Below are 61682 nucleotides of genomic sequence, written 5' to 3'. Positions count from 1 at the left end.
GACGTTCTGAGTAAGCCACTAGCCGGTTTTGCTTTCCTAAGTCTCTTTGTATGAACTCTGTCTATCCCACCCTTAGGACCGTGTTACCTACTTTTGGAGTCTTAATGTTATTTCAATTCTTGTAATTCATTATAGAAGCTCTTGTACCGTGTAAGACCAGATTTTGACAAATTTGTTTATAAAGTCTGTTCCATCATTCGTTAATGTCTTTATGATTCTAGTGTGCTTTACATACTTAAATTCCGCACTTGTCTTCTAAAAAGAGGTTAATGATTTGGGAATGGTATGTCTACCAGGGAGATAGTGTAGGTGCCATCATGACCGTGAATTGGGTCGTGACAGGTAAAAGTAACCAAGCTTAGCGCAAGCATTTTCATTATCGTCCCGCCGTACCGTTAGCTCTAATAGCTATTGTTAGGCTAAATTGGTCCAAAGTTTTATATTTATCATGGTGTGCGGATATTGTTTGTATTGGACTGAACTCGCACGATTTTTTTTCAAAAAATTTCATACCATTAAGATATATTCTGTATTTTCTATATATATACACACACAACAGTTTAACCAGCTAAAACAAAAAGATTAAAAAAATATTTTCTTCTATGCACAACACACTCATAATGGATTAAAATGGGCCAACTGTACTCTAGTGTCCTCCTGTGGAAGTAAAAAGGATGATACTTCCTGCCTTTCCTTTTTTCTCTTCCAAAATTTTGTCAGTGAAATTAGCATCCAAAGCTTTGACTACCCGGTTCTTTAGAATTCACAACTTTCCACTTAAACTACCTTGGGCGGAGTTAGTATCCCACTTACAAGTTTAGTAGAACTAGTAAAGTTCACTTAATACGTATGAATAATTTATTAAGAGCTCAATATCTTTCTTTTTCTAAAATTTGTAAATCTAAAATTCTAATTTCGCCTATGAAACTATATATAATTGAATTTAAAATGTAAAATATATGTTTATACTACTAGCTTTCACTACTCTGAAAGATTAAATATCACTCCACAATCATTGACTTAAAAGTTTAAAACTGCCTCTAATTTTCTCCTAGATAAGAGTGTTTTCCAATTATCTCTCGCATAACTTTGAACCTACTTTGGAGGGGTTTTACCAATTTAAACCAACCCTCTTTTATAAAGGGCAAAAATCATAAATAGACACTTTTTAATTTTGTAAGTGAAAAAAAGCAAATGTTCTAAAGTTTCACTGTGAATTTTGAAACTTCAGGATAATACTATCTATTTTTCAAGGACAGCGTTGCAAAATAGTACTCCCTCCGTCCCATAATAAGCGTCACTTTAATAAAAAAAAATTATCTCATAATAAGTGTCACCTTAGAAAACCAAGACATAAATCGACTAATTTTTTTCAAGTCTACCCTTAGACAAAAATCACAAGTTAAAGTAACATCTAAATGATGATCGAAAAAAGTTACATAGTAACTTGATATTGTTGGATTCCCTATGTCAAAAGGATTACTACTTGTGCATGCTCTAATCAAGAGGAAAAAGTAATTTATTTTTATTATATAGGAGTAATTTAGTAAACTTCACATTGCATTATTAATTTTCTAATATGCATATTTTTGACTAAAATAATATTTATTATGGGACGGATGGAGTACTAGTTAGCTTTATTTTTACCGTATAGACCGTATTAGTGGCGGACCAGCGGTGTGGGGCCCTAATTAAAGCTTTAGTAGCTTTGTTTTATAAACTTATTTCTTTTCGTGGGACGATTGCACTTTAGCTTTTATGCAGCAGTGTGCCTGGGATCACCCAAATATTTGGTGCAATTATCTTTCAAAAGAAAAGAAATCACGTTGCAGACTCCTGACAATAAGTCAAAGAGACCTCCTTGACTACGGCCCAGTTGCCTTCATTTTCAACAATTCCACCTTTCAGGAAAACACTTATTAACGTTCGCACTGTTAATGTAATTTAACATATTGAGAAAAATCAATTGAATTTACTTCATTTGAGAACCATTTTTTTTTTTTTGTATTTACATAAATTGTTGAATCCATTTAACTTTTAGATATAACATTTTTGCACTTTTTTGAATCCTCTTATTAGAATTCTTAGCTCCACCATTGTCCATCATATGTTCTAGATCACTAATTCCACTTATTACATATATAGCATATTTGGTCAAACTTATGAGAAGCTAAAAATGCTTATTTTATGCTTGATCAAGTTTTTAGCAAAAAAAATGTTTTTGAATAGTAGCTGGAAAAATATTTTTCCCTAGAAAGACTTTTAGTGAAACACATATTAATACTCTAATACTGACATAAGTATTTTTCAAATTATTAGTCAAATATAAACTGATACTTTCTAACAATATTTTTAAAGAAGTATTTGTACTTAAAAATAAGTAGATTTTAAAAGTTCAGCTAGTCAGGCTAGTTGTTACCTATATTTATCTTTTGAACATCGTGACAATGTAACATTACATCGGTGGATAGAAGCTAAAATTATTAAAAAAATAACAGGACCTAACGATCAATGTATTTTAACACGATATTATTAAGATAATTTTATTATAGACATTTCTCAATCAGATGTGTACAAATCAGGACAATATCGACAAGTCAATTTCCTAGTATAAAAAGACGTCCAAAGCTAAAATCAACAAGACCCCAGCAGTCTTCTTCAAAAGCAATTCACACACTCACACTAGAACACTATACTACTACTACTACACAAACTTGCCCAAGTTAGCAAAAATTGTGAGTTTTTTGCACATCATGGATCATAAATGGTCAGAAAAAAACATGGTGAATGGAGTAAATCTACCAGAAAGTCCAAAAGCACCAATGGAATTCTTGTCAAGATCATGGAGTGCCTCTGCTTTGCAAGTATGCAAAACCTTAACTAATTCTTCTTCATCTCCATCTCTTCTACCTAAGGCTACCATTGCAAATGATTCCTCTGCTAGTAATAACAATACAAATAGTAGTACTAGCAGTACTGTTGTTGTTACTATACCTGAGAATATCTCTGCTGAGGAAGAAGATTTAGCTAATAAGCTTGCTGGAAATACATTCTCTTTTGCTTCCTCTGCTACTTCTCAACTTGTCCTTGAACGCATTATGTCTCAATCTGTAAGTGCATACTCTTAACACATTTTGTATGGTCCTTACTTTTTTAGTCATGTCAGTGATTTATACACTAGTTGAAAACATTAAAACGTCAAATTTTCTTGTTTATACGGTCAAACCCCTCTATATAGCAGCATCGTGTGTCTGAATATTTTTAATGAAAGATTGTTATAGAAAACTTAGTAATATAACATGAAAAATTAGTTCCAAGAAAAACTTTGATGTTATAATGAAAGTATTGTTAAAAAAATGACTGTTATAGAAAGGTTTGTTTGTATAATCTTTGTTGAGATAAGTTTGAAGTGGAGCGACTTGAACAGTAGAGATTCGTGTAATAAGTCCAATTTACTTGAAATTGAAACGTGTTACAAAAAAAAAAAAAAAAAAGAGGGATGGTTTCTTTTTGTTTGTTTACATTACAGGGGAATTTCATGGAACAGTAGAGTACTAACATTTTTAACATATTTTTTGGGAAATTGTTAGATGCACAATGGGCAAGAAATATCACCATTGACTTCAGGAAGATTATCTCATAGTAGCGGACCTCTCAATGGTTCTCTGACTGAAGAAACTGATAGCCCTCCAGTCTCTCCTTCTGAAGAGTTCGAAGATGTTGTTAAGGTAATTAATTTCTCTCATTATTAACTTAAGGTTAATTTCTTTAGTATCTTGATCACTTTATTTTGTCAATTAAAGCAATCCCAAGTGCATATCTTTTCCGTTTTAAATGTTTATAATTATGATAAATGTGGACTGTGGTTATTAGTTAATAGTGATGATGGTTGCTGATTGAGTATTTGATTGTGAGCTTATAGAAATAATGGGATTCTATTGGACCCACTTCTAAAGGGAAAGCTTTTTCTAGTGTTCTTCACAAGAAAAGTTAAAAACATAATGCACTTTTGTTAATTTCGATATTCAACTTTTTCTTGCTTTACAAATTACAAGGATGCTTTAGCCGTCTAATCAGAGCAACCTTTTGACTTCGTTTACGGAATAACTCTACCCCAAAGGGCCAAAAATAGAAAAAAGAAAAAGATAAAGAAGTTAACTTTGGTTTTCTACGAGATTAAGAAAGTTAAAACAAAAATGAAAAAGTAAAATCAAACTTTTATAGAGAAAGACAAGGGACTTAATGGCGCTCAACCCATGTCCAAGGAACTTATTTCCGTATGACTTGTGAAGCTAGCTAGAATTTTAAAAATGAATTTAACTTATATACTTAGTGATGTAAAGGACTTTACACAATCAGTGTAAATTATTTTTTACCAAATTGTCCATTTTATGTTTTTGTATTACTTACTATCTTTGTTTCATTTTATATGGAAATGTTTACTTACTATCTTTGTTTCATTTTATATGGAAATGTCAAATAATTTTTATTTTTTGACTGAATATTTCAAGCTTTTTGAAAGCACCGTAAATCATTAGATATGTTAACTTGTATTACTACTTTTTGTGTAGCTTTAAAATTCGTAAATTTTATTTTAATTTTTCGGAGAATCTCTATCTGAATTCATTGTCAAATTTTAAGTATTTTGATCCTCTTATTCCGATTCCCTTCACATTAATTGTGACAGAAACAATACTATACTTATCATGACCAATACCTATAATTTCATCTTTTAAATAACTATGTTAGTATGTTATAAACTCCGTAGGATTTACGTAATTACGTCTCCCACTTGAAATTCAAGGGAAATGAGTAGTCATATAAGATACTCGTGTTAAAACAAGCCATGACTTGGTAAAAGCCTTTTGATTTTAGACTGGCACACACTGGTGTAATTAATAACAGAACCTGATCCATAAAACCTATCATATGGAGTACCTTGTAGTTATGTAGCATGTGAAGATGTCATGTCTAAACGAGGCAAATTGAATTTGTTTGTATTAATTAGCTTTCACAAGAATATACTACGAGTAAGATTCAAGATGACTGAAATTTGTCCTACTATTTTAGTTACCCATCACCAGGACAGCAACTTTCTGAAAAACTAGTGGAGTGTGTAAGTGCAAAAAATTGATGCTCACTGTCAATCTTTATCAATTTGTCATTGCTTCCCTGTTCAGAATTTTGGCAAATTACTGGCATTCTCTGGCAAATTATTGGCATTTACCAATTTCAGAATTCTGGCAAATTACTGGCATTCACCAATTTCAGAATTCTGGCTTGCTTGTTTTAGTTTCCCATCAACTTGTTTCCTCTCTTATGTAACGTTAAATTTTACCTATCTGCATCAAGTTGTACCTTTTGATGTTATTTACATGCCATTGTCACCTTCATCACAGCCATATTCAAGATTTAGATTTTAGAGAGTTTGCACCAAACTAACTCAATTTATTATGATTAAGTAAACATATGCATTAGTTAAGCATAGTTAACTGATAAAATTGTACGCATAAAACACATGTCATTCATCTATTCGTCTAGTGTAAACATTCAGTACAAATACTCCCTCCTTCCATTTTAATTATCGTTTTGGCTCTTTTCACGTCAATTAAGAAAATAATAAATACAAGTTATAGTTTTCTAAGTTATCTCTATTTAATAAAAGTAGATTGATTTGTTTCATCTTAAACACTGTGCGCTCATTAGCCTTGAATTATTAAAGTGACAATTATTTTGGTCACCTTTTTTTGAGCTAAAGTGACTGTTAATTTGGGATAGAGAGGTGTACCTAGCTTCTTACATATGGACCAATACACATTTGAATTTATGTAATCAAATTTTAATAGTATCTTTTGAGATTTCATTAATTTTCACAAATTTATACTTGGTATTGAAAATATTGCTTTCAATTAATTTAATGTTACATCTGCCACTAATCTTCATTTTCTCACCATATATATGGGATGTGCATGCAGTACTTGAAAGCAAACAGCACACTGCAACCATTATTCACAAACGTAAGAAACGGATACAGCGGATCAGCTGTTGCTTTAGCACCCAACACCCCTGGTGGTAAGACAGTAGGTAGGTGGTTAAAAGAAAGGAGAGAGAAAAAGAAAGAAGAAAGCCGGGCCCAAAACGCGCAACTCCACGCTATTGTTTCAGTAGCTGGAGTTGCTGCATCGGTGGCCGCAATTGCTGCGGCCACCGCATCTGCATCGTCTATGGGGAAAGACGAGCAAATGGCGAAGACTGATGCGGCTGTTGCATCGGCAGCAATGCTGGTGGCAGCACAGTGTGTGGAGGCTGCTGAAGCTATGGGTGCTGATAGGGATCATCTTATATCTGCGATTAGTTCTGCTGTTAATGTGCGTTCCCATGGGGATATATCAACTCTTACTGCTGCTGCCGCCACAGGTGACTAAATCATTTGGTTAATTTACAGTTTTAGACACTTCAACTCGACACAATTGCAGAGTTAATTTGACTACTAACAACATTTAAAAAATGGATTTTAATGATGTAACATATGGTCAGTTAATATCATAATGGTAGTGTTTCATGTACTTCCTCTGGTCCATTGTCTCACTTGATCAATATCCCACCAATTAATTGAAACACTAAAGATGGGAGAAAGGTCAAATACATTTGATAACACTCAACTTGTTCGGTACTTCCATGTAAATTAGGATTAGTATCTATTGAACAAATACTCCCTTCGTTCCAAATTAGTTATCATGTTTTAATTCTTCAGAGTCAATTTGACTAAATTTTTAAACTATATTTGATTAGGTTCGCTCAATATTTTACAATTACAATTTAAATATTAAAAAAATATATGAAAAGTACTACAAGTTCAACTTTTCTCATGTCAATTTGATATATATTTTTTTTTTAAATGTTGGTAAAAGTTTATATAGTTTGATTCTAAAAAAAAAAAAAACATGACAACTAGTAATATGAAACGGAGTGAGTACATCACTCAAAGATATGTACCTATTAGACATGACCAGTGTGTGTTCTACACTAATATCGATCGCGGGAGAATCTTTTTAAATTTAAAAGAAAAATCCTTCTTCGATTGGTACTAGTCCTTGTAAATGACTTGTTTTCTTAAATTTCAAACATTTTGAAACAAATTCAATTCGATAGACAATTAATATTAGGGAGTTGAGGTAGTAATATGCTTCTTTTTTTTTTCCAGCTTTGCGAGGAGCTGCAACATTAAAGGCAAGAGCACTGAAGGAAGTATGGAACATAGCAGCGGTAATTCCAATAGACAAGGGAATTGGGGCAGGCACAGGTCGAAACAGTGACCAATCTCACAGTAATAGTAGTAGCAGTAATTACTGTGAGGGACTTGACATTGAAGAGAACTTTTTGGGTGTTTGTAATCAAGAATTGCTGGCTCGGGGTCGTGAGCTACTTAAGAGAACGCGTAATGGTAATTTCTACAAGTCCCCATGGTTACAAATTGAATGCACAAAATTCTGTCCAATTTTACTTAAGCAGTCTATTTGTTGGTTTCAGGTGATCTTCATTGGAAAATTGTCTCTGTTTATATTCATCGAAGCGGAGAGGTAATCACCTTAGTTATATACACTTATATAGTATCATGATTTTTGTACACCATTTGTTGTAGTTTAATTTGTAATAGCATGCTAGTAGCAATTCATTTTTACCAGGTTATTAATTACTAATGTTTATTATAGAAATTGACTGACCTGTAATAAACTTAATTTATAAGTGCTTTGATCGTACAAATATTGTAACTCGTCAATACATAGAATTTGATCGTATAAATAGTCTTTGAGTTGATTGAGTCCTTACCATCAATCTAATTTTTGATGTATCCCAATTTCACAGGTGATGTTGAAGATGAAAAGCAAACATGTGGGAAAAACTATCACCAAGAAAAAGAAAAGTACGTCCTACTAATTTGATATGTTATAGCAAAACGCCTATGAATGAAAAAACTTGACAAAATGTTGTGTCTTGCAGATGTAGTACTAGAAGTTTACAAGGATGTACCAGCATGGCCAGGAAGGCATTTATTTGAGGATGGAGAAAAACGTCGATATTTTGGACTAAAGACAGAAGTACGTGGTGTGGTTGAGTTCGAATGCAAGAACCAAAGAGAATATGAGATGTGGACTCAAGGTGTTTCAAGACTTCTCTCTATGGTGGCTGAGAGGAAGAAGAGATTTCAAACCTAATTAAATGCCAAAGATATTACACTAATATGTTACTAATTAGTAGGTACCACTAGTCTTTGAGAACCAGTACTAGATTAATTCTATGAAGGTAGAATATATTGTATAAAAGTTTTGATGGGCTTGTGAAAAACAATCTAAAACTTATGCATGTATTATATTCTGTATGTTTAGACCTCGAAGAAATTAAGGTGTGATCTCCTAACTCAACATTTTTTATTAAGATGTGGGGCACTAGCATAACATGTCATATTTCAACTATCTTATGAGTTATGACAGTACTGGAATAAGAAGCACAAATTAAAATGTAAGACAACAGCATAAAGCTTATGCAAAAACATAGACCTATCTTCCGAACAAATACTACTACTATTATTATGTATTAGTCTGTTTAACAGTTATGTTAAATGTGTCAAATTAAGGAAACCTTACACGCTAGTTGGAATATCTAGAGATTTTCACTCCACAACTAATGTTTTTTTCTTCTCATGAACCCCAAAACTCTAATCTTGTCACGATCCAACCCCGTGGGCTGCGACTGGTACCCTACTTGGGCACCCAAACAGACTTACATTTTCAATCGTCAAACTATAACTTAGTTCACATTTCAAATTCATCGTTATTAAACAATTCTGAAGATAATTATTTTCTTAAGCGGTCACGCGTATCAAAAGCATCATATCGGAACAAAAGGGGCGGCGGAATACACATCGCCGATCATATGTACATATGCGAACACATGGGCCATTTTGGCCACCATAACAAACAAGACCGCATTAAGACACAAATCGGAAACAAAACGAACACACATAGGACCCACGACCCACATATATGACTACAGGCCTCTACACACCAAAACGGAAACATATGGCGGGACAGGGCCCCGCCGTACCCCAAATAGCCAAATATACATAAATATATACATAACAGAAATATGTACCAAAATATGGGCTCCGAATCAAAAGGGAGCACTCTGTAGTAGCAGAAAGTGTGGCCTACAGTGGTGGATCACCAACGTCTGTACCTGCGGGCATGAAACGCAGCCCCCGAGGAAAGGGGGTCAGTACGAAAGATGTACTGAGTATGTAAAGCACGGAGTACAGAAATTCAAACCATAACCATAGTAAGGTATAGAAAGGGAATACCGAATCAGTATATCAAAACCAGTACGGAAATCATATGTACATAATGCAAGTAAAAGAAATCATGCATAAGGCTCAGGAACGTGGTCCCCACTCCGACACTGGCGCCACAACACAGCATACTCCGGAAAGTTTCAAATCTCCGTACAACCCCGAACATAACACATCATCACACACATCATATCATAAGCCATATCACAACATAACTCCATAACGGAACCCGGCCCTATGGCGAGGTCTCGGGAACCGTAACACAGCATACTGCCGAATATCATAGTGCGCACGATCACAAAACCGGCCCGGGAACCGGCGAACGATATCATAATAGTGGGCACGAGCAGAGTAGTGCGGAAACCAATGCAAATTACATATCAAAACATTTATGAAACTTGATATAATTATATGACAACCCGTTGGGTAAACTAGTCCGAATAACTGATCAATACGGGATTTATTTTACAAAATATTTCTGGAATCGTATTTATAGTTCAAAGTGTAAATCAGAATATTATGGATTAATCAAAACATTATTCTTTAATATCAAAACATTATTCTTTAATAGCTAAAGTCATAAGCAAAAGTCTCTTTCCGATATCGTACAAAGTTAAGTCAGTTAGGGCGAACGAAGGAGACTCGGGACTAGTGGGCCCACCTCGGTTCAAATTGAGGCGGCGTACGAATTTTCCAGACATTTGACCCTATGGAATCATCCATGAGAGTTTAGGGGTAATTCAATCATATTTACGAAAGTTTGAACATTTCTATTCAACAAAGCATAAGTTTCTAATTCAATTTCACTGAATGGAATAGTACTAAAAGTAAACGCGAATTTCTATGAATAGAGTAATCCCCGAGACTCAACTCAAACCTAGAACATCTAGGACATGCCAATAGAAGAAGAGGGATAGCTTTACATACCTTTTCCGCCTCCTAAACGTCTCCAAAATCAAGCCTCAAATTCGCCAAAATCTGCAATTTGGTCACATTTACCAATTGCGAGTTATAGCTTCTAAGAGTTCAACTTAATTTATATTTGTCTACCGAAATTTCGGCAGCATTTCCCCTATACATATAGCATCCCCGAGACTTAGCTCGGCCCAATATATCAACAACCACAACCCAACAATGCCAACAACATCAAAATCATCACAAAACGCACTATAACATAAATAGTCCTCTTTTCTACATAAGGCGACAATTTCCATCCCAACTTCACAATATCAAACTAATATCAACATTCCCATATTCATTTACCAATTCAAGATCATTTAAACATATTTCAATAACATTCCAATCAATACCCAAGGATATAAACAATTCCGCCAATTCCATATTCTATCCGAAACTTCAACGAATGCAACAACACTACCAACTCGCATTGTTTTCTTCCGAATTCATTAACAACAACCATAATTCACATCTAGAATCTTACTTCCACAATTACATAAAAATCATATAAAAATCACATAATTTCCCATAATAACATACAATCATTTTCAATACCAACTTAGCTCGTTAAACCTTTATTTACGTCATAAATGCCATGACGACACAATTAACAAACTAAGCGGAATTTAATTTATCTTTCCTTTGACCACACAATGGCTCACGGCCATGCTTCATCACACACACACACGGCTTCACACACACACACATCACAACTCCATAATTCTCTTCTAATTCCAATCCTCACAACATATATACTTAGTCCCTAACATAAAAGAATAGATTTCTTACCTTTTCTTCAAACTTCAATCTTGCCGCAAACGTTGCTCTCTCGCTAAACCAATTATATCACGTCGGAGAGCGTCCTGAGCTTAACAAGAATTCAAGAGGAACAAGATTTTAGGATCAAGCAAAAGGGACTAGATTTTTTTTTTTTTTTTTGAAAGGGTTCGGCCGAGAGCCTCTTAGAGGGGGCTTTCCAATTTTTTTTTGTTTTCTTTCTTGAACCTTCTAATGGATGAGCACATCTATATTTAGTCACATGGATATATTAAATTATGGGCTTGGGCTTAAGGCACATGGACCATGGCCGGCCATCACTAGGCTTGGGCCTTATTTTCTCTTGTTTTATTTTTTAAGCCCAATTCATTAGAAATCTCGTTTTGTAATTCCCGAAACTAATTTCCGAAATTTCAATTTTACCCTTGGCCTTATTCCGCACTTTCGCTTCGATAATTCCCATGAGTATCACACATGTGTTAAATAAAATAAAAACATGGTCTTATTTCCTACAAGACAAGATTATTCCAAATTTTTCAAGTGCGCAAAAACACGGGATATAACAAATCTAACCATCATGGTGGAGACCGGAGAGAGAAATGAAGGGGAAATGCAAAAATCAGGAAGGGAACGTGCGTTTGGACGTGCAGTAGTGTAATTTTAAAAGGAGTAGCGGGGTAAAAAATGGGTGATCTAATTAAGCCATGTGTTGGACACACGGCAAATTGTAGGGCAAATCAGTGTAATTAGTTTCTAATCGTTAACTGCTAAGTCAATAAAGGTAATACTAGTCAGTTTTGTAACTGCAAGAATATTTCTAAACTAACTACTCCTGTATTAAGGGCGGGCACGAGTGAGCCATTTCGATCGTTCAAGGTATATTTGGACCATTTTTCTTCAGTAAATGTTCGCTATTCTATTATATTTGGACGCTCGTTTCTATTGACGATTCACACAAAGATCGAGTACAAATTATATTCATTGATGGTGTAAAAAGATTACGTCATTAGATCATTATTATAAAGACCACTGCAAGTAATTCTCCCTACTAATTAATTTATGTGGCATCTTTGGTATTTTGAGATTCAAACAAATTTTTCTTTGACCACAATTTTTAATAGATCTTTTAAATATTTTGAATGCCAATTATTGTGACCTATAGTCTCCTTTTTTCAAATATGTAAATTTTAAGAAAAAACTTAATTTATTTTATCCAAATACACAATCAAAATTAATAGTTTGATTCTGAAGTGCTACATAAATTGAGACAGGGAGTAATTGATAGTAAATTTTACATATATAGAAAGTAATCTTCTATTAAATGTCCAAATACACTAAAAAAATGTAAGAAAATATTTACAAAATCTTTTCATTTAACTTAAATCTTCACAATTAAGAAGTACTCCCTCCGGTTCAAAATGAGCATTCACTTAACCTTATCTTTTCGTTTTAAAAAGTGTCAACTTACCGAATCAAGAAAAAATTAACCTTATAAGTGTTAAGTGACTAAATCCTATATCTATTTAATTACGAATAGTTTAATCAAATTATCTATTATTGCCGGAGCTAGTAATTTCCTAAAGGTATGCAAATGTCTAAGTGGTCCCTTTTTTGAATCGGAAGTAGTAATATCTTAAAGGTAATTTTACCTAAAAAAGAGCTCGCAGGAAAAAAGGAAACTAACCATTTATGTAATTATGTTGCTTTTACCAATTACAGCAGTAAAAAGTTGAGGAATCGTACCAGTGTAAAATTTCTCTGTATAAGAGAGCGTCGAAGAAGAATTGAAAATGGGTATGGAAGAAAACGATGAACACGATTCTAAAGAGAGTGTTTTACAGAGATATTTTCTACGTGAATGGAAGCTTGTCAAATCACTCCTTAACGATATTATTTCCAATGGCCCTGTCTCCAACATCTCTTCTGTCCATAAAACTCTCTCTCTCTCTAATGTATTATTATAAGTTCAATGCTATATTCTTAATTTAATTAATAGCAACGATAAAAAGTTTAATGCATGTTGTAGTATTAGTTCATTTCTATCTCCAACATCTTTTTTGCGCATGGTTGTTGTAAAAGAGCACAATCATGCATTAAATTTATTGAGTACGGACATACAGCAACGAACCCTGTGTGATGCCACAAGTAGGGTGTACGCACATATGGATACCGGATTTAAACTCTATGATTTCAACCTTTTAAGATTTTGCATTGAACCCATTATATTTTTAAAGTTATGGGTTCATATCTACTACTCTCTCTGTTTTAATTTACGTGAACCTATTTCCTTTTTAGTCAGTGCCAAAATGAATGACCTCGTTCCTAATTTGGAAAAATATTCACTTTATGAAATGGTTTACAGCCACACAAATATTCAAGACTTATTTTGAACCACAAGGTTCACATAAATTGAAACAGAGGGAGTACTTATTATAATTTTAATAATTTTTTATACATAACTTTGTGTTCCACGTTGAAAGTTAGGGTTGAACCTCTACCTAATATGTTGCATCCGTCTCTTGCTGAACGCATACTTTACCCTTACCTTTGTGTAGAGAATTGTTACAATCTACTATTGAAGTTTCCTGGACAGGGGATACGTAATTGGGATACCTTTGGGTGATGTACTATACAAAATAGCCAGCAAATGTATAGGTTTTATATATTTATAATTAAATACATGTACTATACAATAATATACATATACTATACGTATAATATACATATCAGTGTATAGGTTTTGTATATTTAGGCAACTGCTGGTAATTAAGTTTGACCGAAGGGACATGGAAGAATCTCATACGTAATTGGCCTTGGAATATTATCTGGGAAATGAAAGCTCCTGTTAAAGCAGCCTGTTTTGGCTGGATTGTCACCTGGGGGGCTTGTTTAACTCAGACTAACTTGCAGAAGAGGGGTCATGCTCTAAGCAGCCGATGCTATCTACGAAGAGTGCATTAATTCTTTGCCTGACTATTAAAAAATATTATTTTGCATATGGACAAATATCAGGAGCAAGGTCAATTACTGGAGCCTTACCTCGAGTGTATGGTTTCAGCCCTCATGTCCATTATCCGTTCAAAAGCTGTCGATCCAGGTTCTACCTCGGAAGAAATTCTTGAAGTAATCAAGCCTATATGTATCATAATCTATTCTCTGGTGACGGTCTCTGGCTACAAGGCTGTTGTCAAGTTCTTCCCACACCAAGTCTCTGACCTTGAGTTTGCAGTATCTCTCTTAGAGAAATGCCATAATGCACAAGCTGTAAGGTCATTATGACAAGAAAGTACTGGAGAGATGGAGGCAAAATGTGTGATACTATTGTGGCTTTGCGTTCTTTTATTAATACCATTTGATATATCTTCTGTCGATAGTAGTACTGCGGATAATAACTACATTGGAGGTGACGAGCCACCTCCCCTTGTATTAAGAATTCTAGAATTCTCTAAAGACTACCTTTCAAGTGCGGGTCCTATGCGAAGCATAGCTGGTTTGCTTCCCTCGAGGTTTCTAACACGCCCTGATATGACTAAGGCTTTTACCAGGTCTCCAACTGCCCAAAACCTTGCCATTAATAACGGTTTTTGATTCGAAATGCGCAGTCAAAAAAGAAAAAAAAAACGTAAAAGTAGATGGATTCTCTGGTCATTCTCATGTATGCACATTTATGTTTGTGAATGCAAATGACGATATGGGTGTTGGAGTAGCATTTACTGCATTTCGCTTTGCTTGTTATGGGATATGCAGTTCACTTTTATGCGTGATAGGCACAAAAAACGTGTCCTTTCTTGCAAATTGTCATAAATACCTGCTTAGTTTTCTCATTTCTTTAAGAATGAAATATGCTGAGGAAGTATGGATATGAATGTTTCATGCCTACTTAGGAATTATTTTAAGTTTTTCAAGTTCTTTTACACCATATGTTTGACATACATAATTGCTTTCCCATATATTTGTTTTCAGCTTCATGGACTGGACGCATTAAGTCATGTCCTGTCTTTCAAATAATATTGTCAATCACTTCCAGCTATTGGGTGCAGTTGAAGCACTAGCTGCTATTTTCAAGGTTCGCCTTTTGTTCTTTTTGCCCTATTTTGGAATATTTCCTAGCTTTCCTTTATGTATATTGTTAATCTGTAGAAACTATGATCCTACTTATGATCCTACTTTAGAACTTAGATATTCCTCTTTAACTCAAATTTGAATGAACTGAATTCATCTTCATGCCTTGCCCTTCAGACCATGAAGTACTTATAGTTATAGCTGCTCTTCCTGGAGCAATTTCTTCTGGTAATTATCTGAGACAGAGGTTGTGTTGATAGTCAATTCTGAAAGAAATGGACAAGGGTGGAAAATCAATTTGATTTTGTAAAGTAAATTCCAAGTTTAAGTTGTAGTGACCTTCAAAAAATCTCTGATGTTATAATATCAGAGTCCAGTCGATGAATGGAAGAGATGATCGATCATCAAACAAAGTCTAACATCTTTAATAACGTTGACAGTTCTTTTTGGTTGTACTCACTATGTAGTGGTACAATCGTGCAACATGTTATGTAACCCATTCGTTAGTTTATGTTCTTTTGGTCTTGTTTTAATATGTGTATTTCTAAGTATTTACCCCGAATTCGGATAATCAATTAAATTTGTGAATGGGTATAGGATATATGCTTTGTTCTTGATGTGTGTTAAGGGGGAAAAACAAGTATTTGGGAGCTCCTTAGTGAAACGGCTAGTGACGATAGTTTGCTAGTGATACGAGTGTTAGTGAACAAAGTATGATATTAGATGGATGGAATGCAATAATAATAATAACTGGTGGCCTTGGCCGAATCAAACAATGAGAGAGATTGTATATATGAATTTTTCTACTACAAGTGTTCTTGGAAAATAAAAGTTACCAACCCCTTTAAAGGAAGGGGACGTGCCCTATTTATAGTGGCACCCCCATGGTTCTCATACAATATGAGTTAATAAAATAATAATAAAAAGGACTGCTCTGCACGGATTTGGTGCGATTAGACTGACGGCGCCGTCTGACACACGCATGGTAGGTAGCTGACCATGACTGGACGTTACTGGCTCGTGACCCGTCTGCAACGGCCACACGGACAAACGGTCACTCGGGCTAACGGTCATGCGGACCAACGACCATGAAAGCCCGAGTCCTCGGGCTTGGCCGTTTCAACGATGCAGAGGGCAGATCAGTCGGTGCCCTTGCTCGGCTTCGGCCCGGGCACTGTTTCGGTCAAGGGCGAGTAGCCTCGGGCGCATCATTGTTCCTTCCTCCGGTTCCCGTTCCACCGGTTTGGCTCACATCCGGCTTTTACCGTATACAGATAGCCCCACACTTCCCGGATCTGCGATCTGTCGGAGAAACGGGAAGTGGATAATTCCCAAAAACCGGTGGTTCCGGCAGCTCGTCATTGTCTTCTTATTTTGGCGGGAACGATTGCGTAATGCGTCCCCTTTTATCGGCCACGTGTCCCGCTCCGGATGGCTCGTCTCTGTCAATCGCCTTTTTCACATCGTTTCAAGTCACTTCGAATTAATGACGGGACACGTGGCGCCCCTTGATTGGCCGTTCTCGGTAACCGCTCCTCTTCTTTGCCTATATAAGGCCCTTCACCTCCTTATTTTTCCATTTTCACGCATTTGATCTCCTTCAAATCCACTCCATTTTCTGCACCTTTTCATCTTCACCGCACACAATTAACTTCCCATTTGATCTGCTGCTGTTTCATTGATTCGCACAGCGTGCAAAAAGAACCAATTCTGCTCCCCTTGCTTTTAGTTATTACTAGTCTCTTCATCTTTCTTAAATCCCTCTCTTGGGTCTTCCTTCTTTCTCGTCATCACGATGTCTGAATCCACTTCTCATGATGCTCCACCGGTATCGTCCCCAGGGGCCGAGCCTGCGACCCCGGTTAAATTCGAGTCCACGGCCTCGGATATCATACCGGCTAAATTCAACTTTAATAAGGACCTTGAGGTCGAGAAGCCTTCCTTCGTTTCATACAGGGGATTTGACGTGAGGCGGTATCCCTCATCTATCACCGAGGAGAGGCTCGACATAGTCCGGGCCGATTGCGGGTGGGACACCCGTCCGGTTCGGGTTTTCGCCCCCGGGCCAGATGAATCCGTTACCGACCATCGTGAAGGGTTTTTGTATGTTTATACATACCCCTTCACTCTCAAACTCGACCCCCCGGTGGACCCGGTCATTCTCGACATGTGCCGGGTTTACGGCGTTACATTGGCTCAGATCGGCCCAAACGTTTGGAGGGTCGTAGCGTGCCTCTGGATGTTGGCCAACAACGCCGAGGAGGAGTTCACACTGGCCCATCTGATACGCCTTTACTCCCCGAGGCTGTTCCGGGGTGGTGTAATGAAACTGGCCAAGCGGAGCCGGAACCAATTCTTCTCGAAAATGGATGAAGATCGAGACCGGGGATGGTTGGAGCGATATGTCCGGGTGAAGACCGAGGACATAATTCCAGCCGAGCACATGCCCTTCCCGGAGAAGTGGAATAACAAGCGTAAGCTCGAAGTCTCGAACAATTGCGTTAGTATTGCTTCGTCAAATTTTGATTCTGCTTTCTCACCGTTTCTTTCTTACTTTTTCCAGCCAATGGGTACATTCCTCCGGCCATCCGGAATCTGAACGATTGGGTCACCGTGCTCCTCGCCCAGCATCCCTACGACGACCGGACATGGGCTCACCTGTCTCGTGGTCGATGGATTGCCCAAAATCACGGTAACCTTCTATTTTTATTTTGCTGCATTCCCCTTTATTCGTTTTGTCCCTTGACCTTTGCTAATATTTTGTCTTTTTAGGTTTGCCTAAGGGCTCGGTAGCAACTAGATCGGAGTCGGGGACCGCCCCTCCGGCACCGGCGCCCGAATTCGACACAGTGGGTTCTTCCCGTGTCCTCTCCGATGCTGCAAAAAGAAAGCGGCCTTCCGAAAAGGGGCAGACGTCGAAAAGGAAGAAGGCAAGGAGTGTTGCTCGTCCTTCGAGGGAAGAGACAGAGCCCGACATCATTGTTCGGAGAGTCGGCTCCGTTCCCACTGTGGCTTCAATACCGGAGGAGGCGGTCTCCGTTCCGCCCCTTCCTTCCGTCGGCGAAGGCCTCTTGGTTCCTGCTCCACATTCAGGTGCGGAAGATATACTTTCACCAGCTCCTCTTCGGTCGATTGACTTTGTCGACATTTCAGGTGAAACTTCTTCGAAAGATGCTCCCCTTCAAAGAAAAAGGTCCGGGGAAGCGGTTGCTGTTGAAGCCAATATAAGGACTGCCCCAGCGCCGGAGTGCGAAGCCCCCACAGGCGCTCGCCCGTCTCCCGAGCACGAGCCTGCTGCAACTGTGGAGCCCTCGGCCTTTGCCAAAATTATTGAGGCTGCTCCAAGTTCATTTACCCCGGCTAGGCGGGTGGATGATTTTGATGATATGTTCTCGAGCACCCCCCCCCCCCCCCCCCCCCGCCCCGCTACCGGAGAAGCAGCGGGCTTTGGTCATCTCCCTATTCCTCGGGCCACGAGGCCGGTCAACCGGATCTCCGAGTCAGTGGCCAGGGCCAGCTTGGTAAACATCTTCCCGGCCCCGAGCGTGGAGCCAAGAAGAACCAGATCGGCCGTAGTCACCGTACCCGAGGACTGCAGCTTTCTGTCGCGCCCGGTGGGCGTAGCGAGCTATTTGCGGCCCCTTATTTCTGACTCGGACAAGCGCAAAATGACCGAGCTCACTTGGCAGTGCCTCATTAACGAGGGTATGCATGCAAGCAACCGGGTAAGCTCTTCTGTCATCCTTGTACAGGTTATCAATGGATTTTATCCTCATTTTGCCTAAGTCTTCTGACTTGTTTTACCTGTAGAGTGTGGTGTTGGTTAATGAAGCTTTCATCCGTGCCCAACATGAGATAGATGATCTCCGAGGCCAACTGGATGCCCAAGGCCGAAAAACGGAGAAATATCGGCATCTCCTTCAGGAGAAGGAGGAAGAGTTGAATCGGGCGGCCGTGCTGGCCAACCTTCGTCCCGAGCTCGATGCGGCTAAGGACGAAAACCGTCGTTTGAAGGGTGAGCTGGTCGCTATGACCGACTATAACCGGAGCCTTGAGGCTGAAAAGATCGGCCTTAGCCGGGATAAAGCCCGGTTTTCTTCGAGGCTAGATGAGCGGTTTCCCGACTCCGGGGGGAGCTGGACTCGGTGAATGCTGATGCAACAACCCTGGCTGAGAGGAACCGGCGGCTCGAGTCCGAGGCTGCTTTGTCCGACGAGCGCAGGAGGGTGTTCGAAGAGAAAGCCGAGGAGCGATCTCGGATATGCCAAGGCCTAAGAATCGAGCTCGAGGAGGCGGCTATTGCCAACAATGCCCTTAAGGCCGAGCTGGATGCAGCTACTGGTAGGATAAGTGTCCTTGAGGGGGACCGGGCCGATTTGGAAGCAAAACTGGCCAAGGCTGAGGCCGACTTGGATGAAACATGGAGAAGTGTTGAGGCGGCCGAGGCTCATACTGCTATTGTTGCCGAGTATGAGAAGTGGAAGTCTCGGCGGATCACCCTCGAGCAAGCCGAGTACGGTCTCTCGGATCATCCGACCCTGATACTTGAGGCCAAGAGGATGGAGGAAGAAGCCAATCATGCCCTCGGGTCCGAGTCAGACGACTCCGAGCGAACTGTGTCCGAGCACTCATCCACCTCCAGTCATGCCGGATAATATGGGGCTTATGCCTTGCTTTTTGTTTTTGTTTTTTGCCTTTGTAGGACTTTGTTTTTCTTTTGGTGTAAGAGACATCCGTTGTATAAATGAAAAATGCATCTTTCTGCTTCTTCGTTTGAATGTTTGCTCGCTGCTTTTGCTATAGTTGTTGGTCTGTTCTAGGACCAGTTCTTACCCGCCGGTCTTATCCGATATTTTGGGGCCGGTGGATTATCGAATTTTGGCTTGGATCATAGTGATCTCGTTGCCCTTGCCGAATTCCGACCAAGGTACCCGGCGTAGGGTATGCGAACGAGGCAACGCCGATATACGACGGTTATCAACTGGGCAAAGTATATTTAATCATAAAGTTGTTATCCCAAGTTTTGATAACTTGTGTTTGCAAAAATGTTTGTACATATGAGAATTTTAACTCCTTCCTTAGCCGTAGCAAATGTAAAATGGGACACGATTCATTATGATCGTTTGGTCCTTACATCGGAGGCTATGGCCGGTGGCCGGGCCTTAGTTCTGCCGTAGCAAATGTAAAATGGGACACGATTCATTATGATCGTTTGGTCCTTACATCGGAGGCTATGGCCGGTGGCCGGGCCTTAGTTCTGCCGTAGCAAATGTTGAGCTTCTCCGTTTGTTTTAACCGGTGTCATCTTTGGTGTGGCATGGTACTCCCCTAGCACTTATCTGATCTCCAAGGTCGGGTGAGTGCTATTATGTCCTTATCGGAGGATGCGACACCAGGTGACCGGGTACTTGCCCTTCGTATTCGTCAAGTAACACGTTGTACTCGTTGCCTCATTAAAAACCTTGTCGGAAAACCCATTTTGGGACAAAACCGTACTAAGGAAAAGAGTGCAACACGTGTTTTCAGATCTGGGCTCTAATTTTGTCCCTCACTTGCCTTCCTGCAAAAGGAGAAAAGTTGATAAGAGAATACGGGGAGTCCATACCTTAGCAGTAGTATCTCTTTAGGTGGGCCACGTTCCAGTTATTACGCAGACGTTGCTTGTCCATGGACTCCAACTAATACTACCCTTTGCCCGTTATACCGGTTATCTTGTACGGGCCTTCCCAGTTCGGACCCAGCTTTCCCTCGTTGGGGTTCTTGGTGTGCAAGGTAACTTTTCGAAGTACTAAATCCCCAACTTGGAAGTGCCGGAAGTTGGCTCTTCGGTTGTAATATCTTTCCATCCTCTGTTTCTGGGCCGCTATGCGGACCACCGCTCTTTCGCGCAGTTCATCCGCGAGGTCGAGCTTCACGGCCGTGGCCTCCCCGTTTGACTCTTCGGTGGTATACCTGAAACGGAGGGTCGGTTTGCCAACTTCCACGAGGATGAGGGCTTCGGCTCCGTAAACCAACGAGAACGGGGTTTCCCCCGTGCTCGACTTGGATGTGGTTCTGTAAGCCCACAATACTTCCGGGAGTATCTCCCTCCAATGATGCTTCGATGCTTCAAGTCTATTCCTCAGATTTTGGATTATTGTTTTGTTAGTTGATTCTGCCTGTCCGTTCGCACACGGGTGATATGGGGTCGACACGATTTTCTTGATTTTCAACCCCTCGAGGAAACTGTTGACCTTTCCACCCACAAACTGGGGGCCATTATCACAGGTTATCTCGGAGGGGATGCCGAAACGGCAGATGATGTGATCCCATATGAAGTCGATGACTTCCTTCTCTCTTATCTTTTCGAAAGCCTGCGCTTCAACCCATTTAGAAAAATAGTCAGTCATAAACAAAATGAAACGGGTCTTACCTGGTGCTTGAGGCAACGGACCCACAATGTCCATTCCCCACTTCATGAAAGGCCAAGGTGAGGTCACCGAATGCAGTAACTCCCCGGGCTGGTGAATCATCGGTGCGTGCTTCTGACACCCGTCGCATCTTCGGACAAAAATTTTCGCGTCTTCATCCATCTGATTCCAGTAATAACCGGCCCTGATAATTTTTCGAACCAAAGCTTCCGCACCGGAGTGGTTGCCGCAGGTTCCCTCGTGTACCTCTCTTATCACGTATTCCGTTTCACCGGGGCCCAAACACTTAGCCAGAGGACCGAGGAAAGATCGTCGATACAGTTGACCGTCCACCAAGCAAAAGCGAGCAGCCTTGGTCCGTAATGATCGTGACTCCTTCGGGTCATTTGGGAGCTTACCATCACGCAAGTAGTCGATGTACTTGTTGCGCCAATCCCAGGTCAAGCCCATTGTGTATATTTCGACGTGCCCGGTTTCTATGGCCGTGTTTGATAAGTGCACCGTTGCCTTGAGGTTGATTTTCTCCCCCTCGACCGAGGATCCCAAGTTTGCTAATGCATCGGCTTCGCTGTTCTGTTCCCTCGGTATGTGCTGCATGGTCCATCCTTTAAATTGATGAAGTACCACTTGGGTTTTTTCGAGGTACCGCTGCATCCGTTCATCCTTTACCTCGAATATGCCGCTCACCTGGTTCACGACCAAAAGCGAGTCGCACTTTGCCTCGATCGTTTCGGCCCCCATGCTTCGAGCCAACTCCAAACTTGCAATCATAACCTCATAGTCGGCTTCATTGTTAGTCAATCTAGCAGTTCTAACGGACTGTCGGATGACATCCCCGGCCGGGGTCCTAAGGACGATCCCTAGTCCGGAACCTCTAAGATTCGAGGCCCCGTCCGTGTGTAAAGACCAAATGCCGGTGGTCTTTCCCGAGGTCAGCAAAAGTTCCTTCTCGACCTCGGGGACCATGGCCGGGGTAAAGTCTGCCACAAAATCGGCCAAGATTTGGGATTTGATGGCCGTCCGAGGCTTGTACTCGATGTCGTAACCGCTAATTTCTACAGCCCATTTTGTTAATCTACCGGTTAACTCTGGTTTATGCATGATGTTTTTTAAAGGGTAAGTGGTTACTACACATATGGGGTGGCATTGAAAATAGGGTTTGAGCTTTCTGGAAGCGCTTACCAGTGCTAATGCCAGCTTCTCCAAATGGGGATAACGGGTCTCCGCATCCCTCAAAGTTCTACTTACATAATAGATAGGGAATTGCGTACCTGATTCTTCTCGGACCAAAACTCCGCTTACCGCCATTTCGGAGACTGCTAGGTAGAGGAAAAGTGGCTCATCGGTCTTCGGTGTGTGCAACAACGGGGGGCTGGACAAATACTTCTTCAACTCCCTTAGGGCTTCTTGGCACTCTGGTGTCCAAACGAAGTCGTTCTTCTTTCTGAGCAAAGAGAAGAACCGGTGACTCTTGTCCGAGGATCTCGATATGAAACGGCTCAGCGCCGCTATCCTCCCGGTGAGCTTCTGTACCCCCTTTATGTTGTTCACGACCTCAATATCCTCGATGGCCTTGATCTTGTCCGGGTTGATCTCAATTCCCCGGTTCGACACCATGAAACCCAGAAATTTACCGGACCTCACCCCGAAAGCACATTTTTCCGGGTTAAGCTACATGTTGTATCTACGGAGCACATCGAAGGTTTCCTGCAAATGTTTTAAATGGTCCTCTGTTTCCAGGAACTTAACAACCATATCGTCAACATAAACTTCCATTGTTTTCCCTATTTGTTCTTCGAACATCCCATTAACTAGGCGTTGGTAAGTTGCACCGGCATTTTTTAACCCGAAAGGCATGACGTTATAACAGTAAGTCCCATAGCGGGTGATGAAGGACGTTTTCTCTTGATCCTCCGGGTGCATCCGGATTTGGTTGTACCCGGAGTAAGCATCGAGGAAACTTAACATTTCATGTCCGGCCGTCGCATCGATCATTCTGTCGATGTGAGGCAATGGAAATGAATCCTTCGGGCATGCCTTGTTTAAATCTTTATAATCGACACACATTCGAAATTTATTACCTTTCTTGGGCACCACCACCACGTTAGCGAGTCAATCCGGGTATTTCACCTCCCGGATGGAACCTATATTCAAAAGCTTTGTTACCTCGTCTTTCACGAAAGCGTGTTTTGGCTCTGCCATGGGCCTTCTTTTTTGCTTCACCGGGGGAAATTTTCCGTCCAAGCTGAGTTTGTGTGACGCTATTTCCGGTGATATACCTGTCATGTCTATATGCGACCATGCAAAGCAATCGGCGTTAGCTTGAAGAAACTCAATTAATTTACGCCTGAGCTCCGGGGTAAGCCCCGTGCCCAGGTATACCTTTCTGTCCGGTAAGAACTCGAACAAGATGATCTGCTCCGGCTCCTCCACAGTTGACTTGGTCGCGTCCGAGTCATCCGGCATGACAAAGGATCTGGGCATCCCGAAGTCATCCTCCTCATGCACTGGATCTGATCCAGTATACTTTAGTTGCTATTGGGGGACCTCCCCTCCAGTTGTTCCTTCTCTTCCTGAGCCGGCTCCTCGGGCCGGTGAATTGCCTCTTCTACTGCGAACATTTCCTTTGCTGCGGGCTGCTCGCCTCGGATGGTTTTCACCCCCTCCGGAGTGGGGAATTTCAGCAACTGATGCAGTGTTGAGGGAACTGCCTTCATGCTATGTATCCAAGGTCTGCCCAATAACGCATTATATTTCATGTCCCCTTCGATCACATAGAACATTGTTTGCTGAATGGTGCCATCCACGTTCACGGGCAACGAGATCTCCCCCTTCGTGGTTTCACTGACCATATTGAACCCGCTGAGTACCCGAGCCACCGGTACAATCCTATCGAGCAACCCTAGCTGTTCGACTACTCTCCATCGGATGATGTTGGCCGAGCTACCTGGGTCAACCAAAATACGTTTAACTTTAGTTTTAAAGACAAGTACAGAAATTACCAGTGCATCGTTGTGCGGTTGAACGATGCCTTCCGCGTCTTCGTCATCAAAGAAAATAGAGCCCCTGGTCGAATGGTCTCGGATGTGTTTTTCACGAACAATTGAGACCTTGGTCCGTTTCATTACCGGTCCCCGAGGGACGTCAATTCCCCCAACTATCATGTTGATTGTATGCTGGTGTTCAACCGGTTCGACCCTTCGGTGAGCTTTCCTTTCTTTGTAGTGATTTTTGGCTCGCTCGCTCAATAGATCTCGGAGGTGGCCGTTCTTTAATAACCGGGCTACCTCTTCTCTCAACTGGCGGCAATCCTCCTTTTTGTGACCATGGGTTCCGTGATATTCACACACCACGCTCGGATCCCGCTGTCCCGGGTCTGACTTTAGTGGTTTTGGCCATCGCACATCCGGGACGCGGCCGATGGCCGATACAAGGCCCGAGGTATTGACGTTGAAGTTGTACTCCGAAATCTTTGGTGGACCCTTATTGTTGACGGAACTTCCGGCGTCGCTTCCGAAAGAGAGTCCCCGGCTGTTTGACGGGCGCTCGACCCGCTTGCTACCTCGACCGGAGAGGTGGTTTGGGCTTTGCCTCGACCTTTCCGACCTGAAAATTGGTCTCTCCGAGTGGGAGAATGGCCGAAACCTTTCTTTTGATGATTCAGACTTCATTTCATAACCTTTCCTCGACTTCTCGAATCCTCTATCCACTTTTAACTTTACCGGAGAGAGCTCGAACTGATCATCCTCTACCCGAATCTTCGATTCATACCGATTGTGGACATCGTCCCATGTCACGGCCTCGTATTCCAGCAAATTTTCTTTCAACTTGGCCGAGGCAACTGAACTTAGCATGTTGAGCCCCTTTGTGAAAGCTTGTGCGGCCCATTCTTCTGGTACCGGGGAGAGTTCCATCCGTTCCCTCTGGAACCGGGTGACGAACTCCCGTAGTAGCTCATCGTCCCTTTGAGTTATCCGGAAGATATCGGCCTTACGGGCCTGCACCTTTATGGCACCGGCATGTGCTTTTACGAAGGCATCGGCGAGCATTTCGAAAGAAGTGATCGAGTGCTCGGGTAAATGGTCATACCACGTCAACGCTCCCTTCGACAGAGTTTCCCCAAATTTCTTCAGCAACACCGACTCGATCTCATCTTCTTCCATATCATTGCCTTTTATGGCACAAGTATACGAGGTCACGTGCTCGTGCGGGTCCGTGGTGCCGTCATACTTCTATATGTTGGGCATTTTGAACCTCTTCGGGATCAGTTTCGGGGCCGCACTCGGTGGAAAAGGCCTTTGGATGTACCTTTTCGAATTCGGCCCCTTCAGTAAAGGCGGAGCCCCCGGTATCTGGTCCACCCGAGAATTGTATGTCTCGACCCTCTTTTCGGTCGAATCCACCCGTTTCGCCAAGGTTTCGAGCATCTTTAGGACCTCGGTTAAGGAGCCGGCTCCGGAGCCGTCGCTCTCAGCTATTCGTGCTTCGTTTCTTTCGGTTTCGGCTATACCCTTTGCCTTTACCGGCCCTGTTTCACCCTTCCCGCTCTGCAGCTGTGCTATTGCTATTCCTTGCTCGGCGATTGCCGCTCTTTGTTCCTGCAACATTTCAAAAATTAAACGTAAGTTAACACCATCGTTTGGTGCGTCCAGTTCTCTCCGGTCCCGATCCCGGGACAACGTAACGGAATGGTGAGTATTTAGAGGATCGGTAGCCGGTAGGGCGGCATTCTCTTGATCCACGGTATTTTGCCGGTTGAGTCCCTCCCTTGAATCAACGGGGTTCGGGTCAGCGGGGTGCGGCAATGCCCGCAGTCCGCTCCCTTCGGTTTCTGCCACGATCTCGGTATTATTGACATGACTGGATTGTTCGACGTCCGCCATTTGGACCGTTTTCACAGAGATGGGTAGGGACGCTTTTGGTTTTGATGAATATGGTAGAAATCAAGGCCAAAGACCACTATTATCCTAGCCCCACGGTGGGCGTCAAACTGTTTACCCCGGATTCGGATAATCAATTAAATTTGTGAATGGGTATAGGATATGTGCTTTGTTCTTGATGTGTGTTAAGGGGGGAAAACAAGTATTTGGGAGCTCCTTAGTGAAACGGCTAGTGACGATAGTTTGCTAGTGATACAAGTGTTAGTGAACAAAGTATGATATTAGATGGATGGAATGCAATAATAATAATAACTGGTGGCCTTGGCCGAATCAAACAATGAGAGAGATTGTATATATGAATTCTTCTACTACAAGTGTTCTTGGAAAATAAAAGTGACCAACCCCTTTAAAGGAAGGGGACGTGCCCTATTTATAGTGGCACCCCCATGGTTCTCATACAATATGAGTTAATAAAATAATAATAAAAAGGACTGCTCTGCACGGATTTGGTGGGATTAGACTGACGGCGCCGTCTGACACACGCATGGTAGGTAGCTGACCATGACTGGACGTTACTGGAGCGTGACCCGTCTGCAACGGCCACACGGACAAACGGTCACTCGGGCTAATGGTCATGCGGACCAACGGCCATGAAATCCCGAGTCCTTGGGCTTGGCCATTTCAATGATGCAGAGGGCAGATCAGTTGGTGCCCTTGCTCGGCTTCGGCCCGGGCATTGTTTCGGTCAAGGGCGAGTAGCCTCGGGCGCATCATTGTTCCTTCCTTCGGTTCCCGTTCCACCGGTTTGGCTCACATCCGGCTTTTACCGTATACACTAAGTACAGTATTGGTTGCTCTTAATGCAGAATGGAAGTTCTAAAGTGTTGCTTAGTGCGGTTCCTGGTGTTTGGAATGGCATATCAGCTCTGATGAAGTCCAATTCTGCAGCTCGGAGTCCTTTGCTTCGCAAGTATCTTGTGAAGCTATCTCAAAGGATTGGGATGATCTGTCTCCCTCCACGTCATCTGTCATGGAGATACGTGGTAAGAATAAGACAGTTATTTATGCAAAAGATGAGGCTTCAATGTTTCTTACAAGTTACAAAGTGACAGTTGCTCTTCTTCAAAATGTTTTCGTGCACTTAAATAATTAACTACATTCAGTATCGTTATTGGGAACCAGTTTTCATACCTTCGTTCTAAGAGAAAAAGTTGTGATGCTTTATGGAATAGGGAGATGGGGCTCTTTGTAGTTTAATGTCAGGATCATCCTTTTCTTTATATTGCCCTACTGATCTTAATGGGACTTTGAACATTGTCCTCCTTTCTTGATCTTCTTCATCCTTGTCAATGTTTCTCTTTCATCTGAAGAAAACTACAATGCAGTCATGTTAATCAAAGTTAAGAGCAACCTGTTTATCAGCTCTTTTTCTCTTTGTTCATTTACAGGATATTTCTCTCTGTTTCTCCTTCCTGCACATTTTGGTATTCCGCTGGAAATACTTAAATACTGATCAGTACCTGCATTGTCATATAGGGTAGAACCAGCACGCTTGGAGGGTATATTAGTGTCGATAGAATCAAAATGGACCAGTACAATGATGCCAGAAACGATGATCCTTTGAACTTCTATCAAAGCCCAAACTGTCAGGAAGAAGAAGACTCGGATGTTCCTGATATAGCAGAAGAGATTATTGAATTACTGCTTTCAGGAATGCGTGACACGGTATGTCTAAAGCTGAGCTTCCATCATATACTTATCTGATTTTCCTACTTAGTCATAGGTATTTGGTGCAAGACCCTATACAAACTCAAGTTGATAGTAGTTTTCCCTGGATGCTTTTTCTTTCTTAAATTGCCCTTCATCTCCTGCTCATTGAGTAAGCACAAACAAAGGCCCAACTGTTTAGTGGAAGAATCATAATAAACTTAAGTTGTATATCCGCTTATGCTCTTCTTATATTTTATCTTTAGCTAGTGCCTTTGAAAACATGACATCTTGATGCTAACGTTATGTCTCTGTGTGTGTGTGTGTTCGGTTTGATAAATGTTTCATTTGCTTATGGCTAGGAGATTCTTAGCATCAGTTGCATTCTGAAACAGAGACAGGAACATTTATTTACTTCCTTTCTGGCTGACTGATCTTTTTCACATTCATCTGAAGATACTATTGTAAAAACAGGTTTATATCTTCTCATATAGTAGCATCATTTGATATGACATCTTGATGCTAAGGTTATGTCTCTGTGTATGTGTGTTTGGTTTGATAAATGTTTCATTTGCTTATGGCTCGGAGATTCCTAGCATCAGTTACATTCTGAAACAGAGAGAGGAACATTTATTTACTTCCTTTCTGGCTAACTGATCTCTTTTCACATTCATCTGAAGATACTATTGTAAAAACAGGTTTATAGCTTCTCATATAGTAGCATCATTTGATATTCAGTATGTTACTGTTGCAAGGACTTCCTTCCTTTACACATTTTCACTATTTATTACGTATTTGTTTGCAACTTTTGCATCTTAAAGATTTTATCATGGTACTACAGGGCACCATTGTGCGTTGGTCTGCTGGAAAAAGTATTGGCGTTGTTACTTCACGGTTAACTTTCTTGCTTTTAGATGAAGTCCTTTCATCTGTTCTGGAGCTCTTTTCACCTAGCAAGGTATGTTAATAAAGTTGTTTCAAGCCAATTGATTTGTCCCTATGTCTTAATAAATGCAATATTAATTAGGGAGACCGATATCAGGTAGTGCTAATAGCTCCTCACGCGCTTCGTATTTCTTGATTGTTCAGTTGGTATGCACTTCATATTTCATAATTGTTCATTTGCTTTAGTTATGCTCATGTATTCTAGTGTGGCAGGGTGACAGCTCATGGCATGGTGGTTGTTTGGCGCTAGCTGAATTGGCACGTAGAAGAATGCTGTTACTGATTAGGTTTCGCAAACTTGTTCCTGTTGTTATGAAGGTTGTCCTTATTGAAGTTCCGAAATGTTATCTGTAGTACTTTTCATCTTCCTTTACCTCTATATGTTGGACCTTGTGATTGAGCAAGTACTTTTCTCTTAAGAGTATGAACTTACTTGTGGTACACAACTTGCATCATCAGTGTATATCTTTCTCCTTCCTTCATTACCTTCCTGGAAAAGTATAGGTTAAGAAAGCAGGCAACTCATAGTCAACTATGATCTACTGCATGTTGCTGGATTGTTCTTCCAAGTTGATGCTTTCTCTAGCAACTCTAGTAGGTCACTTGGAGTGTTGTATGTGATATACTTTAGTATTCAAGTGAAACATCTTAACAAGAACCTTAAAAGATAATATTTGTCGCTCCTACTTCTGTCGCAGAAGACAATCTTTCTTCTTGCTGAAAGAGAATGGATAAAACCTGCTGCCTACGTCCATATGAGAGGAGAGAGAGAGAGAGAGAGAGAGAGAGAGAGAGAAAATAGGAAGGGAGGAGGGGGGAGAGAAAGGGTCTCTTATACCCATGATGAGCATGCTTATTAGGCAATCAGAAATGCAGATGCCCATAGGACTCATATGTGCTGACAGATGCAGTTCGAATTAATCTTACTTAGATGTCATTATCGGCATTCATGTCATGGTCAGTGTTTCTATTGTGTACTTACCAGCATATAGTTTTCACCTTGGAAACACAAGACTTTTAGTTTTTCTAAATTATCATCCAATCCATAGCATCTGGAACACATGCCATGCTCTTTTGATGTTTACTAATGAGTCTGCATGAAAAATGGATATATTAGGTGGACTTGTTTCATCTGGGATGAGTTACTGTAACATATCCAATCTAGACTCAGGTTCAAGATAATGGATTGCACGGGACTTGGATAATCCCTTCATTCAACTCTCGCCTTGTTGAAGCTGGATTTTTGTCGCCCTAATAACGAGGGAATTTGTTGTGGCAGGCATTACACTATGACGTTCGAAGGGGTCCACATAGCATTGGATCCCATGTACGTGATGCTGCTGCTGCTTATGTTTGTTGGGCATTTGGCTGTGTATATTGCCATGCAGCTATGAAAAGCATACTTGAACAGCTTGCTCCACACCTTCTCACCGTGGCCTGTTATGACCGCGAGGTACTAAAAACACACGGATCATTCTTTACCCAGTCAATGTGCTTCCTTCTCCAATTGAAATGCTGAAACATTGATATTCTTCTCAGGTTAATTGTAGAAGAGCAGCCGCAGCTGCTTTTCAAGAGAATGTTGGACAACAAGGAAATTATGCTCATGGTATCGATATAGTGAATGCAGCTGATTACTTTGGCTTTCTTCACGTACAAACTCCTATCTTGACATTGCTGTGTGCATTGCTCAGTATGATGTCTATCTTTATCATTTTGTTGATGAGCTTATGAACAGCAAGATCTGTCACTGGGTATGTTTATTCTTGCTTGGTTGTTAGATTTTACTCAGATAAAGCACCTCTTTTGTAAAATATTTATGGTTTTCTTGAGTGTGCCTTTTATTAGTGGTATGCGGAGATGCATAATATAAGACAGCGACCAACGATAGATGCATATGTAGCTGATTCCTTACTAGAGCTTCTTTTTGAGGTTTTAGCAAAATGAATAACATCACATGCTTTGTCACAGCATGCAACTGAAAGAAGATAAAATGAATTTAGTTAGAAACATGATAGGAATTTGCGAACAAATATCATTTTCTATTTTTGCTTTTCTTTCTTTTGCTCCTGGTACTCTAGAGAGGATTGAAGGTATAAAAATTTAGTGATGTGTCAGCAAATTGACTGTTCAGAATTGATGGTGGCAGAGGAGGTTTTGGTAAGGATCTTTTGGATGGGAAACTAAAGGTGTATCCCTTATTATGGCGAACTGTATGATCATTTAGCAGAAATGTGCAATTCACCTTCTTTCTGTACTTTCTCTAGTTTACTTTTCCAATTGAACTTAAAGATATGCATTTATAGCAGTCTAAATCTGAGAACTAAGACCCTGCTTGCTGATGTACTTAACTTCTTTGTTTGTGCACTAGTTCTCGCCTCTGCTTGCACTTACTAGTTCTTCTGTTGGTGGGTCCTGTTAATTGGTTACCTTACTTTTGGAATACAGGACAAAAGTTTAAGAGAGCTTGCTGCAGATGCCCTTTCTTCTCTTGCTAAGTATGATCCTAGATATTTTGCTGGTACCATTTTGGGGAAGTTATTGCCTTGCACATTGTCTTCTGATTTGTGCATGTGTCATGGTGCAACTTTAGCTGTTGGGGAAGTTATATTGGCTCTACATGAGTGTGACTACGTTCTTTCACCAGGTTGGTGTCTCCCTTTCAGCTTTTTACAGTTCGATTATAGAGAAGTGAGCTAGTGTGTGGAGCATTGTAAAGTTGAGGCATGGTATATTTCTGTATTATGTAATATCCAGAAGTGACAAATAAGAAGAGTAATAGAAGTCTTCTTTCAGTTTCCAGAAATTTGGATTATTGCAGGAAAGCCAAGATAAACTGGATATTGGATTTGGGAAGGAGGATTACATTCTAAGACATGCAGTCCTCATTTTTCATAGTTTTTGCACCAAGTGCTAATTAATATGTCTATTCCTCACGCGGGCCTTGACATCCAATTTGTATGTCGTACACAATATTGCCATGTGGGTGCCATTAAATATTTTAAATACCATGAGTCCTTTTAAATTACTGAAGAGAAAAGTATCTGGTCAAGCGTTACGACACAGTCTATTACTGTTTATTATGTATAGCTAATTGTGATCCCTCTACTTTTTTTGTTGCAGATCTGCGGAATCAAGTTGCAGGCGTGGTTCCTGCAATTGAGAAAGCACGGCTGTATTGTGGAAAGGGAGGAGAAATAATGCTTTCTGCTGTTTCCCGTTTCATTGAATGCATTTCATTGGCTTGTGTCAATTGTCCAATTGACAGATAAAATAAAGCAGTGTCTGCTTGACACACTCCATGATAATCTGAGACATCCTAATTCTCAGATACAGGTTTATCGTCTGACTTTGTCAGTTTCCTGCTGATTAGCTTCGATTGAATGAATTGCCTGATTTAATAGTATGTTTGTAGGGTGCTGCTGTTGCAGCCTTAAAGAGCTTTTTTCCTGCATACCTTGTGGCTTCAGAAAGTAAAAGCTTCAGTGCCCTTACGTCAAGATGCCTTGAGCAATTGACTGATCCTACTGTGGCTGCTAGACGAGGATCTTCACTCGCGCTTGGTGTTTTGCCATTTAGGTTTCTACGCGGTAGTTGGAGGTATATACTCCAGAAGCTTTGTGCTGCTTGTGAAATTGAGGTAAAGAAGTGCTTCTGTTTATACTTTTGCTGACAAAGAAGTAAGCTGTGTGTTATCTTGAATGATGGAATACCTTATGCTAAACAGGATAATCCTGAAGAAAGAGATGCTGAAGCACGGGCAAATGCTGTCGAAGGACTGGTATCGGTGTGTGAAAGTTTAACCGAGACACGAGATATTTCCCATCTGTTGTCTGCAGAAGAATGCATATCTCTATACGTGTTTATTAAAAATGAGGTTATGCTGACTTTATTTAAAGCTTTGGATGATTATTCTAAAGATAACAGAGGTGATGTTGGTTCTTGGGTTCGTGAAGCTGCCATGAACGGCCTTGAAAGATGCACATATCTCTATGCTAGGGAGAACTCAAGGGCTTCCTTAGCAAGTCGGAACGAATGGAACTTGGATCTATTTCTCAGTTGAATGAGAAAGATATTACTAACCAGATGAAATTTCTTTTTGATGAAAATGTGGCAACCTGTTTAGTTGGTGGCATTGTTAAACAAGCAGTGGAGAAGATGGACAAATTAAGAGAGTTAGCTGCAAAGGTTCTTCAAAGAATTTTGCACAATAAATCAATTTTTGTACCATTCATACCCCATCGAGAGAGACTAGAAGAAATAGTTCCTGACGACGCTGATCTGAAATTGGGGGTAAGTTAAAAATAGTTGTCTCCTGCTAGTTGCTTATAATTTTTGGTATCTTACAAAGAAGCCTTTTTATGCAATCCTGCAGGTTCCTACTTTCTCACATCCTCGTTTTATTCAGTTACTTGGTAGCAGTTGCTATAGAAAATATGTGATATCGGGGTTGGTTATTTCCATTGGTGTCTTGCAACGTTCAGTGACGAAGGAATTACTCAGTGCTTTGCTTGAATTTCTTCACCCAACAGATGAAAATGTAAGTGGTTCCAGAGAGTACAATCTTTCTAATGACATTCTTTGGGTTCTCCGGACGTACAAAAATTCTGATAGAGTCTTAATACCCACTTTGAAGGTAAATTCAATTGGAGAATCCATTACTGCAAATGATGATTGTCGATCTTTTGGTAAATTATAGACCACAATTTTTTTTATCTTTCTAGAGTTGTCATGTAATGATTTATACAAGCATTTAATTTGTGGGTTGTGATCATAAAATTTATCACAGCAATTGGGGGAATTTTTTTTGACTGTCTATGCAGTATTCTGACCATGTATCCATCTTCCTTTTTATTGATTAGAACCAGTTTTCTTAAAACATTACTCCCTTTGCTCTATTATTATGGCTTTTGTAGTATGTTCCAAAAAGAAATGACACCTTTCTATATTTGAAAACTCTTTTAACTCTAAACTAACCATTTTACTCCTAATGAGATGCACTTATAGCCATAGAAATGTCATGACATGTTCGGGCGCACAAGATATTATAAACCTCTTTGAAAACCCTTACCCTCTGTTTGGATGGTTGTTTCCCGTGGTTCATTAATGTACGATATGGTATGGTACAGTATGGTGTTGTATTGTATTGTATTAATGAACACCATGTTTGGATAGACTGTATCGTTTGTTGTGGTTTAATAACATTTGTATTGTTTGGTTTGACTGTATGATACTGTATAATAACTTGTAAGTTTACTAAAATATCCTTAACTCTTAATTAGAAATTAGTTTCTATATATTAATAAAACTTAGGTAAAGAATAAAATATAAACTTTAAAAAATAAGTGGGTAGTGGGTGGGGGCGGTGGAGGGGTGGGTGGTGTGAGGTGGGTGGTTGTGGGATGAGGGTGGGGGTGGGGTTGGGTGGTGGTGAGGGGTAGTGGGTGGGGGTGGGTAGTGTGAGGTGGGTTGTTGTAGGATAAGGGTGGGGGTAGTGGGTGGTAGGGTGGGGATGAGTTGTTGTGGGGTGGGGTTGGGCAGTGGTGAGGGGCAGTGGGTGGTGGTTGGGGTGGGTGACAGAGGAGTGGGGTAGTTAGGGGTGGGAGTGGGTGGTAAGGCGGGGATAGGGTAGGGTAGGGGTGAGTGATAGGGTGAGGGTGGTGTGGGATGGATAGTAGAGGGTGGAGCAGGGATGGGGTGGGATGGATGGTGGAGGGTGGGGCAGGGGTAGCGTGGGTGGGGGTCAGTGGTAGGGTGGGGGTGAGGGTGGGGTGGGGTATAATGGAGAAATGAAATATATAGCCATGGAAAAACCACCAAATCTGTGGTTACAAAAATTGAAACTTTTCATGGTTATATAACTATGGAATGAACCACGAGTTTACAACACGAGAGAATGACATAAATGGTTCCTTAACTATGAGAGTAGGTTCAAAATAGTCCCTTAACTATGCACTTAACGGTTTTGGTCCTTTAAGTTTGCCATAAGTTAACAAAAATGGTCCCTCAATTATGGGGGTTGGTTAAAAATAGTCCCTTAAGTATGCACGTAACAGTTTTGGTCCTTTAAGTTCGCCAAATGTTAACACTTTTAGTCTCCGACAAAATATTCATCGAACTCTGTTTGTTAGATTTGACGAGAACTATGAAAAAATTAGCGAGAACTCACATTTGAGTGTACGCATTACTAAACAAAAGGCCAAATACCTTAGGATAAAACCGACGGACATCAGTCGGTTATAGGTAAAAACAGAGGGAAAACCTACAGAGTTGATAATGTCAGAAAATAGTGTCTCGGAACACAAAGACCAATGGACTCTGTAGATTAAAACCGAGGGAGTCTATCAGCTAAGTAAAATACACCAGACCTTAGAAATAAATTAGAAATAGCAGAAACTATAAAAATTATCACTACTAAAAATAAGCGAAAAAAACGATGGACGGAAACCGATGGATAAAATCGAGGGACACTATTTTTTAATTTTTTTTAGTTTTTATTATTTTTTACGAAAACCAACGAACGTCTGTCGGTTATTTTCAAGGAAAATGCGCGGAAACTATTTTTTTTAAAAAAAAGAATCACTATGATGGAAGAATTTATTTTCGGGTTTTCAGTAAAAATGAGTCTAGTGTATATTACTTAGCCGATGGAGTTAACCGACAGAGTCCGTCGGTCTTTGTGTTCCGAGACACTATTTTCTGACATTATCAAGTCTGTAGGTTTTTCCTCTGTTTTTACCTATAACCGATTGATGTCCGTCAGTTTTATCCTGAGGTATTTGGCCTTTTCTTTAGTAATGCGTACACCCAAATGTGAGTTCTCGCTAGTTTTTTCATAGTTCTCGTCAAATTTAACAAACAGAGTTCGATGAATATTTTGTCGGAGACTAAAAGTGTTAACATTTGGCGAACTTAAAGGACCAAAACTGTTAAGTGCATACTTAAGGGACTATTTTTAACCAACCCTCATAGTTGAGGGACCATTTTTGTTAACTTGTGGCAAACCTAAATGACCAAAACCGTTAAGTGCATAGTTAAGGGACTATTTTGAACCTACTCTCATAGTTAAGGGACCATTTATGTCCTTTTCTCTTTACAACACCATACCACATAATTTTAAGAATAATGAAAACAAACATGGTTTCATAGAAAATCATACATTAATGAACCACGGGAAACCACCATCCAAACGGGGGTTAAGAAACCAATATAGAATAGGTTTTCTAACACCCTTCGGTATGTGTAACCTGGTTCAAGAGTATTTACACGTGAACAGAAGACTTTATTCTTCTCCTCTCTCTCTCTCTCTCTTTTTTTTTTTTTTCTTTTAATCGGACTGAAGTGGCCCAACAGGCTGAAGAGTGGTTTGATAGGTTTCAATTTTTTGCGCGGATTGCCCTTCGTTTGGGTGGTCTTTAAATTTTGCCCCTCAAATTTGTGGTTTTTAAATTTTGCCCTTCATATTTGTGGTTTTTAAATTTTGCCCTTTGCTTGGAAAGATGAGCGAATACATGAAGTTCTGGGTTCGAACCCCCGCTCAGGCATAAAATAAAAAATAATTTCACAAGGCAAGACTGGGGGAATGTATGTCGGATCCAGCATACAATCTTTAAGAAAAAGTTAAAGTTATGCCGGATCCGGCATAACTAAAAGTCTGCCGGAGGGGGCATACAAAATTTAAACTTTGCCTTATAAGGCAAACTATTAGTTATGCCTTAAGTAAAACTTACGCCTTATGGGACATACTTTTAGTTATGTTTTATGGGCACACTTTTAGTTAAGGCATTACTAAAGGTTTACCTTGAAAAGTTAAAAAAAAAATACATATATATGCTTCAAGGAAAAGTTTGCCCATAAGGCATAAGTATGCCCCCATCGGCATAAGTTTGGTAATTCCTTAACAAGTTTATGCCGATGGGGGCATACTTTTAATGGGCAAACTTTTATGCCGGATCCGGCATAAACTTGTGAAGGAATTATCAAAGTTATGCCGGAACCGGCATACTTATGCCAAGTCTGCCCATAAGGCATAAGTATATGCCGGGTCCGGCATAACTTTGCTAATTCCTTCACAAGTGTATGTCGATGGGGGCATAGCGAAATTTAAACTCTGCCTTGCAAATTTTTTTAAAAATTTTGACTGTGTGGGGGTTCGAACCTGAAACCCATGGAATTTAGCGAAGGGCAAAATTTAAAGATTTCAAATATGAGGGGCAAAATTTAAAGACCACCCCAAAAGAAGGCGAATTGCCCGATAGGTTTAACAGGTTGAAGAGCGGGCTTGGAGCAGAGAGAAGGCTTAGGCTTGCTTAGAGTAGAGTTAATGGCTTAATTTGCTAAAGTGAGAGAGGCCTGAGCAATAGAATATGTAGAGAGAAGACGGGTGAGAAAATATCCTAGGCAACTCAACCCAAATATTTAGCTCAAGTAATGAGAATTAACCAAAATCAATATAAGAAGACTAAAGCATATACGCTTAACCAATGTGAGATTATAACACCCTCGCACGCGTCTAAGATTGGATGTTAGAAGTGTGGCCCAACATTGTGTATGCGATGTCCAAGAATCTAAGCTTCCAACCCAAAACCTTAAGGCGATCGGTGGACTGTGGAGTTCATAAACCTTTTTCGGAAACTCTTGCACAACCTTCGTAAGACAGGTGTTTTCTAACACTGATTTCTTACTTTTTTGTTTCAGACTATTGAGGATATTCTTAAACATGGAGGTTAGTTTACTTTCCTCTAGTTTTTGTTTTTTAATATCTAATCATTCAAATATGTATCATGTTTATATGCCTTAACAGGCTCAGACTGCGGTGTTCTGTGCTGGCATTTTAGAAGTTCTTAGTACAGAGCTGAAAGGAGTAGAAGACTTAAAAATCCTGAGTTCAATGCTTGGATACATATCATCAATATCGGAGTCCATCCATATCCAGGCATTTGGTCATCTACTTACCTTCCCCACTCACCCATATCAACAGGTATAAAAAAGCAGCCGCATAAGTGAAAACCTATGTTGCTCGGACTCTTCAAAAATGTCAACGAGTGCGTGTCGGATTCTCAAAAATAGTGTATTTTTGGAGAATCCCTGTGGCATCAAAAGTGAAGAGTCCGTGCAACTTAGGTGAAAACATATGCCAAAATAAACTGGACATCTTCTAAACAATTGTTTTCAAATATTTCTGCAAATAAGTGAAGCCAGTGCCGTGCAAGTTTATAATGTGCTACAAAATGGTATTCTTGTGCCAGAAGACAAACTAGAGAAAGCATGTGAGGTTATGTCTGAAACTTGCTGGGAGGTGACGTTGAAGATGCAAAACGGAAGAGATTAGAGCTCTGTGCCACATGCAACTTAGATTTTGAGACATTATCGAAAGCAAATGGTGGAACATCTCGTAAAGTTGTGGAACAGGCACCCACCAGTGATGAATATGCATCATATTTTTCACTTGTTGAATCATCTGGGTTTTAGTTTCCTTGTTTTACAGTTCGGGAAAGACTGCCACCATAGTAATGGTTCAATGGTCGAACAATTATAAAGGAGGACTAATGCTCGTCATTTGCGCTTAGGAATCAGAACCTTGTGCTATCACAGGGTTCTTTTATTACATCAGAAGAGGGGGTGGGGGGAAAGGAAAAGCGGATGCTACACTACTGATGGGATTTGAGCTCTCCACCTCAACTGCGAAAGGCAGGAGCTCACCAAGCGAGCTAGCCCTAAACCCCTGTGAGCTATCACATTGATGATTGTCACTGTTCTGATTTTGTTCCCTTGTTTTGTTGAGTGTTTCAAACATTACTTCCAGCAAGTAGGAAGCGTAGGAGTCTGGCCGAGTTAGTTCATAACATGATCGCAAATTGTGGAAAACTGGAAATGCTTTCATTAAATAGGTAATTCGAAATATGGTACAGGTGCAATTCATTTGTATTCTCAAAGGTGATCGAATCGAATACAAATGATATGGAGAAAGATTGGTGCACCCCTAGGCATTAGATGTCAACACATCTCCACTAGAGCTTTGTTAAACACTTGGTGGAACAAAAAACCAATGAATAAAGTTCACAAGTTTACTCTCCAAATCTGTCCAGTGATCATTCTATGGCAATTGTGGAAGGAGTGGACTGCTTGCAGGTTTGGAAACCAAAAGAAATTTTCACATTACAATCTAGAGCTACATTGCTTGTGGCACATCAAAACAGCTTTGAATAATGCTTTTCCTAATGTGAATACTGAGGGAAGTTGGATCCACATTTTGGATATGATAGAAAACCTCAATCCTGCTATGAGATGCATCACTGTTTATTGGGAAAAACCTGAAAGAGGAGAAGTCAAGCTTAACACAGATGGGAGCTACATTACAGTTAATGGAAGGGCAGGTGCTGGTGGTATGCTGAGGGATGAAAATGGAGATTTTATAGTGGTATTTTCCTTTCCTATAAACTGTAAGAGCAACAATGAGGCTGAAGCATTGGCTGTTAATGAAGGAATTGATATTTGCAGACAGAAAGGAATTAACAAGCTGAAAATTGAAATAGATTCTCAAATCATTTCCAACATGCTAATCAACAGAGGAACTGACAACCTTAACCTTAAGCACATTATCAACAACATTGTTAACAACATCAATGGTGCAGATATTCAGATTAATCACTGTTATAGGGAGGCAAATCAAGTGGCAGATTTCCTTGCTAAACTTGCTTCAACAAGTAGAAATAGGACCTTATATCATTCTCTTCAAGACTTACCAAGAGAAGCAAAGGGGCTACTTCAACTTGACAAATGGCATCTTCCTACTGTTAGAAGGAGATTTGAAAAATGTAACTTCTTTGTTAGTTAATTTGATTACTATTTTTAGATTTGGGATGGACACTGTATAGGCTGCTAGTCCTCCCTTTAGATTGTTTTAACAATTTTTGTTGCTCATTAGAGGCAAGTTTCATGTCCTCCTCTAATTCTGTAAGTTTTTGCTTATATACAGGGGTGTATGTAGCATCAAAGATGGGGTTCCCTAATTTTCAAAGCGGAGCATAAATTTATGTGTAAAAATTTATTAAAATTACAATAAATAGTTATCCCATAACTTTTAAAATATAATGGGTTCAACTAAGAATCTTAAAAGATTGAACCCCTAAAGTTTAAATCATGAATCCGCTTCTGCTTATATATGACATGGTAGGAATCAAGCCAAACCCCCCACACCTTAGGCTCACAACCTAATGGTCTAAAAAAAAAAAAAAAAAAAAAACGAACTTGGGAATTCAGTGTTTTAAAAGAGTGATTATCATGTTTCTACTATTATTGGTTATTACAAAATTCAGTATAAGAAAATGTAAAGAATTATAAGATTTACAAGAGAGAGTTTCCGCGGCATTCCCTATGGGTTAATTTCATTTGAGTAAACAATTAGTGTCCTGCAATGGAGTTCGGTGGAGAAAAGGACAACTCACAAGTCACAACTAATGTTTACTTCAAACTAATAAATCACATGACTTATATTCTACTCACTTTTATAGCTTGTATTCGGGAAATTAATATGCAGTCTCGATTTATTTATCATTTGATCATGCTAAAATTATGTGATTAATTATTATTGTTTGTGAATTTCTTAGACAATAGACGTTTCTTTCCGTATACGCGGCAATACTATCGCATCTCACCCCTTGCTCTTTCACGTTCTAATATTTCTAAAGAATTGACAAAACAACATTTTAGTTTATCTTTGCTTCGCTTCTTCATTTCGTCCCTACAACCTTCATTATAGAAAGTACTAGAGATCGAGAAAACTTCCACGTGCGTAAAATACCAATCAGGAACAAACTATATAACAGAAAATAGAAAAGCACGAAGGGTTGAAACAAAAATATCAAAACGTGGAAGCTAAAAATGATATTTGTAGTTTGATCTTCCAACCTCAAACCATCTTTCGGAGATTTTATCAGTTAAGAAATCGTAATTGAAACATTGAGATAAGATTAAAGAAATACTGAGAGCGAGAGAAAGGAAATAAAAAGGCGAAAATTCACAAACTAATTATGCGAGAGTTATGTGAATTGTTTTAAACAGTAATGAGAGGATTGTTCATGTGGCAGTTACTAATATAGGACGATAAGTTTCAAATTCTTTAATTTAATGTGCCTAGTCAATGCTCTAGTAAGAGCATCCCTGAGTGATTGATTATACCAATGGCGAATTGACACAGTGCTAAAAGAATGATGATACCAATCTTCCTCAAATTATTTGGCTAGAATCCTTGATTCAACTGGTATGATTACGACCTTTTCCAGACATTGAAAGGGATATGTACGATAATACCCCTTTTGCAACCATTCAAAGAACAGAAGAGTAGATAAAGTCAACCAATCAGATAGACAGAAGAAAGAATAAACTCAGAGAGACGGGACAAAGAACGACACAAATCCTGCCTTCAATTCTACCACACTAGTAGATGACCAAATCAGCTAAGAGATGAAGTAGACAGCACAAATAAATTCACGCTCATACCTACATAGACTACGCTTACCCTCTTCATGTTCTGATTAACAGGAACTTATTGTGCTTCATGCCCTTGAAAAATACATCCAACAATGTGGCAGTTCGGTATAGGTCGAGGCAATCCAATTCAAACCATAAGATCATCTATTAGAACACAGATAAATAAGTCTTCTTTGGATTGGATTGTTTAATACAGTCGAGATATATGTATATATAAACACTTCCATTAATTTATTGTGTAATTAAACAGATTAAGAGTGGCGCATTGAACTCGGACGCATTTCTAGCCATCAACACAGGGACCCAGAGAGGAAAAACACAATCAATGGATGTCATCCTAGCCAACATAGATACAATTCAAGAATTCGACTTCTAACTAAGAAAACATTCTGTACAACGACCAATAAGCAAACTGTCCCTAACAAAAGAGAAAAATGGAAACTAGGAAAAGAAAAAGAAATGATAAGCATTCACAAGAGGAGATACAAATTAGTATCGATCTTCCTCTCTCTAACTGTCAGCAGCCCTGAAGATGGTCAATAGAGAAAGGAACAAGTTGATGACATCGAGATACAAGGATATAGCAGCCCAGATGTACTCATCGTAAGTGTAGCGCTTGATTAAATTGTCCGTATCGTAGACAATGTATCCACAGAATATGATCGACGCCAGACCACCATAAATCATCACTGAGATCTTACCCAAAGGGAAGAAAATCTGTCATAGACAAGGAAACTAAATGAGATTATTAGTTAAAGTAATAAGATAAACCCGAAGTGCAGAGTAGGAAATGATAAATTTACAAACCTGGATAAAGGAAAACAAAATAAGGACAATTAGAGCGCCGAACAAGAAAGGTCCCAGGAAATTGAAATCTTGGCCTCTTTTAGCCGCCCAGAAGGTGTATAATGTCAGACTAATCACCACCGCTGTCGTCAGTATGACTGCCTCCAGAATTACTTTGCCTGAACAACCACCAGTAGGAACATTTAGATACAAACCTCACTAATTGTAACTTTTCAAATCCTATTTGCAAGAATGTGTTACTCCAGAACTAGAGCGGAGGATACACTGGCACTGGCAAGTGACAAAACATTGTCACCTCAAACCCGAGAGGGAACTTATGCCAATTCTGTTTTTAAATCCATAAGATTGAGCAGAGAGTTTACACAATCAAGTATTCTAAGCGAAAATCATTTTGATCATATGAAGTATCCATGACTATCTGGAAAATCAACCTATAGCAATCTTTCCTGGATTACCTTATCAAAAAAAAAAAAAAAGGAGCAATGTTTCACGGGATACAATCAAAATGAAATGTTTTTAAATAACGATCTCAATTTTCCTATGGTATCAATTTGGTTCATTAAACATTTCATTTGTTAATGCAAAATAACCTCACCACAAAAAGGCACAAAATAACTTCACCATAAAACTCACTAAAAAGGAAGATCCATCTTTGATAAAAAAAAAAAAAAAAACGAAGACCAGATAGTATTACAAGTAATTTGATTATTTTCTGCAGATGCAACATCTTGACTATCATCATCTACGTAATAATCCCAGAGCATCAGTTACCTGTTGTGATGTCATATTCTTAATTAATCCCAGCTTGCAGACAAGTAAGAACTAATACTAGACAATTTATGTTATGAATCTCAACTATATCTAGTTTTGTCAGAGTCTCATTTAACAAAATTTTAACTAGTTAAAACATATGATGGTAGAACAGAAAAGCTCAAATTGTAATTTGACAGAACTATTCGTTTGTTACATTTAACGCAAAACCTAAATTGTGAATATTCTACCCTCTTTCTCCCTACCCACCCATCGGCATCCATAACAATTCTTGAGTAGAAATATATTTGTATGGTAACATATATACCAATATCTATTTAACTTTTTTTCGATGTTTCCATATCACAATCGGTCCATTTACTGCTTGGTTTTACAAAATAATTTTGACACCTCTACTCCACAATGTCAACTTCAAATGGTTAGGTGGGACTAGCAGAGCCTTAATTCCAAAGATTTACATTTACCACATGGCCACAAGAAAAGAATACAAACTTGTAAACGTCTACGAAATGCTCATGACATAGAAGGCACGCAAAGTCCACCAATACCAAACTAAAAATAAAAAGTGCTTACCGCTGGTGAATGCGCAAGTCAATCCAATAGTAAAGGCAAGAGAAACCGTAAACACCCCAAGAAGCAAGTAATTAACCGGATGTTTCTGGTGATAGTAAGACAACGGGCATAACGCTGCAACAACACAATCAATTAATACCCATACTCATAAAAATAAAAGAAGGACTTGTGATCTAAAATAAGTTACAAAAATTTGTGTGGCTATAAATCATGTCATTTAGGGGTAGTCGCAAGTATAAAGTTAAATTATTACCCCCTTTGTCCGATACAATATCATAGTCGTAAAACTTCTTTATGTTTTTTGAAAAACAATTTATATACCTAAAAACTAGATAAAAAATACTCTACATCAAAATAATTAACAACATAAAACATTTAAAGGACATAGAAATAAATCAAGATCAAAAGATTTTCTTGTCAGACTCTAGAAAATCAAAAACTATCAAAAGTAGTAGATACAGAAAACTGTAATTCTTTTTGGGACAACTGAAACGGAAGGAATAATAGGTAATCCCGAATAGATCAAGAATTAATTAATTGCACTTACTAATAAACGGAGTGATGATGAGAACAATATAAAGTCCCAATCCAGCATTTGTAGTTGTAAAGAAGAGTGAAATGGGATGAACCGTAACAACAACGGAGGCAACAGCAATAGTCAAAAGCAACTGTATACAAATAATGGAGTACACTTTTCTAATAAATGACCATCGTAGTTCTGGACTTTCCAACATCGTCGGATATAACGGAACAGTTCCGGCTTCCACGTCATCTTTCCGGTGACCGCCTTTGTTCCACATCATGATGATGATGATGATGATGTTGTACTTCAACACACACACCGCCTTTGGATGATTTTAAAGTTTACTTTTCGTGTTGTTGAGGAAATATGGAGGAAAGATATGTGGCTTTTATAGATGAGGGAATTGTGGGCCGGGTGGGTTGGTTCGAGAAAACCCGGGGCAGTGGAAAGTTCGTGATTGGTCGCGTGTGGGTAGACACGTGATAAGATAAAGCATATAATTCTATGAACCTAACTGATATTCCAGACTTCTCCGGACTCATCTTTTCTACGTTATGAAGGCAATAGCTTGGAGACTTCCGCGGTTTCTTATATGGCGGGGCATAAATATCGAAAATCGAAAAATCGAATCGAATTAAATCGAAATCGAATCAAACTAGTTTGACTTGGTGTTCGGTGTCCACCTTCAAAAAACTGAAACCGAAATAGCTGAATCGAACTTTGACGAAACCGAACCGAAGAACCGAAATTTAATACATTACCCAAAAAAATTAAAATAGTCCACACCCATTAAGTTTAAGCCAAAAAAAAAAAAAAACCCAATTGTAACAAGCCCTCTTTTGCTTTTGCATCCCTAATTTTCCACTTCAATTGAGAAAATCAAATATCTTTAACAAAGAAATGTGACTAGGATGTGTCTTTAGGATTAATGTATGTCATTTATGTGTTTTCTTAATTATTCTTACTGTATGTATATAACACCTAGTAATCATATATTATTGTTATGGTTTTCTATTCTTGTGTATCCTGTTTGTTTGATTTTGATTTTAATTTTGTCAGTTTTATGTTTTGTTGTTTTTGAGAATATGAATTAGTCTAAATGGAATCGCTTCTAATATCATATCAAAAAAATCGAATTGAAAAAATCGAAACCGAAACCGAAAGAACCGAACCAAACTAGTTTGGTTCGGTGTTCGATGTCCATCTTCAAAAAACCGAAACCGAAATAGCCGAACCGAAGTTCGATAAAACCGAACCGAAGAACCGAATGTCCACCCGTAGTTTCGTATAAGTCAATGAATATATGCAATAAGGGTAGTTTGGTGAGTAAATACATCGTTACCCTCTTTAATTATAACACTTTTTTTAAAAAAGATATTTAAATTTTGCGGGAATCCTAACACCCTCTTAATCTTGTTTACAGTGGATTTATCACCCTCTTATGAGCCCACGTGGCATATAGAGGGTATTTCACCCTCCAATAGCGCGTGAGATAAGATTTTTTTTTTTAATTCATTTCAGCATTTGTTTCATTAAAAATATCTTTTTCTTTTACTTTATTTATTTTATTTAATATTTTCTTTTTCCTTATCTTCTTCACCAAGAAGACCCAATTGGTTACCCTTTTTTTTTCTTTTTCTTTTTTCTCTGTTTCTTCAAGATCGTTCTTCTATGGACTTTTCCGACTCGTCCTTATTCTCTGTCTTTTTTTTTTTTTTTTTTTTTTTTTTTTGCTTTTGATTTTTGTTATGGAGCTTGGGGTAAGTCATTGGAGATGGAATGGTGGTTTAAAGGTGATTTTTAAGTTTCAAAGTTTGATTTGGTGATGGTTAATGTTATTTGTGATTGGAGATGGAATGGTGGTTCTTCCAATCCTGATCGGTTTGAAAAACAATGCCTTTGTTTTCTATCTTATTCTTCTTCTTTTTTTCAGTTGGCTTCATTAATTATTTTTTTCCTCCTAAAAATAGGTTGAAAGTGGTGAGGTTAAGGGATATTGATTTGGGGGTAAGAAGTTGGATAGCTGTTGATTTAAATTTCAGATTTTGTTTGGTGCTAATTTTAATTATTTGGTGGTGGTTTGGCAACTTTCGATGGTGCTGTGGTGGAATTGGTGGTGCAGTGGCGGTGATGGGGTGGCTATGGTGGGGGGAACTTCTATAGAAGTTGAGGTGAAGAAGGAGGGGGAAAAGAAAAATAAAAGAAAAGGAATCAAATAGGAAAAATAAAAAATAAAATAAAAATAAAAATCAATTTGACACGTGGCAAGTGATGGTTGGTGCGTGAGTTGCACAAATCTTCTTATACTTGGGGTTGATCGAAAAAGGGTATATATACTATTTTGAAGTTGTTCAGGGATCATAGGACCCCCGCAAAGTTGAAGTGTCTTTTTGAATAAATGTGTTAACTTCGCGGGGGGAGGGGGGTTCCCATGTATTCTCTCGTAGTTTAGTAGGTGGATAGAGTTGTTACAGTATTAGTAATAACGAGATTAGTTAAGAGGAAATTTATGTATTATTTTACTCAGAATCTAGTTATGCAGAAATTAGTTACGTGGGTTTTTAAATTACAAATCAAACACCATATTAACTTTAAACATGAATAAATTTACCTTGTAACCAGCTATCAAACATGATATTACTTATGCAGAATTTAATACATGTATAACTTGCTTCCTAACCAAATACCAAACGACTCCTTATGTAACTGCTGGTTTTCAAAAGATACATCGGATAAGGAATAATAATGTAGGGATAAAATGAGGGATATTTTATTTCGCATTTGATTGGTGCAATTAGGGATAACAATATCATGGGATGTATTCTTGTCACGACCCAACCCCGTAGGCCGTGACTAGCGCCCGATCTGGGCACCCAAACACATCTATCAAACTCTATCTCAAATTATATCAAACACATTCAAGTATATAACAGAAGCCGACAAGGCTGTGTTTCAAATTTATATAATTTCCAGAAAAATTTCGGCAGAGTTTCCTTTGTTTTACGGACTATCCCAAAATAACCTTGCGCACAGAAGTACCAACAAAGGCCACACAGGGCCAACAAAACAACATGTAAACATATGCGGACTGGCCGCCGCGGCGAATGGGATCGCCCAAACACAACATATACACACGCATCCGAACAGAAAGACCCTAACCCACAAACATGTCCACAGACCTCTAAACAGACCGACAGAATCATATGACGGGACAAGGCCCCGCCGTACCCATGAACGAATATATACAAATGCACTAATAAATATATATACCAAAAGTATAAGCTCCGGAAAGAGAGGAGCACTCCGAATAGTAGAAAGGGTGTCCTAAACAGGTGGATCACCAGGCTGTGCGTCTGTACCTGCGAGCATGAAACGCAGCCCCCGGAGAAGGGGGTCAGTACGAAATATGTACTGAGTATGCAAAGCAGAAGGTACAGAAATAAATCTGAATAATAATCGCATCAGATATATAGAAAATAATACATATCAAAAAAAAAAATCAAAATGTTTATTTCCCAAGTATAAATTATGCATAGGGCACTGGAAAATGTGGTCGCCCGCCTGTCGATGGCGCCACAACACAGCATAACACCAGAAAGTTTCAAATCTCCGAATCCCCGTCACACATCACAATACAGCATAACGCCAAACACAGCATAACGCCAAACATAAGTGGAACCCGGCCCTCGAGCGAGGAGCACGGTGAACCATAATCACAGCATAACACCGGAATGTATCACAAAGCGCACGACAACAGAACCGGCCCGGGAACCGGCGAACGATAACATAGTAGGCACGAGCGGAGTAGTGAGGAATCATATGCATAAAATCATTATTATAAATCCGAAGGATAAGTAAAATAGTCATATTCGAAATCGGAATAATAATTATCACTTTTTGATTCAGAGTTGTCGAATTTACATAAAGGGCGTCGCGGGACCCACGAACGAGTATAGACCCGAACTGAGCCCGCCTATGAAAAACATACTCATTATACATCAAGCAAACTCCTATAAAAATTATTGGAGCGATCCGAGCCTCTATGCGAAAAATATGGCATTCAGAGATTACAAAATTCCCTAAAGTGAACATTTTCTATGCGAAGTTCGGAAAGCGATTACTTCAAATACATCATGGTTCATATTTCATAAAAACATACATAAGAGTGCCAAAGAATATATATATGGATCATAACATGCTCGGATCTCGAATTTGGAATTCCCTTAAAGCTCTAATCTAGCCTATGTGAAACTAAGGCATGCCAAAAGAAGGAAGGTTGCTTTACATACCTCGTACGCACCCCAAGATCGCCAATCTAAAGTCAATCCCAACCTACGCCTCGGGCTCCCCAAGGTCTACAAATACGCCAACGAATACCAAACATTAGCTAAGGGGACTTAAACCATTCATTCAAACTATTCATTAAATTCTACAGAAAATTCGGCAGCATTTCCCCTGTAAATAGGCTACCCCGAGAATTTGATTCGGCCATATCAACCAAAAACAACAACAACAACCAACCTAACAACATCAACAACCAATTCGAAAAGCAAAATAATAATGGTAGCTCTCCTTTACGCCATTCGACAACTTCCTAATTATTCAATTCTATGGCTTACTTTAAAGCCACAATATCGTTCGTACATTTGATTTTTAACCCAAACCCATACTAACAACATTCAAGAACATTCTAAACAATTCACATAATAATTCCAACAACCCAATTTTTTTTTTTCCATTTTGGGCCGAAAACAGTCCCTAGCCGAGCAGCCCTCTTTTCATTTTTCCTCATTTTCAAGTCATGTTTTGCGTCACAATCCACAATATAACGATGTCATTTTCATAAAATATACAATTCATGTCAAATGCACGACCAGCCTCAAAACAGCCCGCAACAATTCACCATATCACTTTGGGACATTAAACTTTCATTTCTAAACTAGAAGTCATCACAACAACCATTAAAACGCTAAGCGACATTAGTGTGTTCTTTGGCATATAGCATGACCCATATTCATCTATCACTACACATATACATATATTGATGATTCTTAGCCATCCTACACACTACAACAATTTAACATGCTACAAGGAATTTATTCAACAACCCAATCACAATACCCATTTACACGGCTAGCACACCCATCACACAACCTACTTCCAATCATACTATATTTCATGATTTCCAACCATTATAAGATACTACAACATGAATATAACCTTCATAACACAAAAACATAATGAATGCTTACCTTTCTTCTTCAACTTTCCAATAGCCTAGGGTTTCCAAAAGATGAAAATAATGGGTTGATCGCTCCAACGATGCTTCCACGCTACTTAGGGACCTCAATATAGTGGGTTTACATCAATGGAATAATTTTAGAGGAGCTAAAAAGAGGGGATGATTTTTTTTTTTGCCTTCTTGGTCGTGAGCTTCAATGGAGGGAGTTTCTTTCTTTTTTTTTTTTTTTTTTGTTCAAGCTTTTGAAATGTTGGATATGATGACTATGGTCATGTTGCTAATATAATATATGCATTGTCTAGGCCCTACACGTGCCCTTCTAAGGTGGCATGCATTTGATGCCTTCACTTTTGTTTTTCTGAAACTTGCTTTGCAAAGTGTGAGATGAAATGTTCATCCACTTTTCATTTAACTATACATATGTTGTTCCCAATTTCCCTACACGTGCTTTTCCCCATGTTGACCCACTAACTTAGCTTTATTTCATTATTATATTTATTTATCATAATTTTTAATAACTTCTTTTTTTGAAGAATGATCGGGTGGGGCCCACCAAACCTAATTAAGCTAATTAATTTTTAATTAATCACTAAGTATTGTCTAATAATCTAATCACAATTAATTAATTCTTAATTTCCAATAATAATATTTTTACCCTAAATACAATTTATAAACAATTTATGTTCTAATTGAAAATTAAAATTTCTATTTCGTATCCGGGAAAGGTTCCGTCTTTATCTCACGTCGATTCTTTTGCGAATAGCTCGACGTATAAAAATACGGGGTATAATAATTCTCTTTATCCATTTTTACTTGTCCACTATATTAAAAGTAGATATACACTTTTACTTATCCAGTTTAAAAGATCAACAAATAATTTATCATTTATATCCATTTTACCCTTATTATTAAGTATTACTAGTAAAGTACCCCAAACAATGCGCAAATGTAAATTATCATTTTGAGTAGGTCTAAAATATAAGGAGAAAAACTTCTTAATTAATGTTTATTATCAAACTTGCTGTCTACTAAAAATTGTGTAATATTATTATTTTGTTTGTTTGAGAACAGTAGTCTAATTATTTTAATAAAATTGAAATTGTAATTTTGCTTCCTATATGCAACGTATCTCAAAATAATTTTTGTCTATATAAAAGAATATGGTAAAAATTTATTCGTACTGGTGTTTGCACCAAACTAATAAATACTTGACAGTTGACACATGCTTTTGTATACATTCTTATCACTAAATATTTATTATTTATACATTTTCTTCTTAATTACAATTTAATCATAGTAAATTAGTATGATCCAGTATAAATATCAACTGTGGATAAACTTTTATCATCAAAGACTACCTTATAGTTGCACTTAGTTACAGTGACTAAGTTTTTAGTCGCGCAGTGCTCCTGAGACAGTGAATAACGCCAAAAAAAAAAAAACTCTTGTACACGAATGACATTCATAATATATTCACAGTCATTTCTTGCACGATTGACATTCATAATATATTCACAGTCGTTCCTTATACGAATGATTGGGTAAAACTTCTTTATATATTTCGGTTCTGGGTAAAACTTTTTTATATATTTCGGTTCTCAATCGTGCTTGATTTATTTTTCAAATATTCATTTCGCATTTTTAAGATATGTGTTCGCATTTATGAGATATTTGTAAGACACTTTTTAAATTTGATGAGATATTCGTAAGATTCTTTTTAAACAAAAAGAAAACCATGTGAACAACTGTAAATATTGATATTAATAAGGTTTCAAAACGTTATCTTGACGTGGAGAACAAACAGGATGTTCTCATATCATTTTGCTATAAAATATATTAATATCTCAATAAGTATTATTTACTATTACATAATATGCAATGAAAATACTTTTATTTTGTTTTCAATATAAGTTTTGGGTTATAATTAAAAAATTTCAAATTAGATTATTTTATTAAAGTTTATGTTTATTAATTTTTAAATAAAGACAAATTCTATACATTTAGGTGTTAAAATGCATATCTTAATATGCATCTTAACAATTCGGATGTTTATTCAGATTCAAATATTCAAATCTTAATGCAACATCATACTATTCAGTTATATATTTAGATTCAGACGTCTTAATCTTAATGAAAATAAATGAGACCTGAAGTTCATTGAACAAAAATTAAGATGTCAATTTTTGTGAAAGAACCCTCAAAATTGATGAGAATAACCCTGGCCATCATAAACACTAAAAGTTGTTGGACAATAATTTAAATCTATATCTATCTATCTACATATATTAAAAGCACGAATAATTTTCGCTAAATGTTGAACGACGAAAATATCATCTAAATGTTGATGGACTTTATACCCTTTGAAAGCTAAAATATTTTTTTGAAAGTGCAATTTGATTTTTGATAAAAATGCAACATTTAGAATTCATATTATTCTAGGAAAGGTAATTCAATTAGGACTCAGAATATATACACTTAAAAGTCGTGTTAATTAGTGTTATATTCCAGGGAAAAGTCTATTACATGTAAGGTTAATTAGAAGTCGTGTTAATAAGTTGCTCTTCTTAAAAACTTTGGTAAGTTTACTTTCAGCAACATCCATGTTTCCTTCTCTAAATGAAAGTTTTTTGATTTGGTTAATTTGTTTTTGCTCTAATATTTTGGTGCATGTGATTATATATATTTTTTTAGGACAGACTACATGTCCGTAAGATCTCCGGTGCTACCTTTTGTTTGCTGAAGGTTGAACCGGTTCAGTTTGTTCAAATTTTAAGATATTTTAGGTGTATATAATCATAATCCTGACTATCAAATCCACTCCTCAAAGAGAAAGTATACACGGTCGTATGTAATATAATTATCCAACTATGAGTCGGGGTCGAATCCCACAAGAAACAATATACTAGGCAATCAAGCAAGTAAGGAATTTTCACTTTCTACACTAAGCCAAACACTTGATAATATTTTGTTTTTTAGAAAATTATAACTGCAAAAATGTAAACTAATCTAGAAAGCAAGTAAAATGATCAATGGCCACAGGCATGGATACAAGGAAAATTACTCTCAAGTAACTGTCACGACCCAACCCCGTGGGCCGCGACCAGTGCCCTAGCTGGGCACCTATACGTACCCGATACCCAAATTAGCATATTAACAAAATAATGTAATAATAATATTAGTGGACGCTACAGAATTTAGCATAAAAAGCAGACTTGGCACACATAGGCCGATAAGGCCATCATAGAACAAAGTATCCCAAACATATGTACAGAACCCACACAGATATATCCACAGACCTCTACAGAACATAACATAATCATAAGACGGGACAGGGCCCCGTCATGCCCAGAACAATGTACATATCCAGATAGCAGTGACAGACTGTACCAAAAGATGGGCTGAAGAAGAGAGCGCCCCAAAATAGCAGAAATGGGATCCTAAACGTGTGGATCAGCGAACCTGTCGTCTGTACCTGCGCGGCATGAAAACGCAGCCCCCGAAGAAAGGGGGTCAGTATGAAATATGTACTGAATATGTAAAGCGGAATCACAGAAGTCAAATCATAATGATTTCAGAAAATAAGTACAAAATCCAGAGTGTCAAATGCATATTTCCAAAACAGACAGAATGTGTACAGAAACATATGTCATATCATATCCGGTCCCTGCCACGGGACTCAGCAGACAGAACGTGGCCACCCTCCCGACGCTGGTGCCACAATACAGAGGAATCAGAAAAAGGGGCGTGGCCCCGTATCATAAAATGTCATATCAAAATGGCCATAACAGATCAGATCAGAATAGGCGGACATGGCACATCATACTCCACAGACCCATGTACGCGTATACCTGCCCCCTCACATCGGGACGCGGCGAACAATGCAGAGAATCACGCTTGACAACATATCCTGGCCCGGGCTCAGTGTGGGAAACATTGGGACATCCACGAATGGAGTAGTGAGAGACTAATGCAATTTAAAAATATCATAAATGTTTTCAAAGACTCGATGAAGCGTATCAAAGCCAAACAAATCCAATGGAGTCGGACGGAATCATAATAAATGCATTTCAGATATCATAATAAATTACAGAAATATAACTTTCCTGAAGTCATTCTGAGTGTCAAAATAATTCATAATATTTAGTAGAATAATTAAAACAATATTCGTTAGGCGATTAGTAGGGTAGTCAAAACATTTCTTTCAAAAATCGCTTAAAACGGAAGCTTTAGTACATTAAGGGCAAAACCGGGAATAGTGGGCCCGCCTCGGGACAAATAAGGCGGCGGGCTCAAATTATGCCCTCTAAGCTTATGGTATCACCTAAAAAGGTTATACAGACATTCTATGACTTTCTGAATAATTTAGAGCAAAATTGCATAATTTCGGAAAAAGCGTATCAAAATGGTTCAGTTCTACTGAAGGGAAAACTGAAATTTTGTCTTGCGTATTCCGAGGGCCAAGAGGTCCTTCGAGGCCCGAATCCGACCCTAACACACTAGGGGCATGCCAAGGGAAGAATAGGGATTGCTTTACATACCTGTCGTAGATCAACCGTAACCAAGCTTGCTTCGTCGCCCTTTAGCCTATTTAATTTGAGAGTAACACTATTATTAATAAATTACGACTTCCCAAACTTATAAATTTACATCCAATCACTTATGGGGATCACTTCTTAGTTCATACTTCTTGATTAGTGTTCTGATTAGTTAAGATCTTAACGGAAATCGGGCAGCATTTCCCCTATATAACTCGCCTAACCCGAACTTCCAATTAATCTCCGATTATCACAACAATACCAACAATAATGAAATCATATCAAATCTTTAAAATCCAGCCCATAAACAACTCAAAAATATACCTCAAATCAGCCCACACTACAATAATAACTTACCCGATTTCCCTCAATTAATTTCGTTGTTCCCATCTAACAATTTAGCTATACCGGGATGAATTTAAATATACCTAGGAGAGAATAAATCTTACCTTATATGCCAAGAAATGATCCTCTGCCACCTTACTTCAAAATCTCCAATTTACTATCACCCGGAGGAAACCGACTCTACGTCGTTATTCACGTTTTCCTCAATAGTTGAACTTGGTATCTTCTTTTCGGGAAGCAGTATATCGTCTCCAATATATTGGTGGGTGCTACAGTACCATTCCATAGGGATATAACGACTAAAATGGAAGTGAACTGGAATCAACATGTATATTTCATCTAAAGGAAAAGAAAGAAAGAAAAAAATATGAAAAGGAACCAATAGTTTTCTTCCTAAAGTTGCACGTAGCAGCCCCTTGTGTCTCTATTAATCTTTCCTTTCCCTTTTCTTTAGAATATACTAAGAATAATCTTACCCCATATGTCCACTTTAGTGCCTACCTTAACTTCCTATCCCAAAAAAAACGTGTAAACAACCTACTATGCATAACGTTAGTCATTCTTCCAAATGCTTGCCACGTTTCACATGGGAATTAATCATCCATATGAATTTATCCACGTAATTCTAATAGTACCATAATTAACTCCTTACTCTCCCATTGTGTTCTAATGTTTAATCTATTTACCCATATAATTAATTCTTTGATCTCAATTTACTTTAGTACCAATTATTTTTAATACACTTCATATACTCATTCCCATAATTATGTGATGTAGCACTAGTCCATAGTCCCTTTTGGTACACACAAAATATTGTTTCTATACTAAATAAAATTTACAAGCAATTCGTGTACTAAAAAAAAAATCGGGGATTTAAAAGCCCTTGTCTCATATCCCAAAAATAATCTCGTCCTTAAACTTACGTCGATTAGCTTAGAATAATTCGACGTATGAAAATACGGGATATAACAGTAACAATCCAATGTATTTTACAATTTTACAACTAAGAGCGAGTTTATGTTAATAGATAATGGTTTCAAAAATCTCATTGAAAGTCTTCCAACCAAATCAATGAATGTCACTCTAAACTTTTCCAAGCTTTAGAATGTGAAATTAAGCACTACCAAATGAATCTCAAGTTAACTATCCTATTCTTAGCTCAAGTTATTAGATGAGGGTTAAGCATCAAATCCTTGCTATTAACTCTTTTCCTAACCTCTACTTTCTTTTTCAAGCAAAGTAAGGGTATTTAGGCACAAATAATGATGTACACCATTAAATGACATTAAAGCTTGAAGAGTTAATAGAGAAACACTAAACCCACTCAATTAGAAATAAAAATTGTTTAATACATAAGCAAAATAAGAGATTAATCCAAACTAAACATATGAATATTTGCATAAACAAGATTCGAGCATTGGAATGAAATACCACACACATAAATATCAATACATAGCACACACACACATAAATATTCAATACATAGCAAGAGTAGAAGAAATGGGTAAATAATTTTTCATTGGTTGCCTCCAAATCTTCTCTTCCAAAGTATTGGTGATGAACTCTAGCTCCCAAACTTGTGTAAAAATGGCCAAAGATGAAAAATAATGCCTTCAAGTCTTGCTTTTGTAATCCCAAAGTTTTCCCACTCAAAATTAGACCAAACTAGCCCCTCATTTTCGTTTTTTTTTTTTTTTTTTTTTTTTTTTTGCAATTCTGCCCCGCTTTTGCACTGGACTGTCTAGTTTGACCTCTTTTTAACTTTATTTTCACTTGGTTTCTTCCGACGCTCTTCTCAATCATATAAACCTATAAAATGGAAGTAAACAACATTAAATGCACTATTTTCTCAATCAAAACATAGCAACAATCTAAGATTAAAGAAGAAATAAGTTGGTAAAATACCAACTTATCAACTATATATATCTATACGCGTTTTGTATATTTACCACGAATCTTAAAACTCTAAATGTTAATCGATGAAAATATCCTCGAAATGTTGATGGATTTTTATGTCATTTAAAAGCTAAATTACTCCTTTAAATAGATGAGCTCATGTTGGTTAAAGTTGTAACTACTTAAACTGAGTTATACAAAACATCCAATTTTTGACACTACTATTTAGCACGTCAAAACTAAAATTTTGAGCTTTGAAACCAAATAGATCACTTAATTTGATTCAATTACTAATTGATGTGATAAGATTAAAGGTGCCTTTATTACATACTGCTCGCTGCTGCCTCCACTATCTTTCACAGATTGGAGTCCATGCTATCAAAGCCACCAATAGCCTTTGAATTTATGGTCAATTGATACATACACCATTTATATTATGTATTATATATTTTTGTGTGTTCTCATGAAAATTGAAGATTTAATGAAAATCTAGTAGCTCAGTTGGTTGGCTACTTGAACTTTCACATTGTTGGTGAGGGTTGGAATCCCCACCCTGTAATCCTCTCCCCCTTTTCCCTTCAGAGGCGAATCCAGCATTTAAACTCTGTGGGTTCAATCTTATGATTTTTAGTATTGAACCCATTATATTTTAAAAGTTAAGGGTTCATTTCTACTATATATTACAATTTTACTAATTTTTTTAACCCTAAATTTATGCTCCACCTCAAAAGTTAGGGGTTCAATTGAACCCCCACTTAACAGGCTAGATACACCCCTGTTTCCCTTCCCCTCCCCCCTTATGGAATAATTTTTTTTAAAAGAATATTTCTTGTTTATTCCCTTTGAGGATTTGCTTAAATTTTAAGCCACTTTCTGTTTATCTTTTTTTATCCTGGAAGCATGTAATATCCCTCTTACTTTTTCATGTGTTTTGTAATGATAGGATGAAATTAAGAGAATATTATTTTATGATGTGGTTCTTTCAATATTAATTATTGTTTTAAAGGTTGACCGATTCCTCTATTGGAGTTGTGACACCAAATCACAAATCTATAAGAGATAAATTATGGAAGCTTGCAACATGGATGAAAATAGTAAGCATTGTGGAGCTAATTTAAATCTGACCACATCCGCTAATGATGTATCGTAGGGTAGGCGTTCACTTTTAATTTTGATAGGAATTTTTTTTTTTGCCTTTAATATTCAGATCATGACTATAACTGTCCTTCGGTTAAAATCTAGGAGTTTATTTGGGATGTTGAGGAGTTTATTTGGGAGTTTGAAATCAACACTAAGACATGTCTATATCAAAAGGAAGTTACCGGGAGGCTATATCCCTCGATATCTCAATATGCTCAATCCGAAAAGGTATGTATTTAATATCATATGGCGGTGTTGCAATGGACTATTCTTCAGACATGACACATTAGATATATCAAAATTGTTGATCACAGCAGGTTATTGATGGCAAGCTTTCGATCGTTGTGCCATGATCACAGAAAGAGCATGTGTTTTCTCATGCTGGCTATTGATACTCTCTTTTTCAAGTTGATCATACGCCTTTGGGTTTTTATGTTTCCCATAATGAAAAGCTCATTGTCGATACTCAAAGGAACTAATGTTTAATGTTAACTACAGTACGTTTGAGCAAACATTATGATCTTTTACGTAAACAAGAGATTGATATACATCAAAGAATTTGATTATCATGTACTTTTACTAGCACTATATACTAGGACAACTTAGTAATTTTATAGGATAAAGAAAATCTCCTTTTTTTTTCTTGAAAAGTATCTTGGAAAGAAAACAATTAACTTCAAAAGGGAGATATTGGTTTATATTATCACCGTTCGAGAATATACAAGATATATATCATCATCATATAATACTAAAAGTGGGAAGGTTCTAGGGAAAAAGTTGAATTGCCAAAATGTTCATAAAAAGTTGAAGAACCATTTTATTCTTCACTTAAAAATTATACATATAAATTTTTTGTATTAAAACGTAAATGCACCTTTCAATAAATAATAAATTAAATAACAAAATGTAAAAGATGAATCCAGTCTTATGTGGGAATATGTTCCAGAAGCTAATGCATTCATTACAATTTATACAGGTCCTTTTATCTTCTCACTGTTTATTGCAAATCTACGTTTATATCACCCTTTGGACTGTCCTTTCAATATTTAATTTCCTTCATCTTCCGATAATAATTACAGATTCATGTATGCCAGTCTCATAGTCTTTTCTTTTCCTTTATTTATTTGTTAAATCATCATTGAACAACAAACTCAATTACTCAATTTTTTCTCCCAAACCCATTGTGTGATGAATTTTTTTTTTTGTTTTCATAAGAAAACGATGTTATTCTAATCCTGCATATCTGGTCACCATCTCAAGTTTCAACACACCAAATCCATCTAGAAGTGTTAGAGCCCGTTTGGATTGGCTTATAAGTTGCTTATAAGCTATTTTCAACTTTTTTGAGTGTTTGGCTGATCAGCTTAAGTCATTTTGTGCTTAAAATAAGCTCAAAAAAATAATTGAGCCCATTTGACTTAGCTTATCTAAAGCAGCTTATAAGCTGAAAACAGCTTATAAGCCAAAAAAAATAAGTTAGACTACCTCAACTTAAATTTTTAGCTTATAAGCTGTTTGCAGCTTATAGGCATAAGCCCATCCAAACAGGCTCTTAATCAGGTACATCTATTTTCTTGTTCTTATTATTTTGTTAATTCTATACCTTAATTTTATCATCTCTAATCATTTATACACGTTAGTTACATAAATTTTAATATTTCATTGTACGAACGTGTTAAGTTTGGACAATATTTTTGGATACAAAAAAGTCAACAACAACAACCCAGTGAAATCCCACAACGTGGGGTCTGAGGAGGGTAGAGTGTACGCAGATCTTACTCCTACCAAGGTAGGTCGGCTGTTTCCGAAAGACCCCGGCTCAATAAAAAAAAGCATAAAAAGAGGTCAGATAAGGCTAAGAGATTCAAAGCGATATGGAAATGAAATAATGCAAGCGACACAGATAACGTAGGATAATCAAAGCACAGGAAATAACAGATAATAACATAAATCAGAGCACAAGAAATTATACTGCGATAATGCGACTACTAATAAGACAGGATAACGAGACTATCTACTAACCTTCTGTCCTAATCTGGGTCCTCCAAACTCTCTTATCTAAGGTCATGTCCTCGGTAAGCTGTAACTGCGTCATGTCGTGTCTAATTACCTCTCCCCAATACTTCTTCGGCCTACCCCTACCTCGTCTGAAACCATCCATGACCAACCTCTCACACCTCCGCACTGGGGCATCTGTGTCTCTCCTCTGCACATGCCTAAACCATCTCAATCTCGCTTCTCGCATCTTGTCTTCCACCGAGGCCACTCCCACCTTGTCCCGAATATCCTCATTCCTAATCCTGTCACTCCTGGTGTGGCCACACATCCATCTCAACATTCTCATCTCGGCAACATTCATCTTTTGAACATGAGAGATCTTAACTGGACAACACTCTGTCCCATACAACATAGTCGGTCTAACAACCACTTTGTAGAACTTGCCCTTAAGTTGTGGTGGCACCTTCTTGTCACATAGCACTCCGGAAGCAAGCCTCTATTTCTTCCACCCTGCCCCAATACGATGTGTGACATCATCGTCAATCTCCCCGCTGCCTTGCATAATAGACCCAAGATACTTGAAACTACTTTTCTTCTGGATGGCCTGGGTACCAAGCCTCACTTCCAAGCCAGCCTCCTGAGGTGCTTCACTAAACTTACACTCTAAGTACTCTGTCTTGGTCCTACTCAGCTTAAACCCTTTAGACTCCAGAGTATGTCTCCAACCCTCCAGCTTAGCGTTAACTCCGCTACGAGTCTCGTCGATCAGGACTATGTCATCCGCGAAAAGCATACACCATGGCACCTCACCTTGAATTTGCCGCGTCAATCCATCCATCACCAAGGAAAATAAAAACGGACTAAGAGCTGATCCTTGACGCAACCCCATCACAACTGGAAAGTGCTCTGAGTCTCCTCCTACTGTCCTTACCCTGGTTTTGGCTCCCTCATGCATGTCCTTGATCACCCTAATGTACGCCACAAGTACACCTTTAGCCTCCAAGCATCTCCATAGGATCTCTCTTGGAACTTTGTCGTAAGCCTTTTCTAGGTCGATGAATACCATGTGTAAGTCCCTCTTCCTCTCCCTATACTGCTCCACCAGTCTCCTCACAAGATAGATGGCTTCTGTAGTTGAGCGTCCCGGCATGAATCCGAACTGGTTCTCTGAAATAGACACGCCTCTCCTCACCCTCATCTTCACGACCCTTTCCCACACACTTTCATAGTATGGCTTAGCAGCTTGATACCTTTATAGTTGTTGCAACTCTGGATATCTCCCTTGTTCTTGTATAGAGGGATCATTACACTCGACCTCCATTCTTTGGGCATCATTACCGTCTTAAAGATGACATTAAACAACCTAGCCAGCCACTCCAAACCTGTCGGGCCCGCGCTCTTCCAAAATTCCCCAGGAATCTCGTCAGGTCCGGTCGCTCTTCCCATGCGCATCCTACGAATAGCACCCTTAACCTCCTCAACCTTAATACTTCTGCAATACCCAAAATCATGACGCCTTCCTGTATGTTCTAAATCTCCCAACACAATGTCTCTGTCCCCTTCTTCATTCAAGAGTTTGTAGAAGTATGACTGTCATCTCCGTCTAATGAGAGTCTCCTCTACCAATACTTTGCCATGCTCGTCTTTGATGCACTTCACTTGATCCACATCACGTGTCTTTCTCTCCTTCGCCTTGGCTAGCCTGAACAATTTCTGATCCCCTCTTTTCTCTTCTAGTTCAGCATAAAGGCGTTCAAAAGCTGCCGTTTTTGCCGTCGAAACCGATTCGCCTCCTTCCTCGCCATCTTATAAAGTTCCCTATTCGTCCACTTCTCCACCTCATCATTGCTTTCTATCAACTTCACATACGCCACCTTCTTTGCTTCCACCTTCCCTTGAACTTCTCCATTCCACCACTAGTCCCCTCGATGCTGACCACGACTACCTGTCGAGACCCCCAACACTTCCCTTGCTACCACCCTAATGAAAATAGCCGTCCTATCCCACATACTGGTCGCATCCCCACTACTATCCCAGACCCCCATAACCTTCAATTTCTCTCCCATCTCCAGGGCACTAGCGGTGGTCAAACTCCCCCATCTGATCCTAGGACGATAATCCACGACCCTCTTCTTCCTCGTCATCTTGATCCCTAATCCATCACCAAGAGCTTATGTCGGGTTGTAAGATAGTCGCTCGGAATGACCTTACAGTCTTTGCACAGACCTGTGTCGTCCTTCCTAAGGAGTAAAAAGTCTATTTGAGTTTTAGCCACT

At 38.7% G+C, this 61682-nt stretch overlaps 4 protein-coding genes and 2 long non-coding RNA genes across 12 annotated transcripts; 3 read left to right on the top strand and 3 right to left on the bottom strand.

Annotated features, from left to right (window-relative positions):
* The first annotated feature begins 2624 nt into the window (after positions 1-2624).
* LOC132610811 (VAN3-binding protein-like) lies at positions 2625-8410 on the top strand. The gene is made up of 7 exons (XM_060325220.1): positions 2625-3110; positions 3591-3728; positions 5976-6417; positions 7205-7444; positions 7531-7580; positions 7867-7924; positions 8002-8410. Exons 1-7 carry the CDS (start codon positions 2754-2756, stop codon positions 8214-8216), a joined length of 1500 nt encoding a protein of 499 aa, XP_060181203.1. The 5' UTR covers positions 2625-2753; the 3' UTR covers positions 8217-8410.
* Positions 8411-8811: 401 nt separating this feature from the next.
* Positions 8812-11318, bottom strand: LOC132610812 (uncharacterized). The gene is made up of 3 exons (XR_009571319.1): positions 11093-11318; positions 10274-10324; positions 8812-9237 (listed from the first exon to the last, which is right to left on the bottom strand). It is a non-coding gene; the product is annotated as an uncharacterized LOC132610812 (long non-coding RNA).
* Positions 11319-13974: 2656 nt separating this feature from the next.
* Positions 13975-40081, top strand: LOC132611094 (tubulin-folding cofactor D-like). Of its 7 annotated transcripts, none has more exons than XM_060325505.1 (13): positions 26582-27475; positions 27969-28157; positions 28981-29097; positions 29298-29402; positions 30364-30537; positions 30624-30838; positions 31533-31731; positions 32208-32724; positions 32812-33377; positions 33460-33624; positions 37782-37809; positions 37888-38064; positions 38336-40081. In XM_060325505.1, exons 1-6 carry the CDS (start codon positions 27293-27295, stop codon positions 30816-30818), a joined length of 963 nt encoding a protein of 320 aa, XP_060181488.1. In that variant the 5' UTR covers positions 26582-27292; the 3' UTR covers positions 30819-30838; positions 31533-31731; positions 32208-32724; positions 32812-33377; positions 33460-33624; positions 37782-37809; positions 37888-38064; positions 38336-40081. The 7 variants fall into 7 exon arrangements, with proteins under 7 accessions (XP_060181490.1, XP_060181488.1, XP_060181487.1 ...); XM_060325504.1 differs by having other exon boundaries at positions 38333-40081; XM_060325503.1 differs by having other exon boundaries at positions 37888-40081.
* LOC132611806 (tubulin-folding cofactor D-like) lies at positions 31194-38555 on the top strand. The gene is made up of 11 exons (XM_060326175.1): positions 31194-31244; positions 31377-31427; positions 31533-31731; positions 32208-32303; positions 32353-32420; positions 32500-32724; positions 32812-33030; positions 33084-33377; positions 33460-33720; positions 37782-37809; positions 38383-38555. The coding sequence occupies exons 1-11, from the start codon at positions 31194-31196 to the stop codon at positions 38553-38555; spliced, it is 1665 nt and encodes a 554-aa protein (XP_060182158.1).
* Positions 40082-41886: 1805 nt separating the features above from the next.
* LOC132610803 (protein LIFEGUARD 2-like) lies at positions 41887-44624 on the bottom strand. The gene is made up of 4 exons (XM_060325207.1): positions 44275-44624; positions 43728-43841; positions 42384-42541; positions 41887-42293 (listed from the first exon to the last, which is right to left on the bottom strand). Exons 1-4 carry the CDS (start codon positions 44528-44530, stop codon positions 42087-42089), a joined length of 735 nt encoding a protein of 244 aa, XP_060181190.1. The 5' UTR covers positions 44531-44624; the 3' UTR covers positions 41887-42086.
* Positions 44625-52626: 8002 nt separating this feature from the next.
* Positions 52627-55050, bottom strand: LOC132610294 (uncharacterized). The gene is made up of 3 exons (XR_009571108.1): positions 54477-55050; positions 54031-54076; positions 52627-52964 (listed from the first exon to the last, which is right to left on the bottom strand). It is a non-coding gene; the product is annotated as an uncharacterized LOC132610294 (long non-coding RNA).
* Between the last annotated feature and the right edge of the window lie 6632 nt (positions 55051-61682).

The sequence above is a fragment of the Lycium barbarum genome, chromosome 9, assembly GCF_019175385.1.
Source record: "Lycium barbarum isolate Lr01 chromosome 9, ASM1917538v2, whole genome shotgun sequence".
NCBI lineage: Eukaryota > Viridiplantae > Streptophyta > Magnoliopsida > Solanales > Solanaceae > Lycium > Lycium barbarum.
Note: the sequence above shows the minus strand (reverse complement) of the source record. Positions and strands in the feature narration are given on the sequence as shown.

Coding starts and splice junctions, on each gene's coding strand:
- LOC132610803 (XM_060325207.1), bottom strand. CDS start 44,530: ATGATGTGGAACAAAGGCGGTCACCGGAAAGATGACGTGGAAGCCGGA. Junction 43,842..44,274: donor CATCATCACTCCGTTTATTA/GTAAGTGCAATT, acceptor GTGTTGTTGCAG/CGTTATGCCCGTTGTCTTAC. Junction 42,294..42,383: donor TTTTGTTTTCCTTTATCCAG/GTTTGTAAATTT, acceptor TGTCTATGACAG/ATTTTCTTCCCTTTGGGTAA.
- LOC132611094 (XM_060325505.1), top strand. CDS start 27,293: ATGCAGAATGGAAGTTCTAAAGTGTTGCTTAGTGCGGTTCCTGGTGTT. Junction 28,158..28,980: donor TTTCAGGAATGCGTGACACG/GTATGTCTAAAG, acceptor ATGGTACTACAG/GGCACCATTGTGCGTTGGTC. Junction 30,538..30,623: donor TGGCCTGTTATGACCGCGAG/GTACTAAAAACA, acceptor TATTCTTCTCAG/GTTAATTGTAGAAGAGCAGC.
- LOC132611806 (XM_060326175.1), top strand. CDS start 31,194: ATGTGTCAGCAAATTGACTGTTCAGAATTGATGGTGGCAGAGGAGGTT. Junction 33,721..37,781: donor TCTTAATACCCACTTTGAAG/GTAAATTCAATT, acceptor TTTTTGTTTCAG/ACTATTGAGGATATTCTTAA. Junction 37,810..38,382: donor GGATATTCTTAAACATGGAG/GTTAGTTTACTT, acceptor ACTTGCTGGGAG/GTGACGTTGAAGATGCAAAA.
- LOC132610811 (XM_060325220.1), top strand. CDS start 2,754: ATGGATCATAAATGGTCAGAAAAAAACATGGTGAATGGAGTAAATCTA. Junction 3,111..3,590: donor AACGCATTATGTCTCAATCT/GTAAGTGCATAC, acceptor GGAAATTGTTAG/ATGCACAATGGGCAAGAAAT. Junction 3,729..5,975: donor AGTTCGAAGATGTTGTTAAG/GTAATTAATTTC, acceptor ATGTGCATGCAG/TACTTGAAAGCAAACAGCAC.